Source organism: Pelobates fuscus, chromosome 4 (assembly GCF_036172605.1).
Source record: "Pelobates fuscus isolate aPelFus1 chromosome 4, aPelFus1.pri, whole genome shotgun sequence".
NCBI classification, from domain to species: domain Eukaryota; kingdom Metazoa; phylum Chordata; class Amphibia; order Anura; family Pelobatidae; genus Pelobates; species Pelobates fuscus.
The window spans coordinates 364,214,342-364,286,430 of NC_086320.1; the positions used below are offsets into that span (position 1 = coordinate 364,214,342).

The 72,089-nt window shown below is 38.1% G+C and overlaps 2 protein-coding genes across 2 annotated transcripts in view; one reads left to right on the plus strand and one right to left on the minus strand.

Moving 5' to 3' along the window:
• Positions 1 to 13,890: 13,890 nt before the first annotated feature.
• MNX1 (motor neuron and pancreas homeobox 1) lies at positions 13,891 to 28,982 on the plus strand. The gene is made up of 3 exons (XM_063450805.1): positions 13,891 to 15,334; positions 22,167 to 22,327; positions 28,118 to 28,982. The coding sequence occupies exons 1-3, from the start codon at positions 14,839 to 14,841 to the stop codon at positions 28,469 to 28,471; spliced, it is 1,011 nt and encodes a 336-aa protein (XP_063306875.1). The 5' UTR covers positions 13,891 to 14,838; the 3' UTR covers positions 28,472 to 28,982.
• A 41,980-nt stretch (positions 28,983 to 70,962) lies between these two features.
• Positions 70,963 to 72,089, minus strand: part of NOM1 (nucleolar protein with MIF4G domain 1) — a 12,867-nt gene continuing 11,740 nt past the window's right edge. The window contains exon 11 of the mRNA XM_063452668.1: positions 70,963 to 71,894. Coding sequence (XP_063308738.1) covers positions 71,717 to 71,894 — 178 coding nt within the window. The 3' untranslated portion in view covers positions 70,963 to 71,716. The remainder of the gene's footprint in view (positions 71,895 to 72,089) is intronic.

Sequence of the window (72,089 nt, forward strand, 5' to 3'; positions counted from 1 at the left end):
TTATGGATTATTCTAGTTTATTCAGTGTGTCCAGCAATAAATAATGTTAGCGCTCGATAAGTGTATAATAATAAATGAAATAATAGCCATAAAAATGGTTTAGCATGATGGAGGGACAATTTTAGGGCTTATTTTCTAAACAGCTAATTGTGACATTTCCAGCAACCAAGTTGTAAATTCAATTACCCAGGTTTATTCACTATAGTGAGAATTAGTGGAAATTGAACGCCTAAATAGCCAAACTAAATGTGTGTGACTTTTTCCAATCCTGTGATTTATGACTTGAATTTGAAATTAACTTTGAATTTAATTTCAATTTACTCTTTAGAGACAACTTGTCAACTTTGTTAACCCTGTCAACTTTGTTTTACTATAATTCACTATTTAGTTAATAAACCCCTTTATTAAGCTTTACATGTCTGCACATTATGTGATAGAATAGGGATGAGTTCAAGGAACAACCTTTTTAAGCCCTTAAGGACCAAACTTCTGGAATAAAAGGGAATCATGACATGTCACACAAGGGGTTAATCTATGTTATTATATTTGTATAGAATTGTATCCATTTTAACCCCTATGCACAATCAAAAAAATTATATTTCTTTAAGTTGGAGATGTTTTTGAAATTTCTTGGGACACGCCATTCCTGAGACTTTTTCTGTGCTGGTATATCCATATTTCGTGGACCACCAAATTATTGTCAATTGATCCAGAGGTTGCATTCTTTCTTTCTTTTTTTTTTTTTTTCTTTTTTATTAAAAAAAAAAATAATAATAAATAAAGCTACATTTGGGCAAAAACAGTTAAACTGTGACTATAGCTGAGTTGAGAATTTTTTCCCCAGATCTGCTGTTTTGTCTATATTTAAATCCAACCACTTCTAGGTAAACTATCAATGCCTCCGACACCAGGCTGGCTGACGATGATAATAGTTATGGCTGATAGGAAATGTTTGTATCCACTCTAAGCCAATAATAGTGATAGACTACAACTCATCAGGTTGCTGGCACTTTAAATCAGCAGTACCATATCCACATTCCTGGAAACGTGAGTGTGAGTGGTCAGTCTCACTCGTTGAAGTTATAATGTAACAGACAGGCTGATAGTAATGGGAGTGGCTGTCTGCCAAGAGATAGGCGGGCTGTATTTGCAAGATGTGTAATCAGAATAAACATTTAACCCAATTGTGCAGCGCTACGGAATACGTTGGTGCTTCATAAACGCCAGTAATAAATGACATAAACACTTTATAGAGTATGTTACACAGTTTTGTGAGGGCCAGCAGGAGTTAATTTAAATGCACTGCCTCTATAATGGGTGACACCTCTCCTCTCTGTTACAGCTCTTATCTGGTTCTTTTAGCTGTATCAGCACCACTAAACAACCCAATTAAATGGGCCTTCCTGCCATTACCATCTACTGATAGAATCATTATGGTTCTGCTCTTAGTCACTAATCTCAAACCTCCCATCTCACCATATATCCCTGGAAAGGAGACATGGCTCATAAAGCATTGCTGATCTCTCATTCAGCACGAGGCTAATAGTTTAATTCTATGTATTCCAAGCTTTCAAATCATTCCCATTTATCTCAATCAATTTAAATACTACTTCATAGTTCCAATTTCATTTTTTAATTTTTTTTTATTAACTACATAAAATCTGTATAACTATACCACAAAATGCACCAAATAAAATAAATCGAGATAAATTAGATTGCTAGATTAGATAGAGGATTATATAAATATAATGCATGATATAACAGAATATAATGTCATCTCAGGGTTCTGGAGACATTATAATAAATCACGAGACTGAAGGTCAAGTAATTTATAAATGTCTCCAAAAATTGCATTATTTTACTATGATACAAACTTACCGCCTTAGCTATCGTTTATACTGCATGATATTTTGTAATTTGATTTATGGTTATGGTCAGGGTTACACTTAGGGTTATGGTTAGTGGCTTGGTTTAGGATTAGGGCTTGGTTTAGGATTAGGGCTAGGATTAGAGTTAGGTTACAGTTTGAGTAAGCATCGTGGATACACCAGGGGTATTCAACATTAGGCACTCTAGATGGTGTGGACTACATCTCCCATAATTCTTTTACAGCTAAATTACTGGCAAAACATCAAGGTAGGACTTGGGCTAGGGTTAGAATAGGAGTTAGCTGATCTGGAAAAATGTCCAACTCAACTATAGTCACAAATGCCCACATGTATTCCTGACACCATAGTGTTAAACTATTAAGGTTCCCTCCGATTGCATGGGAAAGGTGCTTTGCTCACTTTTTTTCGCACAACGCGGTGGTCTCACTGCAGCTGGCTCTGCCTATATGGCTGAGATCATCAATTTTGGACAGAATTGGGAGCTATTGCACATGTGCAACAAAATCACCATCTTTTTATAGAGTTGCATGGAATCAATGCATCTCTATGGGGAACTTTTACTTCACTCTGGATGGAGACGCTGAACGACAGTGCTACACAGGGTGCAGCACTGACATAGGAAGCACCTCTAGCGGGCCGTCTCAGGAGTGGCCAATAGAGGTGTTACTAGGAAGTAATGTAAACACTGCCTTTGCTCTTAAATGGCAGTTTGTATTGCTAACACTGAAGGGATATACTATACACACCAGAACAAATCCATTAAGCTGAAGTTGTTCTGGTGGCCATAGTGTCTCTTTAAGGATGATCATTGTGGGTATGAAAACATATGACAAGATTATTCATTAATCTGTGAATTGTTGAATATTCAAAGTGAACTTAAATTGAATTTTACATTTCAGCCCAAAGTAGTGAAACTGGAAACATCGCACTGTTGTGTCCTAAAATGTAAAATGTATTTACTTTGAATAACTGACATCGAACACTTGCTGAACATCCCTTACTCACACGGTAGCAGAGAGGTAATGAGACCTGGGGAAGCAGGTATTAAGGAAGAAATAGCTGATTTGAAAACAAAATATCATAGTCACACATTGACTACTTTAATCTCAATTTAGCAATTCAGATTTCATTTCCTAAAATTTCCAGTTTAGTTTAAATAGCCCTGATTAGACTGACCACAGGGCGCATGGCAGTAAGTAGCCAAACATGGGGCAGTCCAGAAGAAAATGTAGGTACTAGGCAGACTTACTGGTAGGTTATGTGTGTAACCTTTAGCATAATATTGGCTAATATATGTCTTAAAATATATATATATGGAATTTTATATTTTATTATATATCTATTGCAAATTACATCTTATGTATCTATTGGATATTATATCTTATTATATATCTATTGGATATTACATCACATTATATAAATATATATTGGATATTATATCTTATTATATATCTATTGGATGTTATATAATATTATATATCTATTGGATGTTATGTCATATTACATATATATTGGATATTACATCTTATATATCTATTGGATATTAGATCTTATTATATATCTATTGGATATTACATCTTATATATTTATTTGATATTACAACTTACATATTTATTGGCTATTAGATCATATAATATATATATTGGATATTACATCTTATATATCTATTGGATATTACATCTTATATATCTGTTGGATATTAGATCATATTATATATCTACTGGATGTTATATCTTATTATATATCTATTGGATATTATATCTTATTATGTATTTTTTTGATATTACACCTTGTATATCTATTGGACATTATATATAATATATCTATTGGATATAATGTCATATAACATATATTTTGGATATTATACATCTTATTATATATGCACTGGGTATTATATATCTTATTATATATCTTTTGGGTATAAGATATTTTATTATATATCTACTGGGTATCACACATCTTATTCTATACCATATTTTATATCATATACATATGTAAGTCTCTCATGTTTGATAGGGGGGGAGGGGGGGTCTGCTGTCTTAACATGGTCATTGCCATTTCTAAGGGACACAGGGGCGCAGAATTGATCTATAATAAGGACAATAGGCAGCTCATGCTTTATCTGTCCCAGCTGAGAGGTGTGATCTGTCCTTGAGCTAATTTGGTGTTGCTCACATGCCACAAAACAATCACTCCCACAATTAAATGAACTCACTGCTGATTGTATCCATAAGGCATGGGTAATTTGCCAGGAACCTGGCCCCACATTCCTCATGCTATAAGCAATATATCTGACACAGGGAGCTGATTTACTGATAGTGGATAATCATGCAATATTACTCAGATACATTAATATATTAAACAAACCATTATTATTAAAAGAAAAGGCCAAGCAATCCAGTTATCACACAGAGCCCCTGCACAGTGATCTGAAACACTATCTGTAATGAGTTAGACTGGAGATACTGTGTCACCCTCTGGGGGCCATTTACTAAGACAGAAACTGGCAACATTTATCAGAATCCAGGGGGAAAGCTTCAAATGATGGACAAGGGATTATTTATTTCATTTTATTTTTGTTAACTTTGCAATTTTTATCAAGGTTTTAAAAAAAATCAGATTTTAACTCACTAACTCTAGGCTAGATGCTCAATGACTAGGTAGGTACCAGGTGAGTTTGGGAACAACATCCATTTAAGGGGTTAATTTACGAATTGCCAAATTACAATGCATTGATAAAAGGAAATGCAACATGTAAGCTAAAATCTAGCAAATCTGGGACTGGCTGAGTTTAAATTTTTTTATTTTTTTTTTCAGATTACTTTCAGCCATGTATTGCTTACAATTTGCAATTCGCTTCCCAGTTGATTGCAATTCGCCTTTTAGTGGATAAATAAATAATATAAATTAAATTCTGCTGAACTGAAATTAATTTGGCAACGTTTCGGCCAACAAAAGCCAGAGTTGTGAAGACAGTAAGGAATGAAGAGTTCTCTCAGCTCTGCCACTGTAACCATGTTTGTTAAAATAAGATGCAACATTTACTGAATAATCCCCTTAGTGATTGCAAGCTCTGTGGACTAATCTCCCCCCCCCCCCCCTACAAAAAAAAAAGGAAAAGGAAATAGACAGACTGTTCTGTTTAAATTCAAGTGAAAATACTGACCTTACAATAAAGAAATGACATGTTTCTGGACAATTTGAGCAAAGCACTTTCTCCTGCAAGATTAACCATTTATTAACTGTAGACCTGTGTAGCCCTTCTCAGTAATGATCAATAAGCACAGGGGATCAATGGTTAATTTCTAAATGTCTGTCTGATTGCTGCAATGTCACCATACCCTGTTTGCTGGTGTCTAGTTCTGAATGCAATGCTCGTGGTGCAGCAGTGAAACAGTTAAATGGATTTTCACGAATTGATCTCATTAACTATTGAATTCCTGGAGTTCATTCCTAAGAATCGAATGTTCAGTTTATTGTACGAAGTAAATGATACATAATATGGCAAATATAGAGTGTTTAATAAATCATTATCCCTGTAATGCAATATATATACCTGTTACTGAATGAGTATATCAATGATTGTCATTGTACACATATTTTATATGCCTGCCTTTTATTGCACGAAGAGTTAAGGATACATTGTAACGCATACAGACTGATTAATATTTTAGAATGTATATGATACAATATATAAATAATACGATACACATTATATACCGCATTTGCATTCATATGGTATATTGTACAATAGGTTACATGTTATTTAATTGACATATATTTCATGCACACGCAATTTATCCCATAAGGATTTAAATTATATGTAACATTATAAACACATGGCATGTACTGCGTTAAGATTACCCATGGATTTTACTATACTGGGCTATTACATGTTACATGCATGTATTTGGGTTTCGATTTGATAATACATAGTTACTGTCTAATGAATTGCATTTTCTGTAGATAATCTTATTGCATTTAAATATCCCACAAACATGCCTTGTGATATATCATCTACACAGAACTTACTGTACTAGAATGGGCTAAATTATTTGATATTGTTTCAATGAGTGCTACAGTCTTGCATTGTTTATTTATTACCTTCTATATATACATACACACATATACATTAGGATTTAGTTTACATATATTACTGTTAGTGATTTATGACATTTATGCTTTTAATAGCATTATGATATATTAGAATCCATAAATTCATGTTAATTTCTAAAGATTTAAATTAAGTATATTAAATATTCAATGGTATTACATTCGTGTGTGTATATAATATTACATACATGCACATAATCTCATATGGTCTTCATATCACATGTGTAAAAAAACTGGATTATACGATGTACCAATTTGTTACTTTACAAAACATTGTGTATTTATACTGTATTACTGGACTGGTATATATATCTATTACTGGTATGTTTACTGCCTAATGTATCACACAATATGCACAATATTACATCATTATATTATGTCCTCCTATGGTATAATTTACATTTTTATTCATGTGTGTAATTTATATAATAATAATAATATAATAATAATAATAATATAATATTAATAATAATAATAATAATAATGTCTAGTGAAATTCCTTCGTTCAACCCGAGTTCCCAAATAAAGTCATTATATTAGTTACTGTAAATCGCTTTGATATTTAATTATCTCATGTTATAATTACACATTGATAGCAGCAAGCAGATGTAACAGTGTTATTACATGTATGTGTCAATATATAGTTTATTCAATGAGTGTGGTGTGTTTGGTTACACCATTGAAAACAGAATTAAGAAGAAAATGAACATTCTATGCAGCCCATCATACAACCATAAACCTCTGTGGTATACTATAATATTATTGTGTCTATTTCTTTACATCTTAGAAAACGTAGGATATAATAAACTATGACAGACACCTCTTTTTTCTCCTAAATTTTACATAGCTTTCCACTGCCAACTGTACCCTCTTTAATAAAATGTGTTTTAATATGTTTTATATGCTATTAAATTCAGAATTTATTAGAACTGTTAATCACTATTTTAATTTAAATACAAATGCAAATAAAATGTAATACCCCTGATACTTGTGTTACCAATTAAAGAATATCATCCTGACTGCTTGTAAAACATAATTACAATCATTTTAATAAGATATTTAAATGGACACATTCAAGACTTCTCACTAGAATAAAGCATGTCACTGGTAAGGTGACTGTATGGTACTTTATATCGGCCAAGGCATCACTTTATCAATAAAATGATTTACATAAATACTGTACATATATGTGTAAATATCACATGTATTAGGGGTAAACCAGATATAAATAATATGTGGGAGACTGACATATATATTGGTATGTTGTAATAAATATGTATCCATCATTCACTGCATGTGTCTATTTTTATATTGCATACATTATATCTTATATATTATATAACATACATTTATTATATTTTAAACATTAAATTAGGAAAGACAGACAGACATACAAATAGATAGATAGATAGATAGATAGATAGATAGATAGACATTCCCTCTGGGATTGAAGGGGCTCACTAATTTTCCTGCAGGTAACCATGGGTTAATCAGGAAATGGCTGTCACTGTGTAACAATAACTAAGAGTCTCACTTTACTAACATTTGTTGGAGAGTGTGGCAATTTAAAGCCTCAATAGTCACATTTTCCAGGTTGTTAAACCCCAGCACCTGTCTAACCCAGGAACACTACAACAGAAATCCTTCCTCTGGTACTGCAGATGTGTTGAACTGCATTCCCCATAATTCTGGGTCAGTACCCCTCCACTACAGAGCAGTAAGTGTAATTAATTTGTATATTACCATGTTAACATCCCAACAGGCTGTGATCTCCCCCTTTAAGTTAGCCAGTACCCAGTGAGTGGACAATCAGTTCAATAGTGAGTGGACACTCAGATGGACATACTGGAGTGAGAGGGGCATTGGGAGATTGACATTATAGATAGCCAGTCTGTTTAACCCCTGGGTGTCAGACAAACTGTGATGTTTTTATATCAGAGCCAAGAGGGGGAGATACAGGTTAGTCTATCACAGAGCATCTAGGAATCTCACAATACAGACAGGAATCAGGGTTCATAGTATGATTGTTTAATTTAACCTTCAATCCCCAAAACTCAAATCTGGTATCTAAGTAATGGTAAGGGAGAGAGCTGCTACAGACAGACAGACAGATAGACAGACATACTTTATAATAATGCATTTAGTGTGGAAAAAAAAAAACCCCAAAAAGCTCACAACTAAATAATACTAAATAAAATTCGATTATTTGATTTAGAAGAACCTTTTTATAATGAATCTTCCCTGCATGTCCTCTGATTCTAGTCTGAATTTGTTTTTACATTTCCCTGATTAGACTCATACCGCCCAGGAATTCAGCGCTACGGAATATGTTGGCGTTTTTTAAATATATTTTGTATAGACATGCTTTTTCTTTGGATAACTCTGTTTAGCCAAATGAAAGTTACATGTATCTATTTAATAATTATTAATAACAATGAATTATTCCTACAGATAATATAAAATACATTTTATTTAATTAACATCTTTGAAGGTTTAAGGCATTACATCCTCATGTCATCCAAAGGGCCCTAAAAGTTAATATTATTAGAAAACAATGGATCCTGCATACATTGTACAATATCCTGTGAGAATGCAAGTCAGGTTTGTGCATCTTAATGTATCAATGTGCAAAAAACGTATAGAATCCCTATATAACACACAGTGTTAGCAGAATACACTGGATTCATGTATTTAGATAAATCACAATATAGACCATCTTTATCTAGAAATGTCTTATAATAATTCCTGATTGGTTTCCATATATCTTATCAATGTTTTCATGGATCCTATTCTCTGGGACCCTTTATACAGTAGCCATTGTATAGGCCTCATAATACACAAATCACCTTAAAGGAAAATAACTCTAACCAGGATAGAACTCGAATCAGTTTATTTATTAAACTTCCAATCCCAACACACAGTTATTCATTCTGAATAATAATATTTACCTGAATAATGACAGTATATGTTAGAAGGGTTTAGTTTCTCTAAGATACAGATACTGTACTTATAGAATATCCATATTACAGAATTGATGAATGAATGTTGGCTTTTCAAAAAATTATTGATTTTAAACCAAAATAGATATTTGTTGCATTTTTAAATGTTATCTCTCTGTCTCTCTCCCCCTCTAATACTCAAAATATCTCTCTATTACTCTCACTCTCCAACTGTCTGATTCTCTCTCTCTCCCCCTCTAATACTCAAAATCTCTCTCTATTACTCTCACTCTCCAACTGTCTGATTCTCTCTCTCTCCCCCTCTAATACTCAGTATATCTCACTCCCCACCTCCCTTCACTCTCCAACTGTCTGATTCTCTCTCTCTCTCCCCCTCTAATACTCAGTATCTCTCTCACTGCCCACCACCCCTGCACTCTCCAACTGTCTGATTCTCTCTCTCTCTCCCCCTCTAATACTCAGTATCTCTCACTCCCCACCTCCCTTCACTCTCCAACTGTCTGATTCTCTCTCTCCCCCCTCTAATACTCAGTATCTCTCTCACTGCCCACCACCCCTGCACTCTCCAACTGTCTTCTCTCTCTCTCTCCCCTCTAATACTCAGTATCTCTCACTCCCCACCTCCCTTCACTCTCCAACTGTCTGATTCTCTCTATCCCCCCTCTAATACTCAGTATCTCTCTCACTGCCCACCACCCCTGCACTCTCCAACTGTCTGATTCTCTCTCCCTCTTCCCTCTCTAATACTCAGTATGCCTCTCACTCCCCACCTCCCCTGCACTCTCCTCTCTCTCCTTTCTCTCTCCTCTTAGTGAATCAGCTGCCTCCATAAAGAAGAAGTTGTACGTACTGTGCACTGAGAGCAGTCAGCCTGTCCTGTGGCAGAATAATCTGCCTGAGAGAAGTCTTTCCGATTCACTCTTTCGTCTCCCAAAACAGTCCCTGCAAAGCATGGGGTCAGGGCTGTTTAACTGTTATAATGCCGGATCAGACACTGTACATGTCAGTCAGTAATACCGAGTGTGTGGCTGCTGTGTGACAACAATGTGGAGAATAGCCATTCAGGGATTGTGTGTTTGTGTGTGTCTGATAATATATGTGTAGCAGTGTCAGTGATTGTGTGTTGGTGCGTGTCTGATTATATATGTGTTGCAGTGTCAGTGATTGTGTGTTGTGTGTGTCTGATTATATATGTGTTGCAGTGTCAGTGATTGTGTGTTGGTGTGTGTCTGATAATATATGTGTTGCAGTGTCAGTGATTGCGTGTTGGTGTGTGTCTGATAATATATGTGTTGCAGTGTCAGTGATTGTGTGTTGGTGTGTGTGTGATAATATATGTGTTGCAGTGTCAGTGATTGTGTATTGGTGTGTGTCTGATTATATATGTGTGGCAGTGTCAGTGATTGTGTGTTGGTGTGTGTCTGATAATATATGTGTGGCAGTGTCAGTGATTGTGTGTTGGAGTGTGTCTGATAATATATGTGTAACAGTGTCAGTGATTGTGTGTTGGAGTGTGTCTGATAATATATGTGTGGCAGTGTCAGTGATTGTGTGTTGTGTGTGTCTGATTATATATGTGTTGCAGTGTCAGTGATTGTGTGTTGGTGTGTGTCTGATAATATATGTGTTGCAGTGTCAGTGATTGCGTGTTGGTGTGTGTCTGATAATATATGTGTTGCAGTGTCAGTGATTGTGTGTTGGTGTGTGTGTGATAATATATGTGTTGCAGTGTCAGTGATTGTGTATTGGTGTGTGTCTGATTATATATGTGTGGCAGTGTCAGTGATTGTGTGTTGGTGTGTGTCTGATAATATATGTGTGGCAGTGTCAGTGATTGTGTGTTGGAGTGTGTCTGATAATATATGTGTAACAGTGTCAGTGATTGTGTGTTGGAGTGTGTCTGATAATATATGTGTGGCAGTGTCAGTGATTGTGTGTTGGTGTGTGTCTGATAATATATGTGTTGCAGTGTCAGTGATTGTGTGTTGGTGTGTGTCTGATAATATATGTGTTGCAGTGTCAGTGATTGTGTGTTGGTGTGTGTCTGATAATATATGTGTGGCAGTGTCAGTGATTGTGTGTTGGAGTGTGTCTGATAATATATGTGTAGCAGTGTCAGTGATTGTGTGTTGGAGTGTGTCTGATAATATATGTGTGGCAGTGTCAGTGATTGTGTGTTGGAGTGTGTCTGAAAATATATGTGTAACAGTGTCAGTGATTGTGTGTTGGAGTGTGTCTGATAATATATGTGTGGCAGTGTCAGTGATTGTGTGTTGGTGTGTGTCTGATAATATATGTGTTGCAGTGTCAGTAATTGTGTGTTGGTATGTGTCTGATAATATATGTGTTGCAGTGTCAGTGATTGTGTGTTGGAGTGTGTCTGATTATATATGTGTAACAGTGTCAGTGATTGTGTGTTGGAGTGTGTCTGATAATATATGTGTAGCAGTGTCAGTGATTGTGTGTTGGTGTGTGTCTGATAATATATGTGTTGCAGTGTCAGTGATTGTGTGTTGGAGTGTGTCTGATTATATATGTGTAACAGTGTCAGTGATTGTGTGTTGGAGTGTGTCTGATAATATATGTGTGGCAGTGTCAGTGATTTTGTGTTGGAGTGTGTCTGATAATATATGTGTAGCAGTGTCAGTGATTGTGTGTTGGTGTGTGTATGATAATATATGTGTTGCAGTGTCAGTGATTGTGTGTTGGAGTGTGTCTGATTATATATGTGTAACAGTGTCAGTGATTGTGTGTTGGAGTGTGTCTGATAATATATGTGTTGCAGTGTCAGTGATTGTGTGTTGGAGTGTGTCTGATAATATATGTGTTGCAGTGTCAGTGATTGTGTGTTGGAGTGTGTCTGATAATATATGTGTTGCAGTGTCAGTGATTGTGTGTTGGAGTGTGTCTGATAATATATGTGTAACAGTGTCAGTGATTGTGTGTTGGTGTGTGTCTCATAATATACTGTTGCAGTGTCAGTGATTGTGTGTTGGTGTGTGTCTGATTATATATGTGTAACAGTGTCAGTGATTGTGTGTTGGAGTGTGTCTGATAATATATGTGTAACAGTGTCAGTGATTGTGTGTTTGTGTGTGTCTGATAATATACTGTTGCAGTGTCAGTGATTGTGTGTTGGAGTGTGTCTGATAATATATGTGTAACAGTGTCAGTGATTGTGTGTTTGTGTGTGTCTGATAATATATATGTTGCAGTGTCAGTGATTGTGTGTTTGTCTGTGTCTGATTATATATGTGTTGCAGTGTCAGTGATTGTGTGTTGGTGTGTGTCTGATAATATATGTGTTGCAGTGTCAGTAATTGTGTGTTTGTCTGTGTCTGATTATATATTTGTTGTAGTGTCAATGATTGTATGTTGGTGTGTATCTGATAATATATGTGTTACAGTGTCAGTGATCGTATGTTTGTCTGTGTCTGATAATATACGTGTTGCAGTGTCAGTGATTGTGTGTTGGTGTGTGTCTGATAATATATGTGTTGCAGTGTCAGTGATTGTGTGTTTGTCTGTGTCTGATTATATATGTGTTGTAGCGTCAGTGATTGTGTGTTTGTCTGTGTCTGATTATATATGTGTTGCAGTGTCAGTGATTGTGTGTTGGTGTGTGTCTGATAATATATGTGTTGCAGTGTCAGTGATTGTGTATTTGTCTGTGTCTGATTATATATGTGTTGCAGTGTCAGTGATTGTATGTTGGTGTGTGTCTGATAATATATGTGTTGCAGTGTCAGTGATTGTGTGTTTGTCTGTGTCTGATTATATATGTGTTGCAGTGTCAGTGATTGTGTGTTGGTGTGTGTCTGATAATATATGTGTGGCAGTGTCAGTGATTGTGTGTTGGTGTGTGTCTGATAATATATACGTGTTGCAGTGTCAGTGATTGTGTGTTGGTGTGTGTCTGATTATATATGTGTTGCAGTGTCCATGATTGTGTGTTGGTGTGTGTCTGATAATATATATGTTGCAGTGTCAGTGATTGGGTGTTGGTGTGTGTCTGATAATATATGTGTTGCATTGTCAGTGATTGTGTGTTGGTGTGTGTCTGATTATATATGGGTTGCAGTGTCAGTGATTGTGTGTTGGTGTGTGTCTGATAATATACGTTTTGCAGTGTCAGTGATTGTGTGTTTGTGTCTGATTATATATGTGTTGCAGTGTCAGTGATTGTGTGTTGGTGTGTGTCTGATAATATATGTGTTGCAGTGTCAGTGATTGTGTGTTGGTGTGTGTCTGATAATATACTGTTGCAGTGTCAGTGATTGTGTATTGGTGTGTCTGATAATATATGTGTTGCAGTGTCAGTGATTGTGTATTGGTGTGTCTGATAATATATGTGTTGCAGTGTCAGTGATTGTGTGTTGGTGTGTGTCTGTTAATATATGTGTTGCTGTGTCAGTGATTGTGTGCTGGTGCTTAGTGACAGAGTATGGTGGTGGTGTGTTTATGAATATGTATGGGAGTGTGTATGATAATCGTGTACATTATAGTGTGTATGATGGGCTACATAGTGATATGTTGTCTTTGTTTAACTAGATAGATAGACAGACAGATATATAGATAATTATTAAGACGATAGATATAGAGGATAGATAGATAGATAATTATTAAGACGATAGATATAGCTATTAAGATAGATAGATACTGTATAAATATATAATAATATAAATAGATACAAAGTTGCAGGATGTGATATTAGAAGATTCTTTTTCTCCCTCTGACCTGCTGGCTGCTCCCAGGCTCCGCCCATTCATTGACAATGACAGCACAGAGACCAGTGGATCCCGCCCACCAGCCGAGCTCCGGCGAATCAGATGGTCCGGCTCAGGTGACCAATAAGCTGGCTAGACCAGCCTTCAAGTGGGAAGAGTGGGACTGCAGGAGATCATCCCTGGACTCAGTCACACCTGGACCTGGACCTGCTGCTTCACTGACCCAGGACCTGCTGCTTCACTCCCTCACTGACCCAGGACCTGCTGCTTCACTGACCCAGAACCTGCTGCTTCACTCCCTCACTGACCCAGAACCTGCTGCTTCACTCCCTCACTGACCCAGGACCTGCTGCTTCACTCCCTCACTGACCCAGGACCTGCTGCTTCACTCCCTCACTGACCCAGGACCTGCTGCTTCACTTCTCACTGACCCAGGACCTGCTCCATCACTGACCCAGGACCTGCTTCCCACATTGACCCAGGACCTGCTTCCCACATTGACCCAGGACCCGTTGCCTTCATTGACCCAGGACTTGCTCACCTCACTGACCCAGGACCTGTTGCCTTCACTAACCCAGGACTTGCTCCCCTCACTAACCCAGGACTCGCTACTTCACTCAGTCACTGACTCAGGACCTGCTACCTTTACTCCCTTACTTACCCAGGACCTGCTCCCTTCACTGACCCAAGGATTCCTACCTTCACCCCCTCACTGACCCAGGACTTACTACCTTTACTGACACAAGACTTGCTGACCTCTCTCCATCACTGACCTAGGACCTTCTGGCATCTCTCCATCACCGACCCAGGACCTCCTGGCCTCTCTCCATCACTGACCCAGAACATACTGGGCTCTCTCCATCACTGATCCAGGACCTGCTGGCCTCTTTCCAGACTGACACAAGAGCTTCCACTTTGCTTCACACCTGTAGCTCCTTCCTTCCTGCTCAGAGACTCAGGAGCTGCTGATTTACCGGTGCTGCTGGCCTCTTGAACTGGGATTCCTGAGGATCATGTCCTGTCTGTGATTCAGAGATACCTGGAGCTCCTGTCTGGACTGCATTAGATAGCAATCTGTGGATTGCACGCCCCAGGTTGGGGTTCCTGGATTCTGTATTCTTCCCAAACTCTCCAGGATCCTCTGATCTGATGGAAAAGTCCAAGAATTTCCGGATTGATGCTCTTTTGGCCATCGACCCACCCAAAGCTCAGACATCTCCTCTGGCACTGGTCACCTCATTGTCCTCCTCCTCTCTGTCAACTTCTGGAAGCCCTCCCTCTGAACACACAGACAGCCTGAGGACAGACACCCCATCACCTCCAAGGACCTGTGGACTAGTACCCAAACCAGGCTTTCTGAGCAATCACCAGCACCCTAGCAACATGATGGGCTTACACCCACAGGGGGGCACCGGGATCCACCCTCAGGCCCTTTATGGACACCCTGTCTACAGCTATTCAGCAGCTGCTGCTCTGGCAGCAGGTACGCACCCAGCCTTGTCCTACCCTTACAGCCAAATGCAAGGAGCCCATCACAGCCACCCCATGGACCCCATCAAGATCAGTGCTGGGACTTTCCAACTGGACCAGTGGCTGAGAGCCTCTACAGCTGGCATGATGCTCCCCAAAATGGCAGACTTTAACTGTAAGTTCTCCTTGACATGCCCACAGTTCATATTAATGAGAGCCCATATAGACAGCAAACCAGCTATTTGCTATATTACACTGTATAGATTCAATAAACCCAGTGATTATATAATGGGAGACAGCAAACCAGCTATTTACTATATTACACTGCTAGATTCTATAAATCCAGTGATTATATAATGGGAGACAGCAAACCAGCTATTTACCATATTACACTGCTAGATTCTATAAATCCAGTGATTATATAATGAGAGCCAGCAAAACAGCTATTTACTATATTACACTGCTAGATTTAATAAATCCAGTGGTTATATAATGAGAGATAGCAAATTAGCTATTTACTATATTACACTGCTAGATTCTATAAATCCAGTGATTATATAATGGGAGCCAGCAAACCAGCTATTTACTATATTACACTGTATAGATTCAATAAACCCAGTGATTATATAATGAGAGACAGCAAATCAGCTATTTACTATTTTACACTGCTAGATTTAATAAATCCAGTGGTTATATAATGAGAGATAGCAAACCAGCTATTTACTATATTACACTGCATTTAGATACAATAAATCCAGTGATCAAAAAATAGTCAATATAGACAGTATACCATTTATTTACTATATGACACTGTATACATACAAAAAATCCACTGATCAAATATTTACTATATTACACTGTATAGATTATAAATCCACTGATCAAATATTTACTATATTACACTGTATAGATTATAAATCCAGTGATCAGATATTTAATATATTACACTGTATAGATTATAAATCCACTGATCAAATATTTACTATATTACACTGTATAGATTATAAATCCAGTGATCAAATAGTTATTGTATTGCACTGGGTATATAGATACAATGAATCCATTGATCATATAATAAGAGCCCACATAGACAGCAAACCATATATTTGCTATATTACACTGTATATATAGATATACATTTATACAATAAATCCAGTGATCAGATATTTAATATATTACACTGTATAGATTATAAATCCAATGATCAAATAGTTATTGTATTTCACTGGGTATATAGATACAATGAATCCATTGATCATATAATAAGAGTCCACATAGACATCAAACCATCTATTTGCTATATTACACTGTATATATAGATATACATTTATACAATACATCCAGTGATCTCAGAATGAGAGCCCATGTAGAGAGAACACCATATATTTTATATTACATTGTATGTATCAATGGATCCTATAATACGAGTTCCTATTGATGTCAAACCATCGATTTACTATATTACAAATTTTATATAATCATATTTGAAAACTATTTAGATATCTAACATTCTATTTACTATATTACACGACATATATACTGTGAATATACATAGATATCATATATTATATTTACTATATTACACGACATATATCCATGGATCTAATACTGTGAATATAAATAGATATCATATATTAAATTGACTATATTACACGATATAGATTCCTGGATCTAATACTGTGAATATAAATAGATATGATATATTAAATTGACTATATTACATGATATAGATTCCTGGATCTAATACTGTGAATATAAATAGATATCATATATTAAATTGACTATATTACATGATATAGATTCCTGGATCTAATACTGTGAATATAAATAGATATGATATATTAAATTGACTATATTACATGATATAGATTCCTGGATCTAATACTGTGAATATAAATAGATATCATATATTAAATTGACTATATTACATGATATAGATTCCTGGATCTAATACTGTGAATATAAATAGATATGATATATTTACTAAATTACACGACATATATCCATGGATCTAATACTGTGAATATAAATAGATTCATATATTATATTTACTATATTACACGATATAGATTCATGAATCTGATGTGAATCTATTTACAAATGAAACATTCTATTTATACAGTATGTATTAATGAATATTTACAGACCACTATATATTACACAGGATATTTAAAAATGCCCAGAGCTCCAAGAATGACTACATACTGATAGCAGACCAATAATCTACAATAATACACAGCGTGTTCTTATAAATCTAACATGAAGTATCCATATAAATATCAATCTCACCATTTTATAAATGTCTGTCTGTCTATCTTTCTATCTATCTATCTATCTATCTATCTATCTATCTGTCTGTCTGTCTCTGTCTGTCTGTCTGTCTGTCTGTCTGTCTGTCTGTCTATTCACACACATTGCCATCTACAATGTATATTTATATATCTATATTTACGATATTACACCTGCCATATAAAAGGATCTGAAATAATATGTATAGATTAAAACAATGAATTTATAATATTTATTAATTATATTCCACCACATATTGTGATTACAACGAATTAGTGTAACTTCGGCTGCAGGGCGAAACATTGAAAACACACAGAACACGATGGATCGCAATAACTGACAGAATTCCTTGGTTTTTTTCCCCATTACATAATATAAATTATTCAAAGTTAAAAATAACAAAATGTTTACAGACTCAAAGTATGATGTCAAATTAAAATATAAACATTATTATTCAAATACATTGACGGGAGTTTTCTGAAATTCATTAATATCAAAATGCACCCAGGATCTGATAGCAAAATAAAATATGTGCAAGGTATAAGATAAGAAGATATTACATACAGAGTGTGACATTAACTGAGATAGATCAATACATATATACATAACATAACAACGTTAACCAATACCTACAGATATACACTGTGTATATATATATATATAGTCACGCTTACTGCAAGACTAGTTTTTCTGTACAATATTTTGTATATAAATAATATAAATATTATTCTATTTTTTTTATTCAATCCACTTTTTTTTTTCTAAAACATTACATTTTCTGTATAAACATATGTCTTCGCCGAAAACCCATGGCTCAGCAATGCAGACTGGGTATACCAAGTCAATATAGACACACACACACACACACACACACACACACACACTGTGATCATTTTAATTTCTCCAATCCTTTTTTGGCATATTATAGCTAATATAGTAACATTATTAGTGTACAAAAGGTATTTTTTTAAATACATTTTGATTGCAACATTTTAAATATTAAACCAAATTAACAAATGATTTATCGTTGCCACTAGTGTATTTAGAATATTGTATATACATCTCAGTTATATAAAGTCTCCTTCTATGTATATCCCGTGTGTACACAATGCAGCAATCTCTCTCTCTGCTGAACAGGACCTCATTGTGCTGGACCACTTAGAAGGGGATTCTGACTGCACACAAAACATTTAGTGCTGTTGTCACTGGGTGATGTTTGTGTTGGGAGATGTCAGGAAGGTGAGAGATTTTGTCTCTCTGTACACTCTATAGACAGCCTGCCTGGCTTATCCAAACACTGCATGGCCAGTATCCCAGGGATCTCACGTTCTGCCCAATCCACAGATCATTCCCAATGTGGCATGTATCCTGTATCTATACAGTGAGTGCAGACAGCCAGCCCAATAGCCATGTGGCAGAACAAAGCACAGATTCTCACTTCATGTCCCCAATGTACTCTGCTTAATTACTGCACAACACAATCTCTACTCTAACACTTCCACAGAGCAAGGTCTCTCCAATCCACTCTGCAGTGGAGCTGTGGAGTGTTTCTTCTTAATTAGAGGTGTAATATATAACCCATAATATATAACCATTGACAGAGGTTTAAATGAAACCTCTGTCAATGGAAATACAGTTCTCATATAAATTCTATGACACTTCTCACTTCAGATGTTTGTAAAGGCTGGCTGAGGGTGATGTGAAAGTCAGTTGGCATGCAGTTCTGGGATGCCAAGGTTAGACAGGACACTTTGCCCTTCCATTAAGTGTAATGATGTACAACCAACTGATAGATTGTAGGTGTAGAACTGCATAGCTGTTTGTATCAATCCAGTCCTTGTGAGCTGCACAGTCACTGGGTAACAGACAGGGTTAGAAACACAGACTGTGAAAGACAGTTAATAATGCCCACACAGTGTACTTTAGTTAATATATTCTAACGAATTATTTCTGCATTATCTATTGTGGAATTAGGTTTCCTCTTTTAACTAAATCAGGGGGTTAGCAACTAATAAATTATCAGACACTGAGATCATCTCTAGTGATAGGGGAGATTATTCTGTGATCTATCTATCTATCTATACAGTATCTATCTATCTATCTATCTATCTATCTATTCTTATATCTATCTATCTATCTATCTATCTATCTATCTATCTATCTATCTGTCTGTCTATCTATCTATACAGTATCTATCTATTCTTCTATCTATCTATCTATCTATCTATCTATCTATCTGTCTGTCTGTCTGTCTATCTATCTATACAGTATCTATCTATCTATCTATCTGTCTGTCTGTCTATCTATCCTTCTATCTATCTATCTATCTATCTGTCTATCTGTCTGTCTGTTTGTCTATCTATCTATACAGTATTTATCTATCTATCTATCTATCTATCTATCTATCTGTCTGTCTATCTATCCTTCTATCTATCTATCTATCTATACAGTATCTATCTATCTATCTATCTATCTATCTATCTATCTATCTATCTATATGTCTGTCTGTCTGTCTATCATCTATACAGTTTCTATCTATCGATCTATCTATCTGTCTGTCTGTCTATCTATACAGTATCTATCTATCTATCTATTCTTCTATCTATCTATCTATCTATCTTTCTATCTATCTATCTGTCTGTCTGTCTGTCTGTCTATCTATCTATCTATCTATCTATCTATCTATCTATCTATCTATATGTCTGTCTGTCTGTCTATCATCTATACAGTATCTATCTATCTATCTATCTATCTGTCTGTCTGTCTATCTATCTATCTATCTATATGTCTGTCTGTCTGTCTATCATCTATACAGTTTCTATCTATCTCTCTCTCTATCTATCTATCTATCTATCTATCTATCTATCTATCTATCTATCTGTCTGTCTGTCTGTCTGTCTGTCTGTCTGTCTATCTATCTATCTATACAGTATCTATCTATCTATCTATCTATCTAAAAATATCAAGAAATAAAGGCTTGCACTCACGGTCTGTTGTTAGAATTAAAACTCTTCTTCTTTATTCAAAATTGCTTAAAACATAGTTGCTGTCATCTTATCGACGTTTCAGCCACATCAGTGGCTTTCATCAGGATCAACTCAGCTTACAAAAAAGCTTATCTATCTATCTATCTATCTATCTATCTATCTATCAATCTATCTATCTATCTATCTATCATTCTATCTATCTATCTGTCTGTCTGTCTATCTATCTATCTATCTATCTATCTATCTATCTGTCTGTCTGTCTGTCTGTCTATCTATCTATCTATCTATCTATCTATTTGTCTGTCTGTCTGTCCTATCTACGCATATACTCTATTACACTATATCTAATTCTTCTATTAAAAAATAAAGACTTATATATATATATATATATATATATATATATATACAAATAAAAGCTATATTTTGTCTTCCCAATTCTCTCGGTTTAGTCCTTCAGTCTCTTGTCCCGTGTTTTGTTTGTGCTGTTTGTGTTGATTTATAACAGTGTCAGTACAATATGAGCGGCACTTGTTTAATGGTTGGATTAGATTTCAAGGATGTCCCTTAAATAAACAGTTATTTATCTAATTGTGGGATTAGAGGCGATAATTACATTGAGAACAAGCTCTAGCTGCTATCTCGCTCTCTTTGATTACAAAGCATGGTTTCAGTTTCAAAGGGTTTTATTGCCCCCCCACCCCCCTCTCTCCTCCATTTCCTGGACATTTCACACCCTTTCACTGCCAGAGAGGGAAGCAATACACAGAGCCCAGCTGATCGCCATGAAGGGGTTAAGCTCGCCATGGGTTAATAGCCCGGATGGCGAGTTCCAGCAAGCCTGGGGAAGTGCTTTATAAATGCCATATATTTCACTGGGATTGTAACTTCTTAAATGAAATGTTAAGTAGGAGTGAGTGTTATTCTCCATTAAACTGACACAGTGTGCATTATATTATATATCATATCATTATGTTATATTATTATATTATGTTATATTATATATTATATTATTATGTTATATTATTATATTATGTTATATTATATTATATATTATTATATTATGTTATATTATATTATATATTATTATATTATGTTATATTATATTATATATTATATTATTATGTTATATTATTATATTATGTTATATTATATATTATATTATTATATTATATTATATTGTGCATTATAGCTGCAGTGAGGAGACAATCCTTAATGTATTCACAGGAAACACAGGATTAAACTCTCACTGATATCCTGTTACAATGTATTTCTTTCTTTCTTTCCTTCTTTCTTTCTCGTTATCTCTTCATCCCCCCTCTCTTTTTCTAATTTCCCCCTCTCTATCTTTCCATTTTCCCTCCCTCTCTCATCTTCTATTTTCCTTTCTCCCTTTCTCTCTTTTTCTATTTTTCTTGCTCTTTGTCTCTCTTTCTTTCTCTCTCTCTTTCTCTCTCTCTCACTCTCTTTCTTTCTATCTTTCTCTCGCTCGCTCTTTCTCCCTCTCTCTTTTTCTTTCTCTCTCTCTTTCTATCTTTCGCTCTGTTTTTCTTTCTCTCTCTCATTCTCTCTCTCTCTCTCTCTCTCTCTCTCTCTCTCTCTCTCTCTCTCCCTTTCTCTCTCTCATTCTCTCTCTCTCTCTCTCTCTCTCTCTCTCTCTCTCTCTCTCTTTTTCTCTCTTTCTTTCCTTGTGTCACTGTGTTTGTATGTAAGCAGTCTCTGTTGTATTTGCAGCCCAGGCCCAATCGAACCTGCTGGGAAAGTGCCGGAGACCCAGAACCGCGTTCACCAGCCAGCAGCTACTGGAACTCGAACATCAGTTTAAACTCAATAAATATCTGTCCAGGCCGAAACGTTTCGAAGTGGCCACATCGTTAATGCTCACAGAGACCCAGGTACAAACAGAATGAATACTCACCTCTTAATCTACATTGATTGTTTGATATTAACACCCCCTTTATTATTGTTTTATTCTATAATCATTATCTGGTAACATTCTTACATCATGTGACTTATAGACAATATTTACTGCTCTACATAAACACATCAATAATTATAACAAAAAATGGGTTTAAACGTTGTGAAATCTGTCTGAATAATTATTAATGCAATGCGCTATTTTTATTAAAATGACTCTAATTAATTACTTTAACAAGGCTTAATACAATATATCATGTGTAATGGACAGATAGACATGGTTAATAAATCTTGATTATGTCAGTTATATTGAAATGTAATAATATAATGCTTATAATTAGAATTGTTATATTTTTTATTTTTATTAGAAGTTCCATTTTTCTATGTCCCATTCTGGCAGTGAGAGGGTTAACACACTGGGTTAATACACAAGTTCTAGTAGCTATTAACCCTTAAAATTCCAAAAAGTAACTATGATCGCTTTCCTAGGAAGGCAATTAATGAGGAATGAAATATTCTCAGGGTTAAGAAAATAATTTTTCTTTTTGTTTAAAATTTCTGCTCCAGACAATGTGTGTAATCTCTGAGAAAGGCAAATTGATTGTGTAGATCCATCTGCCCATATGTAAGAATACATTAAATTAGATATCTGTGTTAGATTAGTGACACAGACTGTGTCAGAATCACATTCACCCACATTCACCCACATGGTACACAGTTCTATTATATGTGTGTAGCAATAAATCATGTCTATTCATTATATTACATTGATATTAAATGGGAAGTCAGCATAATCATGGTTAATTACTAAGGAGATCATTAAAGTGATTTTTAAATTTAAGCCCAACGTAGACAAACTTGGAGCATAGTTGACTTCAATTTTTTTTTTTCAGCTCATCTACTTTAGATTTACATTTGAAATGAGCGCCAATTCTCATTTAGTAAATAACCCTGAATGTATTGTCTGATTAGCCTGGCACCAAAAGCTTTATTAAATGGTAGATATAATCAAAGTATTAATACGTCATGTTGTCCCAATTTATTAAACATGACACATAGCCCTACATGGATAGGAGACACAGCTGTATTAAAGGGGAGTAAATGCAATATATGAATTATCACACGCACACAAAATATTAGACTGAACACAAATAGTTATATTATATGGGAGATTTCAATTGAGAATTAAAACTTAATAGAAGATAATTTTTCCATCCTGCCGTAATGGCAAGGAGTTGAAAAAAAGCATACCACCATCACCACCAGCAATACCACACAGAACACACAATATCGCCTATTGTATACCACCACCCAAAATGCATACCGCAACACAGATTGCACACTACCACACAGTATGCATACCGCAACACAGATTGCACACTACCACACAGTATGCATACCACAACACAGATTGCCCACTACCACACAGTATGCATACCACAACACAGATTGCACACTACCACACAGTATGCATACCACAACACAGATTGTACACTACCACACAGTATGCATACCACAATACAGATTGCGCACTACCACACAGTATGCATACCGCAACACAGATTGCACACTACCACACAGTATGCATACCGCAACACAGATTGCACACTACCACACAGTATGCATACCACAACACAGATTGCAGACTACCACACAGTATGCATACCACAACACAGATTGCACACTACCACACAGTATGCATACCACAACACAGATTGCACAGTACCACACAGTATGCATACCACAACACAGATTGCACACTACCACACAGTATGCATACCACAACACAGATTGCACACTACCACACAGTATGCATGTCACAACACAGATTGCACACTACCACACAGAATGCATACCGCAACACATATTGCACACTACCACACAGTATGCATACCGCAACACAGATTGCACACTACCACACAGTATGCATACCGCAACACAGATTGCACACTACCACACAGTATGCATACCACAACACAGATTGCACACTACCACACAGTATGCATACCACAACACAGATTGCACACTACCACACAGTATGCATACCGCAACACAGATTGCACACTACCACACAGTATGCATACCACAATACAGATTGCGCACTACCACACAGTATGCATACCGCAACACAGATTGCACACTACCACACAGTATGCATACCGCAACACAGATTGCACACTACCACACAGTATGCATACCACAACACAGATTGCAGACTACCACACAGTATGCATACCACAACACAGATTGCACACTACCACACAGTATGCATACCACAACACAGATTGCACACTACCACACAGTATGCATACCACAACACAGATTGCACACTACCACACAGTATGCATACCACAACACAGATTGCACACTACCACACAGTATGCATGTCACAACACAGATTGCACACTACCACACAGTATGCATACCGCAACACATATTGCACACTACCACACAGTATGCATACCGCAACACATATTGCACACTACCACACAGTATGCTTACCGCAACACATATTGCACACTACCACACAGTCTGCATACCACAACAGAGAATACATACCACAGTGCAGAAAGATACCAGCAAATAGAATGCATACCACCATGCAAAATGTTTATCACCACACCGCATAGCATCATATGAAATACATACCACCATACAGTATGTATATCATCATACAGAACACTTACCACCACCCATAATGCATACAACCATATTGCAAGCATGGCATCATATTAAATACATACCACCATACAGTATGAATATCACCAAGCACAATTACATAGTTACATAGTTACATAGGCTCAAAAGAGACACACTTTCACCAAGCTCAGCCTTCCTCATATTAGTTTTTTGCTGTTGATCCAAACAAGCAAAAATCCAGTTTAAAGCACTTCCAAATTTGCAACAAACTAGGGAAAAAAACTCTTCTCCACCCCAGAATGGCAGTCAGATATCTCCTTGGATCAAGAAGCTGTTACCCCACATGTTAAAAATTATACCCCTCTAGCATGTAAGCTTATTGAGCAGGGCCCTCAACCCCTCTTTTCCTGTGTGTCTACTTGTCTGGTTACAAATCCATGTCTGTTAGTCCACCCATTGTACAGCGCTACGGAATTGTACAGCGCTACGGAATGTGTTGGCGCTTTACAAATAATAAAATAATAATAAAAATAATAATATTCCTGAATATTAGGTTGTTGCAAGTATTTATTCAATTGCTGTTTAAATATGTGTACAGACTCTGATAAAACCACCTCTTCAGGCTGAGAATTCCATATCTTGATTGCTCTTACTGCAAAAATAAAAAAACATTCCCTTTGCCTTAGACTAAATCTTCTTTCATATATTGCCATACAGAATGCCTTCCAAAACTATTTTTCTATATTCAATGTTCTATTCCTTAGATTAGTAATTCTGATTGGTTTATTTTTTGTGGTCGTCGTGGTTGATATTTTAATTCCAAGAGATGCATACACTTTGTAATATTGTAAGTGGCCCTTAAAGTGTGCCTAGCTGCTACACAGAGGGGGAGCCATCCACGGGTTTGCGCTAAGCCAGATTCCTCTGCTGAAAAATAGCAGCATAAATATACTACGCATCATGGCTTCCATTGCAAAACACAGGGTTATTCAATAAAGTGGGAATTGTTGAGCATTTGTAATAAACTTAAAAGTACATTTTAAATTTAGTCCAAAATTTCAGCTCAGAAAACTGGTGTTTCCGACTTCTTTCACAATATAAATCAGGCTATGGAAATCATAATATTGTAGTAAGCAATTTATATAATTTTGTACATTTTATATTGAGAATTTTAGAAGATTTCTGCTTACGTTTCTACTAATCCAAAGTAATATTTCTACTATTCTTTCATTCTTTTTGGATTTAAATTGGAATAATCTGTTAAATTGGGACCATTCGTTAGAGGGCTCGTTACACAGGATTCGTTCTATAACCTAACGGTTAATTCTGCTCTCTTTTTTTTTTTTTTGTATTTCATTTCACCATCATTTATTAGGTTCCAAGAAATGGCTAGAGATTTGCAGAACACTATTCTGCATGTCTGGATCCAACAAGGAACCACTCCACTCAACCTTTATGTAAAAAACACAACAAGCAAAGAAATCACATACGCACAGATTTTCTTTTATTTATGGAGTGTGTGTTACAATTATATAAACTCACTCCTTTATAAATACATGTTTTTCAACATGGTCGGCATCAAAATTCTTAGGGCCCCTTACAAACCCACTGGCTGGGCCCCACTACACTACACACTTCCAGACACACACAGGTTTCCAGGTTTCTCTAACACACTCCAACAAAAGATCAGGCACACACCTAATACGTAACACACACTGTTAAATGTATACACACAATCACACTGGTAAACACATACAAAGTGCTACATACACCCTGCTAAACATATACACATGCACTCTGATACACACACTCTGGTACACACACATATTTTGCTAAACACACACCCAGCTAAAAAGACACAAATTACAGCACACACCATATACACAATATTTCTACACACATACACTACTACGCACACCATATACACAATATTTCTACACACACACTACTACACACATCATATACACAATATTTCTACACACACACTACTACACACATTGCTAAACACATATATACAATTCTGTATGCACACACACACTGCTGTACACAATGCAAAACATATACAGTATTACACACACTATTAAAACAGTCAAATTTATATTTATTTTATAGTTACCATTTTGCAGCCAGAGGGTGGCTTCTCTGGGGTGTGGGCTCCTGGCTTATCTTCTAACCTCCAATGTGTCTTCCACATACAAGAGTTGGGAGGAAGTAATTTGAAATCAAACGGGAGAAGAGGGGGCAATCACTGATGTCCATTAAGGGGCCTAGTACCTCGATGCGGTCTGTTCAATGCGGGCACCTTAACTGAGTACTGGTTACCACTCCCTATTGGCAGCACTGTTTGCCAATCAAAAAAGCATTTCAAACCTCAACATAGTTTATGCTACAACAACTCTGTAAGAAAGATCCAATACCCCCTTCCAACGATTGACTTTCCAACATTTCTATGACAGTTGGCACAGTTTTTCTCGATAACTGTTCTGGATTTCCCCTATAGATAGAATTTTGAGCAGGACATATGTCGAGACTTTACGCTCTGTTTTACTGTGTTACTGGTAGTCAAAATGTTTGCCACACATATAAGCTAGTTTAACTGCAAATGTTCGGTGTTTACTAGAATATTTCCTAACTGTTAATGGCTTTACTTCTTTTACTAGCTAAAGCAAGTACATACAGCTGTAGATTTTAGTTATTATAATTATTTGAGAACTCTGCCCAGTCTTTTCCTGATGTGCGTTAGCTGTAGCTTGGTGTTTTCTTTCACAACTTTACATTGTTTATTATAAGATCAGAGATTCTTCGTGACCCACTGGTGAATTAATCAATGGTTTTGTTACTCCACCCCAATCACCGTTTACCCTAGGGGAATCCTCCAATCCGGACCAGCTGATGAATCCTGTGGACAGGTTTAAAGGCTATTGTTCCTAGGAATATAAACCTAAATAGTCTTCTGAAATTTTGTATATATTTTTTTCTTTTTTTATGTGTTTGCTATGTTGTACAGAGTGATGGACTTTTGTGTAGTGATATGAAATATATGAGCACTAAATGATAATATTGAACTGAATTGATTCCCATAGTGTATGACCAATTTATTAATTCACAGTTTTATATTTTCCCTGTAGGTGAAGATCTGGTTCCAGAACAGGCGCATGAAATGGAAAAGAAGCAAAAAAGCAAAAGAGCAGGCCGTACAGGATGCAGAGAAACACCAGAGATCAGGAAAGGGTAACTGTGACGAGAAGTGTCAGGAGGACGCCCAAGAGGAGAAGACTTCTTTCCACCTTCACTCCAGGGGGGAACCACTTAAAAGTGGTAGCCGACTGCCAAGGGACTACTCCGACAGTGAAGAAGAGGAGGACAGAGAAGACGATGATGAAGAGCAAAGGGGCGGAAAACATTTCTGCCACCATTCATCTGACTGTACATCAGAAGACGATGATAACACTCATAAAAAGCAGAGTAGTCACATGCACTGAGTGTTCAACATGGACAGCATCGCCATTTGCACCTCATTGACCACTGTTAGGGACCTCCATATTGAACTTTATTAGAGGACATCTGATATCCCTATACTGCAAGAACCCACCCTGTTGGGAACCACTCTTCATGTGATCACAGTCATTAGCAAAAAAATCAGGATTGATATCTAGGTTGTCAGCTGTTACATTGACACCACATATAGAGTGCCATCTTGACCAAGTTGATGAAAAACCACTATACATCCATCACTAGCTTTCCAGTTGTTACCCATCCCATACATGCATTAAGAAGATATGTATCTACAAAACTAGTGTACTGTCTGTTTCCTTATGGTTGTATAGCTAGAGGAGGAATTTTCCTATAGCAGATTAAGAACGGAGGGATGTGGGCCTTCTGCGTTAGAAAATAGAACGGACACTATTTGGTGGGAATACTCTATAAATGTTTACTTCGTGACCGATAAACCTGCTAGAGATGTTTAAGCTGTATACTGGCTTTATTTTTGTAAATTGTATTTATAAAAAGATATGGATATCTCTACATATGCATGCTAAATTATTACTATTTAGCTCCTGCCATCACTATGGTGGTGTGTAAAATAAATTGGTTTTATACTAGAATTTCCCAAGCTGTTTTTTTTTACTGACATTTCTTATCCAGTCATTCATCTATCCCTCCATCCATCCATCTCTACTGATCGGCTCATCAATATCCTAAACTAAGAATAATATATTTTATTTTTTGACGAAAGAGAGCATCAGTGTGTAGAAATTTCTCCTCTGGCGGCCATAACAGTAGATGATACTAGTCAGCAGACTTACTAATACTCACCTTAAAGGATATTTTAACCCCTTTTCCCCTAAACAATATGTATGTATGAAGGAACGTTCACTTTACACAGCAGAGCAATGCAAAATTTAATTTAGTCCCATTTAGCATCTATTTGCTCCAGCTCTGGCTTTCACCCTACACAGAAATTTTCCCCATGGTTCCATTTTGTTTCTTTCCATCTTTGCAGAAAGACTATGGATAATGTCCTCATTCTCACACCACCGCAACCTTTGCAGGTCAAACTTCATGGCTGCATATAAGCACCATGGCAGAGGGAGCAAGGACGGAAATCTCACAGCAGGGATTCATTGGCTATCGATGCAATATGTTTAACCCCTTAAGGACACATGACATGTGTGACATGCCAGGATTCCTTTTTATTCCAGAAGTTTGGTCCTTAAGGGGTTAAAAAACAAAAACACATTTTGAAGTAAAAGGGTTAGTCACATGATCCAGTTCTGTTTCTCTTCAGCTAAATCAGAATTTGATTCTTACATGCTTTGTACAGAAGGGGAAATAATATTTTACGGTTAAGGTTAATTCCAAATCATTTTATGTTTGAAAATGGATTAACCTTGTGGTAGCCAGAGAAAGGGAATTTATTTAAAGGGTCATTCACAAAAGTGAGATTTGCCAGGAATTGAAAGTGAGCTCAAAGTGAATTTCACATTTAAGGTCAAAGTAGTGCAAACTGGAAGTATAGCTTGCTGGCATGGAGAATTTCTCCAGTGTGGCTATTTTGGCCCTATTTTTTAAATTCACTTTGAATTTCTTTGAATTAACCATTAATTCTCACTTTAGAAAAATCTCGGATACTAAATAATTTAAAACATTGCTCATCTTTCTAAATTAATTATTACTCATCCTTTATTTTACCTTTCTCAGTTTCAAAATCAGACAACGTAAGCTTGCCTGTCTCATAGAAACATGGACTAAGGCATATAAAATTGTGAGAGTCGTAATGATTTGCGTAATATCGTCACCATGCCCTTAGATATTATGTCCCTGAATAGGACCTGAAAGGGTTTATCTATCAGGACCCGAATGTGATAGCTTGCTGATAGGTCCCACTGATACCGCCTCATCCTTGGGAATGGGGGCAGTAGGGATAGGGGTACCTGCCTTCAAAAAGCTGTCGACTGTTACTTCTATCAATCCCAGGTTTCAACTGAGAATATAAATTAATAAAACCAAAACCAAAATCCTGATGCAGATAGAAACATTTTTTTTCTTTAATAACTACAAAAAAAAAGTTTAAATACATCTTGATAGACTGATGGCTGTATCAGAAATGGCCATCAACGTAATTAGCTTTTTGCTGAATTATAATCTTTAATTTCACTTAAACTGAAGATCGTAGGAAACAATCAGAAAATAAGATAGTTTCAGGGGTTATCACTAAACTTCTTACTGTAGCAAGTTGAAATAAGAATTGTAAAAGTTAGGTAAACAATGCTGATTTGGAGACTTTATCCAGTTCAGCTATGGCTAATTTATCCTCTATTTTGCCACGGTTCGGACCTTATTCAATTCTCGTGCCACTGTTAAAATGCATTTCGCAAGATGCTTTTCATAGCTCATTGACTCCGGGGCAAGAAATTTACATGTAATATTGCCGCATTTATTCACATCTCTTTCTAAAAAAATCATAATGAAACTTAATTATTTGACATCAAAATAAGATTTCCTACAAAAGCACATTTCATTTAATGATAAAAGGGCACCGCTACGAATTCCACGTCTCCGGATTATTCATTAAACGCCAATAATGCTAAACAGAGAGCAGAGCTTAGGAAAGTCACTTTGCAAGCCCTGTCGTCATTATCAGTGTAATTAATAACCCGCGCTGAGTTACGAAAGGTCTCGGCCAAATTACAGACAATTTGCATGCTTAATCATTTCGAGTTAATATCGGTGAAAGATTCCCAAGCTTTAAAGAGGTGAAAGAACATTTAAATATATACAATCAGGTCATTTTATGTAGGGACGTCTCATTCAGAGTACAGTCAATGTAAATTCATTTCACCCACTTGACATGCAGGTAAGAATGTAGCGTAATGGCTCCTATTCTGTTCAATTTGTTACCTTAAAAATCTTACCATCTACTAACACCACATAAGGGTTAGAGATTACTCCAACCACCATGACCACTTCAGTGATTTGATAAATTGACAAATAGTGAGTTATTGGGGCGTGGAAGACCAGCGCCAGATGCTTCGCCCAGAGCTGGATTCAAGGTGAGTTAAATGCTTTTATTTGCAGGTTTTTACTGCAAACAGAGGGCGGAAGAACCTTGTACATAGTGACCAACAGGGCATTTAAAAAAAAAACAGATTTTGTAAAATTAAAATGGGACAGTCAGTCATTCTGAGTATACTCCCAGAATACCCTCCTCAGCATAATAGTAATATAGAACAAAATACATCCTGGTTATTTAAAACATCAGTATAACGTGAAAAAAAATATTTTGGTTTTAGTAACAAAAGTTGCTTTTAAAATGTCATGGGAATTAAAAATGGAAAATAGATGTTTGCAGATAATTCCAAGCTGGTCATTTTGACATTACATTTCAATACTTCCTTTATTGATTCCAACTCATTGTTCAACAAATGTTTATCCTTGTCTGTTTCAAACACAAAGCATACAGGACCCTACCTCTGTTACACATAGCTACTAGAGATTTATAATAATGTCGCAGCAATTAACCAAGAAACGGGATTTTTACTCCCCAGATATTTGAGCACGCTGGGAAAGAAATCATGGCTGACTTGGTCATACCTTTCAAGCCAACATGGCTGCTATATCATTCTTCAAGAAAGCATATCACTTAAACTGTTAGCAGGTTTGTATTCCCCATCCCCCCATGACTGCTCTCTTGCAACTGTCAAAAATGACCTCCTAATACTTTTCTAACAACCCTTACTTTTACCCTTTGTGTCACTATACCCCACTCCCTCTAGAATGTAAGCTCATTGAGCAGGGCCCTCCACCTCTCTGTTCCTGTACGTCCAGTTGTCTCGTCACAATTACATGCATGTTAGTCCACCCATTGTACAGTGCTACGGAATCTGATGGCGCTATATAAATAAAATAATAATAATAATATCTCTCAACACCTAAGTTGTTAGAGGTTTGGAATGGGGAAAATCTAGACCACAACATCCAGAATGGGAATAAGAAAAGCAATGTGTGGCTAGCTGAAAAGAGTCACAGATTAAAGAAACACCACAGGCACCCAGACTACTACATTGAGATGTCATGGTCAGGGTGAAGTGGTCTTTTAGTTTTAACCCTGCAGTGTAAAACAAACCCATTTAGTAGATACAGAGATGCTTACATTGCAAGGTTGGATATGCCTATAGTGGCTATCTTCCCGAGAGTCACTAGAGGCACTTCCTCTGTGAAAGCCAAATCAATCTTGGTTCTTACAGCTAACCTCCAAGTGGAGTGCAACATTGCTTGGCATTCGGTTTTATTCCCAAATGCTCCTTGTAAGGATTGGCCTGTTTGAAGCACTGACTCAGACTTGGCACTGGATCGATTAATTATGCATCTTTTATATATCTAAAAACATCTTACAAAAGCTGCAGATCTCTCGCTTTCTGTGGCTGTCCAATCACAGACTTCCCAATGCAGCTCAATGGGACGTCTTTGCAAGGCAGGTGCTCTGAGCAATTGCTGCCTCTTGGAAGTAACAGGACCGGTTTTCTGAATGACAGCCAGGGGGGTGTAACAAGGTTAATTTATAAAAGTGCAGATTTCTATTAAAATCTGCACTTTATAAAAAAATACACACTCAGGGGTGTACCGTTTTCCTTTAAGACTCTTTACAGTAAAATACAGCAGTCATTGTGTTAGCTTTTGATACCATTCTCAGCACCTTCAGCCAGCCTGACTGATGGAGACTCCATGACAAGTGTAGGATTCCGGGGCCTGGCAGTCATCTGTAATCTTTTTAGAACAAAGCTGAGACAAAGAGTCCACTGATTGTCCACATGTGGTTGATGTTTACAGAAAGTGGAATGTTTTCTGGTTCCCAGACCTTGCCTGGCCAGGTCCTGTGAAAATTCATTAATGGACCTGTTGGATCCATGTGAATGTGCAGACAAGTAAATATCAGGCCAGAGTCAAACCACAGAAATATTTCACACCAGGGCTGTAATGGCCGTCAGCTCATAAAATCTACTACTTAACTCCTAATCAGTCACAGAGCCTCCCAAGGCCTCGCAACACATTAAGGAAATCCCTGGCTAATCAATGACACGCATTGACACCAACAACAGCCACACATTATGGGAGTTTGTTAAATTAATTACACCTGAATATAATACAGACATATTGTCCACTAATTTCTGTACTTTGCCCTACATGTGTCACACACAGGTTTCAGGATGTTGTTCAGTACATTTCGTCTGCAGATGAACACAATGGTTAGCCGTTATTAGGATTAGTGCTTTATAATGAATCAGGTAATGATATGAAATAAGGTTTGTAAAAACAAAACAAACGAACAATGAAATAAGCTGTGATGTCCTCGCTGTAGCTTAGAAATGAAATGAAAATTATAGTTATGCGATTTAGAATAATTAATAACGTTATATTCTAATAAATATTTTTGTATCTTGTAGACCAATGATAGACAGACAGAAAGACGCAATGTTATATAGAGCTATAAAAGTTAGAATATTGTATTTGTTTGTGTGCACGTGCATGTGCTTCTACTACGTCTACATGAGCTCCTCATGTAAAGATATATACATATATATATAATTTAGTTTTCTATCTTTATTTGTTTTCTCGCATTCTATATACCTGCAGATTCACATTTGCTTTTAACCTAACACTATTTTCTGTTTAGCTTTAGGCTAACGTTTTTTTTTTATTTACGAGGATATTAAAGAAATCTTTCAGGTGTTCCAATTTATAAAAAAAACAAAAAAAAAAAAACTTCTTTTAAGAAAAATTGAGGTGACTCTTTCCAGTGGAGGAGACTTTTCCTTTTTAATATAGTTAACACTTCGGTAGAGTATTGCTATCGAGCAGCACATGTTTGACATCTGGTGAGCGTTCTACCATCTATTAATTCCATACTGGGTGACTGCACTGTATGCGACTATTTATTCAAGGGATGTTTGAAAGGTAAGCTTGCCAATGTTTTTGCAGTAGACTAAAGTTTCATCTCTGATGAAGTAACAACTCTATAAAAGGAGCCAGGGCTGCGAAGTTATTTTGCCGGATCCTGTCTTTCTCCCCGGTTTTGCATCACCTTTGGGTGATGTCCAGGTAACACAGAGAAATAAGAAGAAGTGCATCCAGAAATGTATTTTTTTATTTTTGTCCTGATCATACACACAAATTATATTGTGTGAATTGGCATCAACCATCACACTTTGTTGGCAGGGGCAGGAGCAGGAGCGTGAGTGAGCGTTGTGATGTGTAAAGTTGAACGTCAATTTCAGAGGTTTTTAATCTCTTGCAGTTTAGTTCCCCTTGACACTATGGTCTCAATATAAGCTCTTTTACAAAATGTTTTTTTTTTTCATTTTAGAACACGAGGAACAGTTTAATTTGATTTAAGAAGGGGCCATGATGCCATTAAATTGATATAATTTGAGACTCTGCCAAAAATTATTGAAAAGTACTAGACAGATCCAAAACATTTCTGGTCAACTAACCCATTTGAGGCGCTCCTCCTACTGGCCCATAGACTGTAATATCTTCCCTGTGCCCCCCTCCCTTTCTTTTCCACTCTTTTGCAGAGCCTCTTTCTCTTCTCCACTTCAGATCTTTTTTCTCGGCGGTATGGTGCCCCTCTTCCCCCCAATATGGTGAATGCAGTATCGCACTTTTGAGACATGGAATCTCAGGATTTTTATGGAGCCTTCTACTCTTGTCGAGTGCCCTTCTGGGGACGTACAGCCAGCCAGGCTCATGCCTATATGTAATCATGTCCTGTAAATTGTGTATTATTAAATGAAGATTGTTCAAGATTTGCTCCATTGCTCATTCCATCGAACCTTAAAGGAACACTGTACATAATATATTCTTAGTGACACTGTCTTGATGTTGTTGCTTAGTTTAAACAGGTATAAAAAACAAAACAAAAATTAAATAAATTGAAATAAAACAAATTACTCTCTTCTACAGCGCCGAGTTTCCCTTGGCCCTGCCACAACCTCCTCCTCGAGTGATTCCATCCCGGAGGCATGGTCCAATTCAATGCTCCACATAGAGATTCTTTTCAGTGATTCTCAATGGCAGACCATGACAGCATTGCGCATGCATGAGTGATATCACAGTACAATATGGTATGAGATTTGGGAAGTAAGGTACCTCACTCTTATACCAAGAGAACTTGGAGGCATGGCTTGAAGCCGCACTTCCAAGCCTTCTAACTAATAAAATAAAAAGGGTTTATTTTGGGGGGGAGGGAGAAAGAAGTAGGACTGCCGGCACTTTAACAACTTCAATAAGATAATGTTGTTAAAGTGCCTAGTGCGTTCCTTTAAGGTCTCAATTTGTTTTTCAATATATAATTTTTATTGATATTTATAGGGAAAAAAACAAACAGAATGACAGTATACATTTGCACATGGAGGTGGTATCATCACGAGGTTTGTACATTTATAACCACATAGTATGTGTAACTTGACATAAGGTATTCACAGATTTTTGCCATTCAAGTAAGACATAACATGTTACCATTTTACGTTGCGTGTGATCATTGTGTGTATAGCTGCTCATAAGCTGGTTGACGAGATACCATCCATGGAGCATTAGTGGTCTTTCGAAGTCAAACTAAAAATAAAGCAAGAAACGGATACAATGGGAGTAGAATGAGAGTAACATTAAGGCCTCAGTTTAACAAGCTTTCCAAATGATTTATAACTGTTTGAAAGGCTTTCCAAATTGTTTATCTACACAAACTCTGGTGACTTCTGTAGATAATTCATTTGAAAAGTTCTTTCCAACATTTTTGAATCATTTGGAACGCTTATTAATTTAAGGCACACGTTTGAAATATCAACGAATCTTTGCCTCCCCAATGCATTTCAAGTACTATTGAAACAGCGTCACATAATATTCAGCTCTATATTGTTCTTTAGGCCACTGGGGGTTCAACACTTACCCATGCTGTAATAACAATATAATAATAGCATTATTTCATCTTAAATCTAGTAGAGCCTTTAAATTATTTCTTTGGGTATAAGTGTCCTCGCTATATCCGATTATATTCTGGTGCAGTCAGCAAAGTGTTTCTGTTTGAAACCTTAATAGCCAGCGGATTTATTTCTCTAATAAATTTAATGATCAATTCATTCTTGTCACCAAAGCTCTTCCCCAAATCAATTATAGCAAATTTAAATATAATCACTGGCTCATCCTCACCAGCTAAGGGCCACATCATGCAATTAATTTCCATTAATGAATTACTGTTCCTGTCTGATCTCATTTTATTCAAATGCACTATTTCTTGGGTCAACAGATATGTAAATCAGAATTTCATTCATTACATTCATGTTTGACACTAAGACAATGAGGTGAGACACAAACACAAAACTGGCAAGATATATGTAATTAAATAGAGTACGACAAAGATAACGTACAATGTTACCTATTAGCAAAAAAACAGTATGAGAGCTACAGTCGTAAGTGCTATCATGAGTTTTTTTTTTCTGATAGCCAAAACATTTTTATTTGTACAAATTAACAGACACATATGTTGAGAATTCAGGAACAGCCTCATGTTCAATGCATGGAACTTTGCTGTTCGTTCTTCTCTCGTTCATGTGATCGCAAACATCACACATAACTACAAATGACTCATTCTACACATCAACAGGAAGACATTGTTGATGAATTCTCAGACCGGTGATAATTTACCCCATTCGACTTTCTTTTAGTGTACATGCGCAAACGACAATTACCATTTGTTGACTCAAACGTAAAGCAGGGTAGACAACTGTACTGTTAATGTGCATGGCATGATGTGTTAGTGACAAAAAGAAGGCATTAAATAAAAAAACAGAAATAAAAGCAGAGTCGGTTGATTATCAACTAAATTAAACTTTATTTAATTCTACCACTATTTACTTATAATACCTTCACCTACAGCCCAATATACACGTTCTGCCAACACACATTAAAAAAATGACGAATAATTGTGATACATCAGCTACGCATTATAATAAGAGTATACATGTCACGTATGGAATTTTTACAGAATACATGTATTTATTAATAAACATCTATCTGTTGTTTAGGATAGAAACATTTATACCTTAAAGGGACACTCCATGGATCTATATATAATATTTAACATTTTACGATAAAGGGACACTCCAAGGATCTATATATAATATGTAACATTTTTACATTAAAGGGACACTCCAAAGATCTATAGATAATATGTAACATTTTGCTATAAAGGGACACTCCAAAGATCTATACATAATATGTAACATTTATACGATAAAGGGACACTCCAAGGATCTAGAAACATAGAAACATAGAACGTGACGGCAGATAAGAACCATTCGGCCCATCTAGTCTGCCCAGTTTTCTAAATACTTTCATTAGTCCCTGGCCTTATCTTATAGTTAGGATAGCCTTATGCCTATCCCACGCATGCTTAAACTCCTTTACTGTGTTAACCTCTACCACTTCAGCTGGAAGGCTATTCCATGCATCCACTACCCTCTCAGTAAAGTAATACTTCCTGATATTATTTTTAAACCTTTGTCCCTCTAATTTAAGACTATGTCATCTTGTTGTGGTAGTTTTTCTTCTTTTAAATATAGTCTCCTCCTTTACTGTGTTGATTCCCTTTATGTATTTAAATGTTTCTATCATATCCCCCCTGTCTCGTCTTTCCTCCATGCTATACATGCTAAGATCCTTTAACCTTTCCTGGTAAGTTTTATCCTGCAATCCATGAACCAGTTTAGTAGCCCTTCTTTGAACTCTCTCTAAGGTATCAATATCCTTCTGAAGATAGGGTCTCCAGTACTGTGTACAGTACTCCAAGTGAGGTCTCACCAGTGTTCTGTACAATGGCATGAGCACTTCCCTCTTTCTACTGCTAATACCTCTCCCTATACAACCAAGCATTCTGCTAGCATTTCCTGCTGCTCTATTACATTGTCTGCCTACCTTTAAGTCATCAGAAATAATCACCCCTAAATCCCTTTCCTCAGATGTTGAGGTTAGGACTCTATCAAATATTCTGTACTCTGCCCTTGGGTTTTTACGTCCAAGATGCATTATCTTGCACTTATCCACATTAAATATCAGTTGCCACAACTCTGACCATTTTTCTAGTTTACCTAAATCATTTTCCATTTGGCTTATCCCTCCTGGAACATCAACCCTGTTACATATCTTAGTATCATCCGCAAAAAGACACACCTTACCATCAAGACCTTCTGCAATATCACTAATAAAAATATTAAAGAGAATGGGTCCAAGTACAGATCCCTGAGGTACCCCACTGGTGACAAGCCCAAGCTTCGAATATACTCCATTGACTACAACCCTCTGTTGCCTGTCACTCAGCCACTGCCTTACCCATTCAACAATATTGGAATCCAAACTCAAAGATTGTAGTTTGTTGATAAGCCTTCTATGTGCAACAGTGTCAAAAGCCTTACTGAAATCGAGGTAAGCAATGTCTACTGCACCACCCTGATCTATAATTTTAGTTACCCAATCAAAAAAATCAATAAGATTAGTTTGGCATGATCTCCCTGAAGTAAACCCATGTTGTCTCTGATCTTGAAATCCATGTGTTTTTAGATGTTCAACAATCCTATCCTTTAACATGGTTTCCATCACTTTCCCCACTACTGAAGTTAGGCTTACTGGCCTATAGTTGCCCGACTCCTCCCTAACATTTTACTATAAAGGGACAGTCCAAGGATCTCTACATAATATGTAACATTTATACGTTAAAGGGACACTCCAAGGATCTATACATAATATGTAACATTTTACGATAAACGGACACTCCAAATATCTATTTATAATATGTAACATTTTACGATAAAGGGACACTCCAAGGATCTAAACATAATATGTAACATTTTACTATAAAGGGACAGTCCAAGGATCTCTACATAATATGTAACATTTATACGTTAAAGGGACACTCCAAGGATCTATACATAATATGTAACATTTTACGATAAACGGACACTCCAAATATCTATTTATAATATGTAACATTTTACGATAAAGGGACACTCCAAGGATCTATACATAATATGTAACATTTTACTATAAAGGGACACTCCAAGGATCTATACATAATATGTAACATTTTACGATAAAGGGACACTCCAAGGATCTATACATAATATGTAACATTTTACGATAAAGGGACACTCCAAGGATCTATACATAATATGTAACATTTTACGATAAAGAGACACTCCAAGGATCTATACATAATATGTAACATTTTACTATAAAGGGACACTCCAAGGATCTATACATAATATGTAACATTTTACGATAAAGGGACACTCCAAGGATCTATACATAATATGTAACATTTTACGATAAAGGGACACTCCAAGGATCTATACATAATATGTAACATTTTACGATAAAGGGACACTCCAAGGATCTATACATAATATGTAACATTTTACTATAAAGGGACACTCCAAGGATCTATACATAATATGTAACATTTTACGATAAAGAGACACTCCAAGGATCTATACATAATATGTAACATTTTACTATAAAGGGACACTCCAAGGATCTATACATAATATGTAACATTTTACGATAAAGGGACACTCCAAGGATCTATACATAATATGTAACATTTTACGATAAAGGGACACTCCAAGGATCTATACATAATATGTAACATTTTACTATAAAGGGACAGTCCAAGGATCTCTACATAATATGTAACATTTATACGTTAAAGGGACACTCCAAGGATCTATACATAATATGTAACATTTTACGATAAACGGACACTCCAAATATCTATTTATAATATGTAACATTTTACGTTAAAGGGACACTCCAAGGATCTATACATAATATGTAACATTTATACGTTAAAGGGACACTCCAAGGATCTATACATAATATGTAACATTTTACGATAAAGGGACACTCCAAGGATCTATACATAATATGTAACATTTTACTATAAAGGGACACTCCAAGGATCTATACATAATATGTAACATTTTACTATAAAGGGACACTCCAAGGATCTATACATAATATGTAACATTTTACTATAAAGGGACACTCCAAGGATCTATACATAATATGTAACATTTTACGATAAAGGGACACTCCAAAGATCTATACATAATATGTAACATTTTACGATAAAGGGACACTCCAAAGATCTATACACAATATGTAACATTGATACGTTAAAGGGACACTCCAAGGATCTATACATAATATGTAACATTTTACGATAAAGGGACACTCCAAGGATCTATACATAATATGTAACATTTTACGATAAGGGGACAGTCCAAGGATCTATACATAATATGTAACATTTATACGATAAAGGGACACTCCAAGGATCTATACATAATATGTAACATTTATACGATAAAGGGACACTCCAAGGTTCTATACACAATATATAACATTTCACGTTATAGACCTTTTAGTTTACGTATTGCTTTGTAATGTTATTTTTAAAAAAAAGATTAATTAGAATGCCTTTTCTGCCCTGTCCTCTGCTCTCTAGCCCTTTGTGTAGCATTTCTGATTTAGTTCGATACTCATGGTGTCATCGTGTATCTAATTGTAGTAAATTGATATAGGGGCCATATGTGTCGCCATATTAACTCCATGTGTGAAAAAGAATCATGTAAGACTCACAAGCAGGATAATACTTGAAGCCGTTCTATTACCTTCTATCGATTATCTATTGCATGGATTAAGTCAGTTTATGTAAGCTCTGCCCAGAGATCCTCCTAATCATTATCTAACACATATAGGACGTAGGTTAAATATATGAAACTTTCTCTACTTCTGGGGGGAGAGCTTGGAAAGAGAAAGAAGGCTAGACGCTACGTCTTACAATACCAGAAGGACCTAAAGTGGCTCTGCCACGGCAAATGTATCTTTCTCCAATTGTTCCCTCTTCTCTTCCTCTTTCAAATCTGTTCTTCTTTTCTTCATTTCTTTTACTCGTAAAAGAAATATGATAAATTAAGGACAATTTTGTCTTGGGTATTTTTTTGAAAATCTTGACAATCTGTGAAACATTAAGTGACACTATAGGAACCCAGGCCACTTCAGCTCCTGTCAGTTTAACCTTGCATTTGCAATTATGGCAGTTATTGATAAACATTGCAGGGTTAACTCCACCTCTAGTTGCTGTCTACCAGACAGTCACTAGAGCCACTTCCGGGTTGTAAGGCGACTTTTAGTCACCTACAGGGCCGGACTGGGAAAAAAATTAGGCCCGGGCATTTTTCAATCAGAGCGGCCCCCTAAGAAGGGGGCGGGGCCAGAGAGGGTGTGTTTTGTCATCACTAATGACAAGCACACCCCCTCTCAAAGTGAGCAAGTTGGTTCAATGCGCAGAGCCGCGCTGAAGAGCTCTGGCATTAGAAAAAGGCTTGCGCTGTGTTTGCTTTTAAATTGTCTCTGGTGTCTCCACAAGTGGGATACCAGAGGACAATTGGGCCAGGAAAGTGTATGGTGCATGTGTTTGGAGCCTGCTTGTGAAATTGCGTGTGTGTTGAGTGTGGTGTGGTATTGTGTAAATAGGTCAATTTCATTTGTGTTTGTGGTGTAATATGTGTGGCATGGGGCTGTAGATAGTGTGTGTATAGGGGGCATAGTGTTATAGGGGATGTAGCGAGTGTGTGCATACAGGCTGTAGTGTGTGTGTGTGTGTATAGGTGACGTAGTGTGTGTAGGGGTTGTAGAGAGGGTGTGTAGGAGATCTAGTGTGTAAAGGACCCAGAGTGTGTATAGGAGATTGTGTGTGTGTGTATATATATATAGAGGATTAAGAGTGCATATAGGGTAAGGGATCTAGCGTGTATCTGGAGCGTAATGTGTGTGGTGATGCAGTGTGAGGGGTGCTGTAGTGTGTGTGTTTGTATATATATATATATATATATATATATATATTTGGACGTATTGTATGTGTGAGGGGCGCAGTGTGTGTGTATTTAAGAGGGGTGCTGTGTGTGAGGGTGTTTTTATCTGCCGTCACATTCTAGGTTTCTAATTTTCTTTGTCTGTTAACTCACTGAGGGTTATTTTATATATGTGTATGTGTGTGAGCGAGGGTGCTGTCTGTCTGAGGGTGCTGTCTGTCTGAGGGTGCTGTCTGTCTGAGGGTGCTGTCTGTCTGAGGGTGCTGTCTGTGAGTGAGGGTGCTGTGTGTGTCTGAAGGTGATGTGTGTGTCTGAAGGTGATGTGTGTGTCTGAAGGTGATGTGTGCTGAGTGTCTGAGGGTGCTGTGTGTCTGGGTGCGCTGTGTGTCTGGGTGCGCTGTGTGTCTGGGTGCGCTGTGTGTCTGGGTGCGCTGTGTGTCTGGGTGCGCTGTGTGTCTGGGTGCGCTGTGAGTGTTTGGGTGCTGTGTGTGTCTGGGGGTGCTGTGTGTGTCTGGGGGGGGGCTGTGTGTGTCTGGGGGTGCTGTGTGTGTCTGGGGGTGCTGTGTGTGTCTGGGGGTGCTGTGTGTGTCTGGGGGTGCTGGGTGTGTCTGGGGGTGCTGTATGTGTTTGGGTGCTGTGTGTGTCTGGGGGGGCTGTGTGTGTCTGGGGGGGCTGTGTGTGTCTGGGGGTGCTGTATGTGTTTGGGTGCTGTGTGTGTTTGGGGGTGCTTTGTGTGTTTGGGTGCTGTGTGTGTTTGGGTGCTGTGTGTGTCTGGGGGGGGCTGTGTGTGTCTGGGGGGGCGGTGTGTGTCTGGGGGGGCTGTGTGTGTCTGGGGGGGCTGTGTGTGTCTGGGGGGCTGTGTGTGTCTGGGGGTGCTGTATGTGTTTGGGGGTGCTGTATGTGTTTGGGGGTGCTGTATGTGTTTGGGGGTGCTGTGTGTGTTTGGGTGCTGTGTGTGTTTGGGTGCTGTGTGTGTCTGGGGGGGCTGTGTGTGTCTGGGGGGGGCTGTGTGTGTCTGGGGGGGCTGTGTGTGTCTGGGGGGGCTGTGTGTGTTTGGGTGCTGTGTGTGTCTGGAGGGGCTGTGTGTGTCTGGGGGGGGGCTGTGTGTGTCTGGGGGGGGCTGTGTGTGTCTGGGGGGGGGCTGTGTGTTCTGGGGGTGATGTGTGTGTGTGAGGGGGCTGTTGGGGTGATTTTTTTTATTTAAATATTTTAATTTAAATATATTATTAATAATTAAAAAAAAAAAAAAGTTAGATCCCCCCCTCCCTTCTTACCTTTAGCATGGGAGGGGGGGAGCCGTTCTGCCTGCGAGGAGCCAAGGAGCCGAGGAGCCGAGGAGCAGCTTCCTTCCCTGGTGGTCCAGTGGTGAGAGTGAACTCTAACCTACCGGCTAGAGTTCACTCTCGCGAGATCTGAGCGTTGCCGCGGTAACCGCGGCAACGCTCAGACCTCGCGAGAGGACCCGGCGGAGCTGCTGGATTGAGCTCCGCCGGTCCTCTCTGCTGCTTCCCTCACACCCCACAGCCGGCGGCCGCCTGTCAGTGTCTCTGGGCCGGTGAGGGAGATCTTTGATCTCCCCACCGGCCCATGGAGGCTCAGAGCAGGGCCGGCGCTCGGATAGCGCTGGCCCTGCTGGGGCTGGCAGGGGAGATCCTGTGATCTCCCCTGCCGGCCTCGGCCCCACGCCCATCGCGGCCCACCGGGCATTTGCCCGGTATGCCCGATGGCCAGTCCGGGCCTGGTCACCTAACTGATGCTGGACATCCTCACACTCTGCATGAGGACATCTAGCATCAGAATTCAGGTAAGCAACAGAATGGTTCTTAACCCTTTCTGCACTGCAAGCGAGTAAGGGAACTATAGTGCTAGAAATTCAACGTTGTATTCCTAGCACTACAGTTTCCCTTTAAGTCAAGCTCCTCTTCCTTTGTCATTGTCCAATCCTTTGGCAGATGGGGAGGAGATCTGGCTCTGCAAACTATAAAGAATAAATTAGTTTAAAAAGCGGTGAAATGTAGATAAAAATATACATGGAATTGCAAATTTCAGGCCACAATCGTTGCACTGGAAAAATTCTCCAACTTACCCAATTACAGTTTGACTATTTTAGTCTGAATTTCTCAATTCACTTTTCAATGCATAGCAAGTTACAATTTGTGTGTATTTATATATATATATATATATATATATCTGTCATTATTAGAAAGGAACTGGCTGCTAGCTGCACATATGAATGTCTGCTTCATTTTATTTAGGAAAAATCCAATATCCTAAATCTAAGTGCTAACACAATGGTCTCGGCACTTTATATAAAATGTGTCATAAATGTCAGGTGCATAAAAGTTTGTGATTTACGAGACGTTTTGTAAGAAAACCTGCAGAAACGAGGCATTGATAGAAAAACCACTCGTACCATATTATGGTATTATGTCAAACAGTTAAGATTGAAATTTCATCTGTAAACTCGAGAAAAAGCCAACAAAGGCCGTATGGCCTCTCAGACATCTGAAGCATCTTGTTAACTTTAAATACTAATTTAACTAATGGGTCATTAGCTAAGTATAAAATTGGGTTTACGTACAATGAGTTCTACTTAAAAGGTCCCCTATGAAATATTTTTACATCTTTTATAATATCTGCTTCATTTAAATGTGAGCTAGAGGTTCTATAAAACTGGACTTAACACTAATAACCAGGAATCAGGGCGGAATTTGAGATAAGCGTCTTCTGGAAGGAAAATACACTAGGCCTGAGAGTAATATATCCCTTAAATAGTGCAGTCAGAATGGGGCGCTTAACATGGGGATTGCCAAAATGGCGGCTTAGCAATCCAATACCCAAGAGGTAGGTAGGCTTCTGGTTGAAAGTCTAAATGGTGGTTAGTTTGTAGCAGGTACTGGAATATCTCATGATACTGATCATCAAAACGTCTTAGTGAAACTAGGAGACCATTTAGTCAACTGAGATGATGAAACCAAATTAGCTTTGGTTGGTATAAAATATGTAACTGAATGGTCTGGCAAAGCTTGTGATTGGTTGATAGCTCCAACTCCAACTATTCGTCCTCTCTCAGAAGGTGGAATCTTCCTCGGTCTGTTTTTCCTTCTCCCTACCTATGTGTTCATACTGTGTTAATCCCTGGTTGCGTTTCTTTCCTGCCGTTTCCTTTAGTCAGTGGCCTCCCTGTGTCTGAGGCCTGTGTTCATATTGTATAGGTAAGATTGCCTGTTTGTGTCAAATGTACCGGTATGCTTCTTGTCTATTGGCTCATAATTAGGTACCAGGCCTATCAAATCACTGCTACAATCTGTATGCTAATATATTTTCTCATGGGCCTAATCCTGGGTGTCACTACCCTGACTTTTGGTAGTTTTCCTTATTACTCTGTTTTGGTTACCCTGCCTGCTACAACTGACTGCTATAGCCCTGTGAGGTTGTTCTGCCATATCCTTCGCTTTATACACCTGGCTATGCAGGCGCGGGACAATGGGGCAGTCGGCCCAACCTACCCCAAACCGGACTCTTTCTTTCTCAGGCAAGAGAAGAAGCAGGACTTATGCACTCCCATGATATCCAGGTCCTCCAGGATTCCTGTATGGCGGAGTCCATTCATTGGGCTCTGACCGCTGCCGACCCCGGTGGCTCACAAGGTGCTAGCCAGAACAAGACACACGTCCCCTCTGCCCTGACGAGGTTTCCTATTGAAATTCCAGCAATTCATAGTTTAGCGGTTTAATTACTGAACACAATGTGTAGTGATTTAAGAAATTGGCAATAAATCTAGAGTCACAGCTCGGTTATAATAGATTAAAGTTTGCCATTTGGTTTAATTCACCACAACTCAATGTTTTATAAATAATTCCAATGTGAATAAACCTTTATGTGTATAGAAATAGCCATAACTTGCCGTGTGCCGGATCCAGGGTGAGAATTAAACGTTTTAATATTTAATGTTTCACAAAAATTCCCTAAACAGTGAATGTAATGCACTGAACAGATAATCACACTATTTAGACTAAACTCGGGGCAGGCAACCTTAGGTACTCCATATTTTGTGGACTACATCTCTCATTATGCTTTTTCCAGCATTATGGCAAAGCCTATCTTTGCATTAAATTAAGCAAATTGGAAAACTAGCTGAATGATGTATCCAATTCAGGTTATTTTGCCTTAGTTTTGCAATTTCATTTCCAATCCACAGTTTAATGCATAAACCCGTTGCAACGTTATTAAACGGGTAAGCATGTACAGACGTCCTTCTCACACACCAAGTCAAGAACACTGCTAACAAGCTGGCACGCAGTCTTATATTTTTATTATAATTTTATTAGATAATAAAAAATACCAGTCTAAATTTTAATTGAATACATTTTCCCACAGTTTTAATAGCAAAAAAAAAAACGTATAAACCATTTTACATTTCATATCGATTTGGATTAATTCATGCAAACAGGTTTTACATAAAATTATTTTTGAATTAAATAAAAATTAAATTAGTTTTAAAATGTCCACCTGGCATTCACCATTCAAAAATAAAGAATAAATAAACTGATCATTAAACTATTGTGTGATTTGCTTGCTGTAAAGGCTTTTGATGTCCCTAAGAGGGGAGAAAATAGCTCTACAGATCGCTAGATTATTTTTAATATATATAGAAAATTATAAACATCTACAAAGACCTATGTTTCTAGATTATAAAATAAATAATACAAATGGATTTTGTAGGCAAGACATGGCTAGGGCACAGAAATTCATCAGTCAGCTATCCGAAGGTGCCCTTCATAAAAAAAAAATATATTTGTCCCTTTGCTGGCTGTGAATGTTGGGATTGTATTCCAAAGTAGCTGTAATGCTAGATTTTGTATATCTAACTTTCTCTTTCTTGCTATCTTCTCGTATTGCTTTAATAGTTCCACCAACAAGACTGAATACACAGGTCAAAGCAGTTTGCACTTTGAAATGCAGATGGAATTCTTTCTTCCATTTGGGGACTATACATTCCCCAAATACAGTGGTACCAGGAGAGAGAAGCAAGAAGTCATCAGCACAAGGAGAGCACAGCAGCTCTTGGCCACTGCCAAATGCAACTTTGTCTCTCCCCCAATAGCCCTAGTGGCTTCCTGAGGGCTGAGTAAGCAAGGCAATTTACTCAAATATATAATTAATATATATAAAGCCAAGAAAGCCCAGGAGTGAGAAGGGAAGCAGGACATTAATGGCACAGAGCACTGTGCTGCCTGTCACTAATAATAATAATAATAATAATAATAATAATAAAATAACTCCTACTGCACATACCTAGCATCTTCTTTACATTGCTCAGTCATTTTACAGCTGAGACCTGAGACACTCATGCTGTGGCTAGTTGAAAGGATGTGAAGCTTCAAACTGCAGGACTGGGGCTATGACTCTGAGGACTGATGTGATTCGGATTCCAATCTGTTTTAATCTCTAATGATTTTTGATTCTGTTAACCATGTCAGCTATGTCTTGGCTCCATATTGCCACTGCAGATTAATTACATTGCCAGCTGCAATAATAAGGAGTCTGTCAGTATCCAGCTGCTTTAAACATGTGTACACAATGTGTGCTGAGACCTAATATGGAGTCAGGAGTAGCTGACATGGTTGGAGTCTATCAGTAACCAGCTGCTTTAAACATGTGTACACAATGTGTGCTGAGAGCTAATGGAGTAGCTGACATGTTTCATAACAGCAGAAATATTATCATAGCTGCAGCAATAAAAATAATATCATGAGAGGGAGAGCTAATAGAGGAGTAGGAAGAAAGAGAGAGAGAGACAGGTGGAGGATTGTACAGAGATATGTACTGCGTGTCAGTGGCGTAGTAACGGGGGGGGGCGGGACTGACTGCATGCCTGTAACTGTGTGTATGTGTGTGTGTGTGTGTGTGTGTAACTGTTTTCCTGTAACAGTGTGTATGTGTGTTTGCGACTGCATGTCTGTAACTGTGTGTGTGTAACTGTTTGCCTGTAACTGTGTGTATGTATGTGTGACTGCATGTCTGTAACTGTGTGTGTGACTGTGTTTGACTGTCTGCCTGTGACTGTGTGATGCTGCCTGTAACTATGTGTGTGTGTGACTATCTGTTTGTGACTGTGTGTGTGTGTGACTGTATATGTGACTGTCTGCCTGTAACTGTGTGTGTGACTGCCTGTAACTGACTGTCTGTGCATGTAACTGTCTGCCTATAACCGTGTGTGACTGTCTGCCTATAACTGTTTGTTACTATGTGTGTGGGACTGTCTACCTGTGACTGTGTGATGTTGCCTGTAACTGTGTGTGTGTGTGGGGGGGGGGGGGGGGGGTTGGCAAACACAGGATCTACTCCGGGTGCCACATGCTCTATGTATGCCCCTGCTGTGTGTGGATCTCTGTATTGCAGCTCATTACATTGATCCTGGCTGTGTGGGATAGTTATAAAATCTCCTTATTGTACCCAACTCTGTGTGTTATGTCTCTGTATTTCAGCCAGTTTTACCTGTTGTATGGATATCTCTGTAGTCTAGCTCAGAATTGCTTTACTTGTAATAGACTAGGTACAAATGTCTTGTTTAAAATTAATGTGACACCTTTTTAATGAAAAGAACTAGGCGTAGGGATTGAATATGTCTTAAACAATTTGGTCCACATTTCCCAATCTGTATATAGGGAAGGCTGCTATAACATGTACTGGATGTACAGAACAAATATAACATACCAACACCTAGCTTTAATATGCTTTCTAAATGATCTAAAACTGTTAGAATTTTTTTTTCTTATTTCAAATTATTTATCTACAAAATTCCAGTAGACTATGATGATATATAATTTGGGAATACTTGCTAACAGTACTGAATCATTTGTAAAGCTTATTAAAACGAGTCTTCAAGTAATTACAACAAAGAAAAATGTAAAAGCCATCAAACACTGGACTAAACAGCCAAAAATGTTTAGTTCTTCCAAATTTATTTAGATTGAGTTTCAGAAATTTTTTGAGTTGAAAATTTTCAGTTCAATTCGAAAACATTTGGATCCTAATGAATATTGCCAGGAAAACACCGGCGGACACGCTAGAATCGACCTCACGCAAGGGTGTCTGCTGAATGAACCTACCTGGACTACTCATACAGCCCCAGGCACACCATACTGGGACATAAGCATGCCTAACTGCCTGCACATGTGGCTGAATTTGAACACACGGGGTTAGAGAACTATTGAGCACCTGCCATATTCATAACCTGATATTTTTCTATGTCTGGTATTTTTTACGCTAGATATGCACCAGACTCTCTCACTTGTTTAAGCTAAACAGCCCAGCTTTGTACAGCTAGAACAAAGTTATTTACTTAGCCTGTTCCTCATAAGTTTTACTCTTAATGCTCAGACTCCACTACATAGCATGTTTAGTTTAGTTATCACCCGCTATGCCTGTAATGTCATGCATGCCGATAATACTCATGCTCTTTAATTTTACCTACGCCATATGTATTAGCATGCTATGACTTACAGCTCTATAGCTCGCTATATAGTCTACACACACGGTTCTACTTCTATACCTAGCCTGTTACTCTTACACTAATTCAGCTGTCTCGAAAATAGCAGCCGTAAGGCACTGACAAATCAACGGTATAACTATGCATGTGATATAAGTTTACTTCGTGTCACTATCACTGGGCTATGATGCCCTGGTTAATCTAAATTCAACTATGGTTTCACCCTCGTTAAACAACAAAACATAAAAATGAGGCATCTAAATCCTAGAAATGTGTTGCATTAATGCTAGTGTTGTATTGATCCCATGATGTACCTATGCATACGTTTCCCCTGCTCTACCTTCTGTACCCCATCTCATATGCCTTAAATAAAAGAAAGAATTATATTGCCAGGAAAGTCCTTAAATGAAGGGAAAAAGGTTCCCATAAAATCCTTTTAACAAACAGAAAAAAAAAAAAAACATCAACTCTCAAACTGTAAATTAGGGATTCAAAATTGGTTTTAAGTAGCCACCGTAAAACTAATTCTGAATGAGCCAACGTTTGTTCGGTTACCGAGATTTTCCATTTTGTTTGAAAATTTGAAATGCACCAAATCACCCGAAATGTGGCCGAATTTTAATTTACACTGAACCGAATTTCTAAGTCTATTAAACCCTGTTGAAATACATGCAATATTGAAAAGTCAATTACACTTTCAATGTCAGAAGGAAGTTTAGGATTAAGAACCTGTCAATTCTGCTTTAAAACGTTTTGCAAGTATTTTCCTACGAGAGCAGTGCGAAGGCTCTGGTTACATGCAAAACGTCTTTTGTCCCTGGCCATAACTGCAAGGATGGTTTTCAGATCCCAAATTTTATGGGTGGATTAAACTTTATTTTCCATAATAGGCCTCCTAATAAAAATTCTGAGGCCACGTCTTTCCTCCAGCTGGGGGCCACATTTAACACTTTCACTTCATAAATCACTATACAACCTCCAGATGTTGTTACAGCTAAAAGCTAAAGTAAAAAATACATATATTGCAATGGGAGTGGAAGGAAAATGTGCCGGGGATTCATTGCTGCTATGGCAGATGTATTAGCAGATTATCCTAAATTGATAAATGATTAACATATTAAAACGCTATCGCTGTCAGAAAGTTGCTGAATAATTAAACACTTACAGATTGAAAAATAAATGATATATTTCTCAAAATAACTAATTATTGATGGTGTAAATACGTTGCTTTTTGCTCTTACAGGTTGTACATTCCACTCCTACAAACACGGAACAAGCGATTTCCAATGTGAACATCTGGAAAAAGCTTCAGGATGGAGTAAGACAGAACGAACAAACGAGATTTGTGTTTTCAAGGTCTTAACATGTTTATTTTTCTGTCTGTGTGACTCACTATCAAGGGATTTGTTAGAGCAAAATACCCAGTTTTGAAAAATTCGACATAATATGTATGTGTTTTTTTGTTGCTATTTTAACCTAAAATTTGTGATCTACTATGAATCGTCTCAGAATTTCCAATATGTTTTGTAGTGAATAGCTCTTTACGAGTGATTATACTAGCTATTCAGGTAAGCACACCTCAACAAAGTTATGGTGGGGAAAAAAGTGATTGAAAACCCCTCCCACCTGAAGTCAGTGGATAGTCAATACATTGTTAAACACAGAGCTGCACACACAAAACAAACCACAAGACTTGCTTTTCCCGAAGGAATCTCACATTTGCAGTGCTGTTACTACTGCAAGGGATTCTGGGTGGGCATATGCAAATGAGCTCAACAAAGAGCCACCTTGTATATCCGTAGGGATTCCTGGTGTTCTAGTAGAAGAATTGGAGTGTTGGGCGCCTGGTGGCATGGGTCTCTCTCCTGCTCCTTATATTGCATCCTGTCGTGCTCATCTCTTTCGGATAACTGCTAGAGTTCATTATTTCCCATCACTTTCAGTTGCTTAGCATGGAATAGAACCCACATGATGTTTTCAATCATAGTAAAGTGACTCTTAGCAAACATGTCTTAATGATGTCTAGAACAATAGGTATAGTTACCCCAACCTTCACGCTGGCAGCGGGAGACAGCATACCTTTCCTGTTCAGTTCCCCTTGTCTGTAAACAATGCTCGTACAGAGAGACAATTCTGCAACTATGTAATCTTTACCATAGAGATGGCAAGTGTGAGATACAAGGGTTTCTGAATCCGGTTCCAAACAGCTAATACTTAACTATCGGCTAGGATTAATACAATAAAACATCACAATACTGAAAATGGGACATTGATCACTCAAGCACACTGTTCTCTATCAGCAAATTGTGGCAAGTTCACAAGAAAATGTAGGCAAAATAATCAATTTGGAAAAAAAAACTAAAGTTTCTGGAATATTGTTTGTAACTCTGTTAGTTTGGCCAACTTTGCAGGTTGTAATTAGAATTTTCAGAGAAAATACAAAATGTAAATGAACCAAAAAATCAAGCCAGGAATCAAGCTGGTCATTTCATGTTTATGTTTCTCAGTTGATATTAATAATGTTTAGAATATGATTCAACGTTTCCTCTCATTAAATCTGATAGACGGAACTGGTGCTGGGTCTGATATTCTTATCCGCTAACCTTTGACTCGCGTAAATGCTTTCTGCTCTGCAAATTTGCAGCAGGAAGAACTTTTAATTACCTTTATTGCATATTTTGTTTTATAGATTTTTTTGAGACCCTTTAAACAGAGAATATTAAGAAACCACAGTTTTCTCGGTACATTTTTGTTCGTGAGTAAGACCAATGTTTGCCAAGTTTTTCATGCTACCTGGGAATCTAGTCTGCTGCCTTAGGTTGCTTAAAGGGACACTTTACTGCCCAAATACAAATTAAATCAATCACTATTTAGTAGATATACCGCCAGTGAAAATATGCATGCCTATAATTATAATTTTTTTTTTATTGGGGTTATGTCTAAAAACAGTTCTCACAAACTTTCCAATGCAGCTCAATGAGAAGTCTTTGCAAGGCATGTGCTCTGGGCCATTGCTGCCTCTTGAGCTTAGCTCTACTGAGCTAACCAAACCAGGAAGTAAGAGGACCTATTATCTGACTGACAGCCAAGGGGGTGTAGCCAGGTTAATTTATAAAAGTGCCAATTTTTATTGAAATCTGCACCTTTTATATAATAAAAAAAGAGGACACACTCTTCAGCAAGCTCAAGTGCCTTAGGTGGTTTGAGTGCCCATTTAAAAGTTAATCTGGTTGTGCCTTAAAATACGTGTCTGAGACAGAAAAGTCTCATTAATCATGCAAATAAATATTTTAAAAAATCTCCATGATTTCTATTGGTTGCCCTATAGTGGGATTGATTTAATGATGAATTGTGGGTAAATTTGACTGGCAGTGGAAACACGAACTTTGACTAAGCTCTGCCCATTGTCACGTTTTACCAACTTGGCTGTTCTATATGAGAAAATGTACTCTCTACTTCTCCTTAAAGGAACACTATAGGGTCAGGAACACAAGGAATGTACCACCAAGAAAAGAGAGACGTGCTGGAGCCCATTGTAACTCAGAAATTCCATGTATAGTGGTTCAGTATCTGGTATTTCTGAGTTCTTTGCCCAAACCTTTCTAGGTGAACAATTCCCATAAGTCTCCCAACTAGATAATTAGAGTTAAGCAACAGCACTCTCTAGAGGATTAGAGATTATCTGCATTTCATTACCAATTACTTAGAATCAACCATGTTCAGTTATATTGCCTGTCAGTAAACAGTTTAACATTTTCATATGGAGCTATTTTTTTAATAGTTTAATAAATGTATTTTACATTCATTGCTGCAATTCTCATATTACATTTCTATTGAGTTCAAATTTTAATAGCTGGCTGATTTATTTTACATTTAATTAGTGCCATTCTCTTTTTACATTTGTATTGAATTCTCTGCAGAGGAGTTCAATGGATTTATATGAAATCTGACTAATAACACCTTTTATTCTTATATATATGATTTTCATTTAACAATTGAAATAAAATCCATTATCTCTATTTTTAAAACTTCAAAATTAATTTGTAATCCATTTTTTTTTTCACTCGATGACAACCACTCTAGAAACCACTGTTCTAACGTTTTATTTGAACTTTTGTCGTTCCTGTGCAAGGTAGAAACAGCATTTTTTCAGGCACTGACTCCTACCAGTCCAGGATTTAGGAAATACACAGTTGTGTCTAAGGTGTTTTTAGAAAAAACACAACTGGGTAATCCCTAAATCCTGGACTGGTAGGTGTACCTTGAGGACTGGTTTGGAAACCACTGCTCTAGAGACTTATTCCAGTTCCTACCAAAATTACAACTGGTTCTTTAAACACACCATAACAACCTGGAATGTTCCATTTATTTAATATCTGCAGTTCTAAATAAATGGAACATTAGACCTTAGAACAGGGTTCCATGAACAAAGTTGCAATTAAAAAACAGACCGGTTCAAGAGGATCAGTAACTTCCTTCACCCCAGTAAACTCTATTTCAGCATTTACTGGGCTGCATGGAGCAGAGGAGGTAAGTAAAAAAAAAACATCTCATCTCATCTCACCTTTCAAGCCATTGAAAAGTTACAACCCTACTCCAGAAAAGGCGACTTTAACTTACGTCTTCTCCAGAAAGAAGCAAAATGGATTTTTACATTCAAAACAATAGCCCCATTGGGGCTGAATGAGGAATTTAATTATACCTCGTTTATTCAAAGATAAATCTTTAACACTAGCACCATAACCACTACACAAGCACATTATGACTGAATTCATGTAACATTATTGTAACTAGAAATATTAATTTTCATTACCACAACAAAGCGGAAATTGTACAATTCATTTATTCTAATCCCTATGACTAATTCTGTTTAAGGTATCTATCTATACATTGGATACTTTATATTGCACTCTGACAGGGAGTTTGTTTATTTCAAGACGTCGCTGGTTTAAAAAAATCCCAGGGCATTCTTCTGACTGGCTTTATATACCATGACCAACAAGATTTAGTTCCTAAAATATATTGTAGAATAACTTCTTAATGTATTTACAATGTTAAAACAATGAACACCATTGTGACAATATCGCCAAATATAAACTTCGGTTTATTATATACAAAATCTTTTTATAACCTTAATTACAATATTACTAGCATGATTCATATTTACAATCAAAAGGTTTTCTCTTAAAAACTCTCTTTTTTCGCCGCACAGCTTGAAGAGATTTTCCTATTGGTTAGGCTGCAATACCAATATGCTAATAAGCTTATCTCATTTGCCCCCACACCCCGGGCATAACGATTGGCGATCGAAACTGTCAGTCACTTTCAAACCCACTAATTGGTCATAAGGGGTAAACCAATCGGGACCCTCCACCTGATATAAAATAACTCATGAGTCCTGAAGAGCCTACTTGTTGGATCGCGCGTTGGGGCTCGGCTCAGAAAATTACTTATGTCGACATCCTGACCTTAGAGTTTTCCAAACTCTCCCTTGACGGCACTTTACCGTTAGAGCGGATTACTTTGATTAGATATTTGAGTGCAGCCGTCTTCTCTATGAGCCAATATTACCTGATTTAAGATAGGAGCTACTTCTGACAGCAAGCTGATTCTAGGTGTTAAGCCTTAACTCATGATCGGTGCCCCTGAAGGCACACAGAGACAGCGAGAATACAAAACCTTAGAAACTCAGTACAAAAGCTAATAGGTGCCCTTGAAGGCACAATATGGGTATTTACTTTGTTACAAGACAATTAGACATATAGGCTGTATTGGAAGTACCTACAATAAATTAGGTGCCCATGAGGGCACTGTTTAGTACCTCTGCTACAATTACTAGCCAAACCTAGATAGCTCCATCTAACTCAGGTTAATACTACATGGACTATTCAATGTGTTTTTCTTTCTGACACTGTAGTTCAACTAGCTACCTCCAGGACCACCATTGATTGTATAACTACACTTTGTTATTCTCTCAAAGTAGCAATCAAGAGATACAACTGTTGCCATTTCTACTAAGAGACTAGCTAATTGACAGTACAAGGGAATGTCAGCCATCTAAAGGAAGAATCCCACGAGGAAGAATGTTTGCTCAGAATTTTCTGTAGCAGTGATATACACAGCATATGAGCACTGCGAAAGCTAACTAATCTAAAAACTTTGCCTGTGCAAGGTCGTCATAATATCAGGACTCAACGATTTCCACTCGCCACTAGCCTTTGGCTAGCGAAAGATATACTATAGCTTGTGGCAATGGCGAGTAGCTTTTATGGCCTGGCTAGTAGCTACAAATTTTAAGCCCCGATAATATGATAATAGGTTAAAATAAAATGAAAGGAAACACATTTTTAAAAGTTTTAGGACAACCAATGGCTAACTTTTACTTCAGTAATTCATAGTGATAAATGTGGGGGCTACGAAGGTCCGGGGCACTGTCTTGGTTTTCTATAGGTATAACCTCAGTTACAACCCAAGTTCTCTTCATGGTGTCCGTCTTTTTGGCCTGTCTACTAACGCAGAAGCTTTTCCCTTGAGCAAATATACCTTTTTAATGTCTTTCTCTCATTGGGAGGCCAATAAGGAAGGATTCCTTCATTTGTGACAGTGAACACCACATCAAGATGATCTTTGGGCCTTAACCACTTTGCAGAGCCTCCAGCAGATCAAAGTCCAGACTTTCATAACGCATTTGAACCAACATGTTCAATATTGATGGATTGTAGGATGTCCTCAAAGTATGTCTTTGGACTCATTACAAAAATACAGAAAAATATAATTTTGTTAATGTTATATTTTTTGAGCTAATTATAATAAAAGTGGTGGCTTGCTATGTGCTGCAAACATCTGTTCACAAAATCAGTACTGGCATATTTGTTTTCCTTTTAGTCTTTCTTTCCTCATGTCCCTTGTACTGTGAATATATTTCCCTTTGCCAATTGCCTTTATTTATATTTATTAACTTTTCTTCCATGAGTCAGATCTCAATATCCGGGTGCTGCCATTTTGTTCTCCCTGGTCCATGATGTATGCCATTTGTCCTTCGGCGAGATTCTTTTTACTGATGAATTGTGGGTAAATAACTTAGCAACCGAAATGGAAATTCCCTCAAGTTCCACTCATGGTTTAAGAACAATATCCCCTACTTTATCTGGTTTAAAAAACTTTAGTGAATTAAAAAAAACAACAAACAACAGCTAATATCCAGGGGTAATGGAGGGGAAGAGACACTAATTAAAACACTAAACTTGCAAAGTGATAGCGCTGTTCAAATATATTCAAGTTAACCATTGCTGCTATAATGATGCTATGCCAAATTTATCATTAGCCATATGGAAACTCCAGTACAGGTGTTACTGGCAAACTATACAGTATTGGTGATAACACCCCGTTATTCATTGCAAAGTTCCTCTAAAAGCGATTACATTCCCGGGAAACATTGACAGAAAGTTTACAATCAACAGGTGGAAAATAAATTTAAGAAATATGACTCTGTTGAAGAAAGCGGTATATAACCGATTTTGCAATGTAACAAATAAAGACTTAAATAAAATAAATAGTGATAGTGATTTTTTCTTAAAAATGAACTGTCCTCATTAACAACCCTCAGCACTGAATTAATTTCATTGACTTGATTGCTCTGTTTGTACAGATGTTGTTACGATTCTTATATTGATACCTGATGGGTCTAGTGCAGATATTGTATAAGGTATAAGTTGAAGACTTGTTTTGTTTTGCACCTGGATTAAAGAGGATCAGTTATTGATTGAGGTCTAATTGAACCAACAATCGTTTGCCCAGCTGTGTGGGAACAAAGGATCTTTAGCTCCTTATCTGCTTGAGAAGACTGAGTCCGCTACAATGTACAGTGTCAATATGTCCCCAGAAAAGGATTCACCTGGACTATTATCCCACATTACAAGGTCATACAGCCCACCTACTTGCTGAACCAAATCTAAACCTCAAAGGTCAGAGGAAAGGTCACCCAATTATAAAGACATTTATAAACAGGAATGTCATGTTTGTGGTCCCAAAGAGTGAAGTCACGTACAATGCATTGCAATTAGCCGTTTGACACCATTAGGCATTATACATTGTTTCTATGAGATTATCTTCAAAAGAGTTCAAGGCTTTGGAAGCCATTGATAAGGGTCAGGCGTCAAATTTGAAATTTCACTTACTTACAAGTTTTTTTGTTGTAATAATATCGACACAAAGATCTTATTCTGTAAATAAAAAAAGATCAATCGACAGCGGAATATTTATAATTACCATTCAAAATCTGATTATACCTCGAGAGCTACTCAAAAAGGGCTGGTTTGGAAAGAGATAATTTTAGCTTTATTCTTCTCGAATTATAAAACGTAAGCACTATCATCTCTGGGGATTTAAGGAAACTGAAAGGTCAACTGATACCAATCTAACAAATTAATTCACCAGCATCCCTCTCAAAAAATCAATCCAGAGAGTTTAAAGTCTTACTCCAAGCATCCAAGCCCGGTGTAGTGGTCATGATGCCAGGAGTACAATGGCCCTGCTCCCCGGTAATGGGGCAAAAAGTTCAGAAATGGTTTGCTCCTTGACCTGGGTCTTGTCAGGCTCCTGGTCTGCTATGAAGCAGAATTTACAACATCGGTCTTATGCAAAGATGACGATCCTTTCATATAGTAACATTGCACATACAGAATTCAGGCTCCATGACCACTTCAAATCACTGAAGTGGTAATGGTTATTGGAGTAACCCTTTAATACTAATTAGATTGCAAGGTTCCCATAAAAGAAACTATCAGGATAAATTGAACATTTGATATTTTGTATCATGTAAAAGAGGGGACTCTGGGGCGGGGCCGGACCGCCGAGCTGGACGGTCGCAAGACTGGGCAGCTCCTGCAATTCAGTGCAAGTTGCCCTCTAAAGCCAAGTCTCCCCACGCAAAATCCGACCGCCAGAGCAGATACCCTGAGCCGAGTGACTACTGGACCCGGGGAGAGGCTGGCTCACGGAGCTTCAGTCCCCCGGGGGAGAAAAGCGCAATGCCCGAATCGGGGCCTTCTCCTGCGGTGAGTGGGGCGGACGGCCGCCGCCCCACTATCCTGCGCCACGGAACCTAGCCACGGGTACTGACCGGCGCAAGTCCGGCTCCGTTCCCCCCCCTCTGGACCGGGGGGGTGATCCCGGTCCACACACTGTGGCCCTAACCGCGACACTACAACTGGGGCGGGGAGCCCGACAACAACTTCCAAAATGGCGGGCGCCATGTGCGCGGATGGTAGCCTGAAGGCCTCAACGGACGCAAGTACCCAAACCACCAGCAAACTCCTGGCTGGCCCGGCTTACACACCCGGGTCATGGACCGGGCCTCTACCGCAGCCTTGATCCCCTGGAGGACGTTCCCCGAACCGCAGCCCTGAGCCCAAGCATCTTCCAGCAGTGCAACCGGAGCCGAGGACACAAGTGGCCTGCTCAAGCAAAGTCCAAAGCTGGCAGGGTGGAACACACCGGGCCAGTCCTCCCATCACACCTCCGCTCACAACATCGGGTCAGAGGCAGATGAGCCACGAGAATGGGGGATCCCACAAGCCCAACTACATTAACTGCCCAGGAACACGACAGACAGCGCGATTACTATGGTGAGACCACACTGGAGCCCAGCACATAGCAATCCTACTCGCGGAGGCTTCCACAGCTCGTTCAGGGCTTCACCTGCAGCCTGCTGTCACACACCCACACAAGCATGATTTCACCGCTTCATCCAGGGACTGTCCTCCCCAGGCGTGCTCCCTGTCAGCTACTTGCCCAGCTGGACACTTAAACGCTGTAGTCACCCCTCACTAGGTTTAGACTAGCATGTTTCTGCAACTGTTCATATCTATGAACACTCTATGCAAGATGTCACTCACTAGCATACTGCCTGTAGTCTACTGTTTACAACACAGTGTGTACCCTAGCTAGGTCTTCACATGCATAGTTCCTACAAAGTACAGCTTAGAACAAACGCTAACCCTATATGTTTTAGTACCTTACTGCAATATACTCTGTTGCACAAACAGCGAGAACCACCAAGAGATAACCCCAACCAACTGCGTAGTCCTATAGAAGAAGATGGTTATGCTTCAGTTCTCAGCGGAGTTTAACAATTTATTATTATTATTTTTACAAACACGAAATAGGATGCAACTATTTGTTACTCGAGTATAATATAAAAATGTGCAATGTTTTTCCCTGCCGAACCAATGTACAAGCTTGTCGACAATCTACACGCCCTAGCTGTTGTGGCAGAGCGTGCTGTATGTGAATCTCCCTGCACAATAAAAATAAAGAATTAAAAATAAAAAAAAAAAGAGGGGACTCTGTCATCTGACCCTAACCATCAATGATCTTCTTTTCCAACAATCATTTCTTTTTTTGATGCATCGAATGGAACACAGAACTAGAAAACACATTCAACTTTTTGTCTGTTGTCCGTTTAATTTGTTTCATGATACGTTCATGTAGCGTTTCAGAGTTACAGAATTCAGACAACTTGCATATCGACCAAACTTCAGACGAATCAGGATTTGTTTGATTCCAAATGCACAAGTCACCGGTAAATCCATTTGTAATCAGTTGTCTACTGTGAGGTCTTTCTCTATTCAGTGCCCCATGGTGTGAAATACTAGATGAAGCACTTCTCGTTTTACCTTTCAGCATTTTATTGTGGTGTCACAGGCAGTCTTTTTATTGCGTACTTTACTTTTAATCTAACAAATGCTTTCTATTTGCTGGTTTGTAAACGAACCTCTGGATCAGATGTAACTTTGCAGGATGTGAGCACAATACGCAAAGCATGACAATCACGACACAAGAAGAGGGAGCTGTAATTGTCATGATCTTCCAGCACTGCTCCCTCACGTGCCCTGCACTGATGCTGGAAGCGCGATGGAGCAGTGCTGGAGCCACAAAGATTACACAAACCCCAAACTGTACCCCAGGGAAGAGATCCACTCCAGCTCTTCCAAAGTTAGGGAGGCTGGGTGGACATAAATAAAAAAAATAATAATTTGTGATTGTGTGTATGTGTCTTTCCGTGTTTGTTAAATCTGTGAGAGAGTGTGTGTCTGTCAGTGAATGTGTGTGTGTGTGTCAAATCATTGAGTGTGTGTGTCTGTCAGTGAATGTGTTTTAAATCATTGAGAGTGTGTCAGTGAGTGTCAAATCACTGTGTGTGTCTGTCAGTGTATGTCAAATCAGTGAATGTGTCTGTCAATGAGTGTGTGTGTGTCTATCTATCAATTAATGTGCTTGACAGTTAGTGTGTCTGTCAGTGTGTGACAAATCAGTCAGTGTGTCTGTCAGTGTTCTTCGTGAATAAGTGTGTCTGTTACTGAATGAGTGATCATATGTAAGTGTGTCTGTCAGTGTGTGTTAAATCAGTGAGAGTGTGTCTGTCAGTGAGTGTGTCAGTATTCTGTTTGTAAGTGTGTATTTCAGTTTCCTTTGTGGTTTTAGTGTCCACTGTCAGTGCTTGCGTCACTTTCCTCTGTGTGTAAAGGTGTATGTGTCAGTGTCCTCTGTGTCAGTGCGTGTCAAATCAGTGAGAGTGTGTGTCAGTGAGTGTCCTCTGTGTGTAAATGTGCATGTGTGTCAGTATCCTCTGTGTAATTGTTGTGTGTATCATATTTTTATTTTGTGCCTTTTATACTTCAGATTAATAGTTCATACACTCCTCCTTACATATACAATACGTAATTGTTTTTTTTTCACATTCTTTATTTTTTCAGTGCATAGTAAAAATTACACGCTTTGTGTAGACATTTCAATAAAGGAATATACGATAGTACATGGTTAATACACATGACATGTCAAATAAACGGCACCTATTTTTATATAGTAGGAACTAGTAGGTAAACTAAACATGTCTATTCAAGGTGTCCTATATAGGCAACAAGCAAATAGCGTAACAGAAACACATTATCCTGACTGATTCCCCTTCTGCAACTGTCACTAGTCTAATACTATCCTTACCTTTTTGTGTCATTTTACCCCACTCCCTCTAGCATGTAACCTCATTGAGCAGGGCCCTCAACCCCTCTGTTCTTGTGTGTCCAACTTGTCTGGTTACAACTACATGTCTGTTCGTAAATCCATTGTAAAGCGCTGCAGAATTTGATGGCGCTATTTAACTATCATAATAATAATAAGGTTATAACACCCCAGCGGCACATGGAGGAATATTTGGCTGTTAGGTCATACAGATAATTCAGTCCTTATTTTAAAAATATTCTTTACTACCTTTATCCAGGCTTGATTTCCAATTTATTTATTTACAAAATATTTTACCAGGAAGGATACATTGAAATTTCTCTGGTTTTCAAGTATGTCCTGGGTCCACAAAACATTGCATTGATACAATAGGGTAAAATAAAATACCAAAACAATATTAATACACAATATATACAAAACGTATCATAGAGCAGGTAAGAAATATATAATTAACCATAACATGTGCATTCTGTTTTGAGGTTTGTAGAGAGGGATCTCTTAAAGGACTTTAGGCTTGTGGAACATTTGAAAGTGTGTGGGAGGTCGGTCCATATTTGTGGTGCTCTGTAGGAAAAGGAGGATCAAGCCGCTTTCTTTTTGTATTGAGGTAGACTAAATAAAGTGCTGGTACTGGATCGGAGGTTATAGGAGATGGGAACAGCCGGGGAGAGCATTCTGCTCAGGTAGGGTGGGAGCTTCCCAGAAAAGCTCTTAAACACAAGGCTGGAAAGATGAAGGGTGCGTTTGGATTCCAGCGACAGCCAGTTTAGTCCTTTTAGAATGTCACAATGGTGGGTGATGTAATTACCTTGTAGCACAAATCAGCAGAACGAGTTATACAATGTATTAAGTTTATTAAGGTGGGTTTGCAGGGCAGGTGCATATACTACCTCCCCATAATCAATTATTGGCATCAGCATTTGCTGTACAAACTTTTCCTTTACTGTAGGGCTTAGGCAGGATTTGTTTCTGTACAGAGCACCTAGTTTTGGATCAAGTTTAGATGCACGTTTTTCTATGTGGAGGCCAAAAGATAGATTGGGGTCTAACAACATACCCAGGTATTTGAAAGAGTGGACTGCGGTCAGTGTGCTATTTGATTTTGTTTTGATGCATGTATGGGAATTTTGTAATTTGTGTAATTTAGATACTGTTCCAAAGATCATTGTGACAGTTTTGTCAGTGTTTAGGAAGTGTTTTTTTTTTTTTGTGATCAATTTTTCTACCTCTGTGAAATGGTCTTGGGTCAATCTGCGGTAGATCGGATCTTTGGCAGAAATGCCTCTGCCACGTGCTCTTAGAGGGGCCGGCTGGCCAGCCTCTTGCCTCAGGACTATGGCCCCTGTGATGGACCTTAGCCAATGTACTTGAAAATGGCTCTGTTCGTGCCTTTTGACTTAGCTGGTTCCTTATATGGAATTAACCTAATAGATTATGCGTATTGGGTTCGTATACAGAATGAACTACCGAACAGCCAGACCACCCAGGCGAGTCGTGTGTTGCTTGTTGACTCTTTTGACCCCTATCAACACCTTAATTGCAACATTCTAAGCGGTAAGATGGGTGGTCGTCGTTCGTATGTGCGAACACATGGCGGCGGCCATCGAGTGCATGGAATTATAATCAGACGGCTCAAACACCGCTGGGACTTCCATCTCTTCGTACATTCAGTTGGATTCACATGAGAAGAACGGTGTTTGGTGGGAACAAGTTCCCGTACGAGGGACACAGATTGAGAGCACGTATGTTTCCTTCATATATATTGTTGTATTGTGAACTCCCGAAAGAGACCGACTGCACAGCCTGATTTCATGGAACTCTTTTGGACAGGAGCCTCGTGTGCGGTCGGTCAAATTATGACCTCTATGGAATTCCCAAACCCTTAAACCGATCTGGGTAATTTTTGGATATGTTCGTCCCCCAGATCGGGGCTATCAGATGTGACTTTTGTGGGGTTTCCATGTGTTTTGGGGGTACTTTCGAGAGGTTGTTAAAATGTATGTTTTCTGTGCCTGGAGATAATTGAGTTAAGTACAGTTCCTGACTCAATTATCTCTCAGGCACAGGTGGGGAATTACCTTGTTTTGTGTGGGAGTGTCCTGGACCTGAGAGCCAATTTAAGTAAAGTGTGTACCTTGTCACAGTCCCCTCTCAGGTCCAGTGGTGAATGCCCCTGTAATATGTTAGAGTAAACCCCTTGTATGGGGACCTGCATATAAGGCCAGTTGTGACTGCCATTAAATGAGTTCCTCTTCACCCTCAACATAGAGCCTTGTCTCATGTGTGGAGGGAACAGCTATATTCACTCTGGAGATTGCTATACTCATTATACTCCTTTCGATTATAATCACTAGCTCTTGCAAGAGCTATCGTGCTTCTGGATTGGGAGAGGTCTACCCACTGGAAGCTGGATCCTGGTCTTGGGACCAGGGTGGGTGGAGGACAGCGAGACCCCAACCAAACTGTAACGCTGGCTGCGGGGTTTACGGTGGTTATGGTGTCTGGTGGAGTGCTTGGAGCACTCGGTGAGCATTAGGAAGCATCTATTGGTGGAGGCACCCAGTCGTGGTACCAGGCGGTCCGCCACAGGATCAATATGGGATTGAGTTAAACCTCTAAGTCTACATGTTTCAAATGGAATTTACATCTATAGAAATTACTTTCTCGAGGCAGGGGGGTAATTAGGAAATTTAAAGGAAATTAAAAGGCTGAGAAACACTGCAGTATACGTAGTACTGGACATAGTACAGAAGTAGGTCTCCCGTATCCTGTTCATTAACAGGACAGTACAAAGGACACGAGGTCAACCAAGAGAATGCTTCCTACAGCAGAGAATATTTTTTCCATGAGAAGGTATTATTTGTATGCATGAGACCAAGGTGGGAGCTCAGTTATATCTTGTTACTATACAGCCATATTACACACATAATCCCCACAAGTTGAAACTCTGCTTCACATTCCCTGCATAAACCGTCTCTGATGAGTGAATGAGCTACCTAAAATATGTTGTATCCAAACTGATGCTGATTTAACAAATTCATAATGTCACATTGATACAATGTAATTATACTGATATATAAATACATTTATTTTGCAGTCTGTATTTGATAAAAATGCATCGAATGTCAAGCTCTATAAAGCTCTCTGCTTGGGGAATCTAAGGACCTAAAAATGCTATTGTCCACTATGGCTAGACATCATTAGCTCCACAGCTCTTGTGGATATTATCTCCCTGTGGTTGATAAAACATTGAGTTAAATGTAGTTCTACACCTGCTGAACATGTGCCTGATCTCTACTCCTGCTTAAATGTTAAAGGGACATGCACCGCTTGACAATTCTTTTTTTTTTTTTTTAAACCAGCACACTCGTGCACATTCATGAGTGTTGGAAACAATAGAGCAGAGAAACGATGACCAACATGCAGAAAAGAAAGAGCAAGTTTAACAAAGGATGATGTAGTGAGATCGTTCATGCAAGTCACGCATGAGCAATATGATGTTCCACTATACCTAGGGATAGGAAACTGATTGGCTGGATTAGTGCCTCCCCTTACCCTTAAGGTAGGTGTGGAAAACAAATGGAAGAGGCAGGTAAATATAAAAATATTTAAATGCCTAATTCAAAGGCAATGAGACAGTTGTTTTGAAGTAATGCTTGTCCCTTTAAAACCTTTTTTTTTCTTTTACATTTTGCAGATAATTAGTAACAACATACTTTGTTAAATGTAAAAAATATCTAGGGTTTAACTAACTGAACAAGAACTTTTTAAATTAAAAATACAATTACATGATCAGTGATTACCTAGCTAGCTTAGTTGGATTTTTAGCCTATTTTTTTCAGTTCCATTTCCCGTACACCACTGTTTAGCTAATAAGCCCTATAAGTAAGCGGTTTGTCTGAGTGGTTTCATAGTCAGATTTAACCGAGCCTTCAAGCATTACGAGTTGGAGCAGGTATATGCGCCAGCATGGTTATAAAGTTAATTTGTTATGAGGTTTTTCTGTATATCTGAGATGTGTGCATCCAGTATTCCTTCGAATTAATAACGCAATGCTTTCCATAACACTGTATCCAGAATTGCCAACATTCCCGCTACTGCAACATACACCGAACGAAAAAAAGACAATTCCCCAAAGATGTTTTTTTTGTTTATATGGTGACTCTTTTATAAGACACAGCTGCGAATGCTATGAGGAAGTAATGTAACCTTTATTGGGAGGAATAAAAGGATTAAATCATGACAAAGGACATATGGTGAAATCATCAAATATGCTTATGATTTTAAAGATGGGGGAAAAAAAATGTCCATTGGGATATGTCCACTAAACTTCTCTGAAATTATAGAACAAAAGCAAATAGCACAGTTTCTTGACAGTTAAGTAATGACGAATTATGGCAAAATTGGTTCTTTGTTAGCTTGACACAACTGTTAAACATTCTAAAGTCATAGACTGTCAAGGAATTATTTAAGCTGCAGTCCAATAACAGCAGTATACCTGCCAAATGTCTCTGATCTGACACGGATTTAGGACCTTTTTCCTACTATGCCAAGTTCTATGTGTGGTGTCACCAAAGTTTATCACTGCATGCACTTTCAAGAAAAAGAGTGTTTCTGCCCACAAGAGCTGTTCCCCAATTCTGTGAATCGGTATCTTTTGGTGATTTTGCACAGCTCTAGGTCAATCTAGTGTAAATGCACTGTTACTGCCCCAGACTGGCACAGCCTGGCATTCCATGCAAAGTTCATAGTTCCAGCGATTTCCTATGCACAGCACATAAATAAAAATGTTGCAAAAGTGGAGGTATGTGTTTTTATTTTTCTCAGCAGTAATTAAAGGGACACTCCTGACCCCTAGTACTTTAGCTTGCCATGTGTGAAGAGTATGTCCTCTTTTTCTTTATTTTACTAAAAGTGCAGATTTTAATAGAAATTTTAACTTTTATAAAGTAACCTTGTTACACCTCCCTGGTTGTCAATCAGATAACAGGTCATGTTACTTCCTGGTTGTTTAACTCATTGTAACTAAACTCAAGAGGCAGTAATTGCCCAGAGCAACTGTCTTGCAAAGACTTCTCACTGAGCTACATTGGGAAGTCTCTGATTGGACAGACACAGAACATCTGGGCGGGTTTGGAAGGGGAGGGCTACAGAGAAAAGATCTTCAGCTTTTGCAAGCTGTTTTTACGGGCTATGCATAGGAAGGTTATTTTATAAAACTTTATATTGAAATGTACACATTTTGTAAAATAGAAACAAAATTAAAAAGAGCACACATTCTCCACACAAAGTGCTCTAAGGGTCTTTAACCCTAAATTTCCCAATTCCTGTTGCCATTAAATTCGGAGGAAGGGACGTACGGAGATGCATTCACAGCTATTGTCATGTTATCTTTAAACGTGTCATGGAAAATGTGTGTGAAGTTCTCTCCTTAATACCTTTGACAAGAACTTTATTTTATATATAGATTTAGCATGGTACATCATATACTATTCGGAAATAATTCCATATCGTCGATATAGGTATATCCAAAAACCATAAGAAACCACTTAAAACCCCCTCAAGCCCCACGGCTAAACGGTTTGTAGTGGTCTCCGTAAACTTGGGAGGGGCAATATTTTCACCAAATGCATGTTTTATATATTATATATATAATAAAAATATAAAAACACACTGCAGGTACAAAAATCGGAACGTAAAATAATAATTATTTTTTTAACATGTTAAAGCTCACATCCAGGTTACCACAAAAAAATAAAGGACAAGTGTCATACAATTTTCACTGGTCATTGTTTAAAAAAAAAAAAAAATTAATGAAAGAATTTTTTTTTTTTAATTCTTTATTTTTGTAGTGCATAAAGATATAACGATGCATATATGGTGCCCCAACGGCAATCCACGTACGTTTCATCAACAGTTATAACAATGGGGTATGTGGTAATACTTGCACAATTTATTGTAATAATTGAGGTTGGTTCTATTGTGAATAGCTAGTTTGTAGATTGAGTACATGAAACAAGCGATAATTAAGTTAAAGTCATGCATATAGGTTGAACAATCAGTAGCTTCCTGAGGCAGTTACAAAATCGCACCTGGGCAGGTATTGAGTAATATAGGAGTAAACTGGGTTAGCTTTTCGTGCTTGTAATATGAACAAGGCGTTATGCAAGACTCTTGCATGCCTGGTTTTCTGTGACTATAGTGTCACTTGCATAGGACCTGTTGGGCTAGTGATAAGCATGTTATGCTGTACCTACAGAGGCTGTAGGGCTCTGAAGGGCTAAAAACATTGCTATGTCATGTTTGTAATTACGGTAGCTGTGCATTACGATGGAGCAATTCTAATATCGATTGTAGCATGTGATAAAACTTATACAATTTAAGCAGTCATTAGTAAGCAGACGTTGAGGTCTCTGTGAATTGTGTTAGGTTGAAGTAAGGCCTAGCTAGTAAGTTGTGTTAGGCATTGTTTACGAGTCTGGGGCTGGGCTATTTGGGTCAGTAGTGAGTGTCTGCCCGTCTAGTTCTGGCCAGACGGGTTTAGGGCCTCATCTTGTTGTATGCTGCGTCTGAGTTTCCTCGAGGTGGGGGGTCGTGGTGGCTGTATTGTAGTCTGGGTGTGAGCCCTCCGTCATCCCATTGATCCCCCACATTGTTTTATAGAGGAGCATTAAACTTGGAAGAAAAAAAAAAAGAAAAAAAAAATGGAAATTGTCATTCAACTGTACAATAGAAGATATTGTCCCGGTAAGGGGCCTGCCAGGTTCAAGTTGTGGCCGCTGCATAGGTCTCCGTGGCTCTCTGTCTAGGCTTGAATTCTGCAGCGTGTACAGGATCAAGGCCTCGAGAGCTTGCAGGTGTCGCCCTTCCGAGGGAGATCTAAGTCTCTCAGTGCTGCTGCGGCTTCTTGCATGTCGTGTATTACATGAGTTGCATCTCCTTTGGTGACGTGCAGTGTGTTGGCTGGGCCCCAACGGTACCGGAGTGGATGTGTGCGTAATAGGGAGGTGAATGGTCTCAGTGCCCTCCTCCATGCCAACGTTCCTCCCGAGAGATCTGCATAGAAGGAGAGCTCCATCTCCTCAAAGAGGTAGTTTGATTGGCCTCTGATGGCTGCTTGTAATGCTGCTTTATCCGTGCGGCTGAGGAATTGAATAATCAGGTCTCCAGGAGCTGAAATTGGTGCCTTGGTTGATTTTGGTATACGGAATATACCGGTTAGTTGGGTCGCTTTGGCCGTTTTGGGGTTCAGAAGTGCAGTTAGGAGCCGCCTAATGAAGTGTGGTAGTTCAGCTTCTGAAATGTTTTCTGCTACTCCCCGCACTTTCAGATTGTTTTGGCGCCGTTCATCTTCCTGGGCGTCAAGCTTTCGTTCCGTGAGGAGATTTTGTTGTTGAAGCTCTGAGACCGCCCGTTGCAGCTCTTTGTTTTTGTTTTTTTAACAATGAAATGTCACGGTTTATTGAGCCAATTAGCCACAGTGGGTCAAATCTACTACTATCTAACCATCTGCGGCTCAACTTAATTTGACTGCTGCTACAGTTTTACACAGAGCAATTGCAGCAGCTGGATAGCTCAATCTATATGTTGCTGCTACTGCAAATGCTCTGTGTAAGATAACAGTAAAGTCTGACCCAACATGGCTGCTCAGCCACATAAATAAAATGAAAGGAAGACTATAGTGTCTGGAACACTAACACTATAATATCAGGAATAGATGTTTAACTATTTAGTTTTTTTTTTTTAACTTCCCTTCAATTGCATGGGAAATTAGATTCTTTTCACCTTTGCTTAACGCTGTGCCTGTTTTGCCGCGGCTGGCTCTGCCTCTGATATCAGCAATCTTGATGACTTTAGCCAATCCAATGCTTTCCAAAAGGAAAGCATTAGGAGGCTTTTGCGCATGCATGGCAAAACACTGTGCTGGCCAATCAGCATCTCCTCATAGAGATGCATTAAATCAATGAATCTCTATAGGGAACTTCAGTGCCTTTATGCAGAGGATGAGGAAGCTGGATGTAGGTGCCGCACACTGTGCACATGTTGACCCAGGAAGCACCTCTAGTGGCCATCTGAGTGACTGCCAGTAGAGGTGTTACACTAAGAGGTAAACACTGCCTTTCATCTATACACCAAAACGGATTCAGCAAGATAAAAAAATTTTGTTGACTCTAGTGTCCCTTTAGACTTTTTATTAAAACCTTTATTTAGGAAGGGGGGGAGGAGGGAAAGAATAATGCCCAATAGGGCATTACCCATTAAAAAAAAAAAAAAAAGTTTGAAGGGTCTGACTAACTCTTTAATTCTAACAATACATGATGGATATACTGGAACTGTAGGTGAAGAGGGCCCTGACCAAATGAGCTCACAATCTAATCATCCATACCTATATTTTAACAAGTATATGAGAAACGTGCCCAAAATGCAGAACAATGCAACACAAAAATCTGATAAAACAAAATTACTCCACTCATGTTACTGACATAATGTTATTTATTGACAACACCATCTAGTGGTCTGTACAGCAATTACATTGTATGACAGTAAACAATACAAAAACAGGTAGAAAGTGAACTTTCAGATAAAGAAAAGGAAAACATGAAACAAACAAAAAAAAACCTTGCAAACTCAAGCTGTAAATGTGTGAGCTTATGTATTAGAAAGGGTTCACTCTCATTAACAAAAAAAATTAAAAATGTAATGATAATAGTAGCCATGCCATCATAAAAGCAGACAAACAGACATGGTACAATACCCATGAATTTATCCACTGGATTCACTTTGCAACTCTGGAGAACAAAATCAGATACAAAATTCATCAGGTGCATTATCCTATGTCTGTCTGTCTATACTTACAAATTATAACAATGTGTCCGTCACTGACACACACGCTAGGAATATGGTAGTATTCCTCATTCTAAATAGAAGGTAAAATATGAATACATTATTTATAGACCAAACATCCCTTCTAGCCTCAGGGGCAATCTCTAAACTCAAACCCCATGCGACTGGTAGGGATCTCTAAAGGATAGCACCGCATCACGCTACAATAGTAACAAATAATACCAGGTCTCACACCCTTCATGTCAGCCCGGACTATACGATAGATTTTTATTTATCCTTTCCAAATGTTAATCCTTCACATTTTCTGGTTTAGTGAATAAACCCCGTTAAATTGGCTTCATTTATGGGAATATCGCTGTGCAATATTGTTCTGCAATGATAGTGTTATGACAGTAATTTGTGGGACTCCAATGGCTCAATGATTAGAGGTTCTGTAAGTCTGTCAACAAGACGGATCGCTCACATCAAATGTTCTTTTATAGCTCTAGGAAAACAGAGTTAGAAATGATTGTTTATGTGAATTGTATAAATCCATTTGGGCGACAAACATACAGGTGATTTTTGCTTTCTTATTTCGAGAGCAGTCACACTACAAACGGCTGAACACCACCTAACCTGACACAGGTTAAAATTCCACTTTTTCAAACTGTTAAAAAATAAAATATACATACACAAAACGTGTAAATGTTTTCACGGCCGCAACTGCAAGCACATTTTTAAAAAGACTAAGCATTTCCGATATTCTGATGACTCCATCCACGTTATCTTTTTAATAACTTTTTTTTTCTCATGAGTATAAGTTGCAGATCCCTTTAATTCCCTACCAAGAATCCCTCACTGCAGCGTAAGAACTGTATACTGACAAAACCTCTGTGAGAGCAGGTCTGCGGCCTTGTCTAGGATGTGTAGGTTCTCTAGGAAAAGTCTGTACGCATGTCAGTACTTTATAGCCGCAATCTGTGCTCTTTGGCCTGCAAAGCTTTGACAGCTAAATCTGCTCTCTGAATGAGCAGTTCGGCTTCTTCGGCACTTCTCTGAGCCCGGATATTCTTCAGCAAAAAGTGGGTGATGAACAATTTTAACCCCTCACGCAGCATCCCCAACTTTGCATTTTCAGAGACTCTAAGTAGGTAAAAATAAATAAAAAGAAAGTGTTAAACCACCAATAAAGGAACATATTGAGCTGGTAGTGTCCTCTAATCCTTTTTTTTTTTAAATCAAACATTTTATGGGCACCCTTGGCTCCATACACAGTTTCTCAAGTGCAAACACTTTATAACAAGCTGGCAAGACGCCAGCTGGCTCAGCTTAACAGTT

Coding starts and splice junctions, on each gene's coding strand:
- MNX1 (XM_063450805.1), top strand. CDS start 14,839: ATGGAAAAGTCCAAGAATTTCCGGATTGATGCTCTTTTGGCCATCGAC. Junction 15,335..22,166: donor CAAAATGGCAGACTTTAACT/GTAAGTTCTCCT, acceptor TTGTATTTGCAG/CCCAGGCCCAATCGAACCTG. Junction 22,328..28,117: donor TAATGCTCACAGAGACCCAG/GTACAAACAGAA, acceptor TTTTCCCTGTAG/GTGAAGATCTGGTTCCAGAA.